The sequence below is a fragment of the Cupressus sempervirens genome, chromosome 10 (genome assembly GCF_028749045.1).
Source record: "Cupressus sempervirens isolate cs-2001-9-10 chromosome 10, ASM2874904v1, whole genome shotgun sequence".
In the NCBI taxonomy this organism is placed as follows: domain Eukaryota; kingdom Viridiplantae; phylum Streptophyta; class Pinopsida; order Cupressales; family Cupressaceae; genus Cupressus; species Cupressus sempervirens.
The window spans coordinates 397825220-397897308 of NC_143127.1; the positions used below are offsets into that span (position 1 = coordinate 397825220).

General features: G+C 32.8%; 1 protein-coding gene across 1 annotated transcript; it reads left to right on the forward strand.

Moving 5' to 3' along the window:
- The first annotated feature begins 14760 nt into the window (after positions 1-14760).
- On the forward strand, positions 14761-46083 carry LOC149534353 (protein TAPETUM DETERMINANT 1-like). The gene is made up of 4 exons (XM_089806014.1): positions 14761-14837; positions 45311-45486; positions 45573-45674; positions 45749-46083. Exons 1-4 carry the CDS (start codon positions 14761-14763, stop codon positions 46081-46083), a joined length of 690 nt encoding a protein of 229 aa, XP_089662140.1.
- Positions 46084-72089: the final 26006 nt, after the last annotated feature.

The following is a 72089-nucleotide window of genomic DNA, read 5'->3' on the forward strand; positions in this document are numbered from 1 at the left end:
TCAGAGCTCATGTACATGATGGATGGATTTTTAGGTTATAACCAAGTGGTTGTCAAGGAATCAGAACAATTTAAGACTACTTTTACCATTCCATGGGGTACTTATGTGTATGTTAGGATGCCTTTTGGGCTTACTAATGTTGGGGCTACTTTTCAACATGCAATGGATGTGGCATTTGTTGATATTATTGATAAATTTTTAGCTATGTATCAGGATGATTTAACTGCTTACTCCAAAGATAAAAAATGATCATTACATGCATCAAGAGAAAGTATTTATTAGAGCCCTCAGGTATGGTATTTCTTTGAATCCCTTAAAGTGTCATTTTGGTGTCATAGAAGGAAGGTTATTAGGACACTTGGTTGGCAAACATGGAGTGTGGATTGATCCTGAGAGGGTAGAAGTAATATATAAGATTCAGAAACCTAAGAATGTTAAAGAAATTCAGTCATTTTTTGGACAAATTAATTTTCTTAGGAGATTTGTGATTAATTTTTCAAAAATTAGTAGGTCTATATCAAGGATGCTAAAGAAAGGATCTGAGATTAAATGGGATGGTGAACCTAGCATTGCATCAAGTAGAAGATCCAGCAGGCTATTAAGGATGCCCTTGTTCTCAAAGAACCAAACTATGATAAACCAATGCATATATTTTCTTTTGCCTCATTTCACACTGTTGTTGCAGTACTGTTATAGAAAAATGATGAGGGTTATGAGAAACCCATTTTATTTTTTAGTAAATCCTTGCAGGCAGTAGAACTCAAGTATGACATAAATGAAAACCAAGCATATGCATTGGTGAAAGGAGTCAAGGCTTTTAGGTGTTACTTAATGGGAGCTATTGTTATTGCTTTTGTTCCTACTGCTACTGCGAAGGATATTTTTGCACAGCAAGAGGTATCTGGTAGGAGATGTAAATGGATTAATAGGATACAAGAGTTTAATATTGACATTCAAATTACCAAATTGGTTAGGGGTCAAGGTTTGGCCAAATTGATGATAGAAGCCAATCTAAATGCAAACCAAATTAATCAACTTGATGATAGTTGCAGGGAAAATATTTGTGATATGGATACCTCTAATTGGTACAAAGATGTAATCCATTTTTTGCGAAACATGAAATCTCCATCAAGATTGATAGATAACTAGAAAAGATCTTTGAAGTTATAGGCCATAATGTATGTCGTAGTGCAAGGACAGTTATGGTGGAGAAGTATGGAGAGGGTACTTTTGAAATTTGTAGATGAGAGTGAATCTAAAAGGATTTTGAAAGATATGCATGAAGGCATATGTGGTGGTCATTATATGGCTAAGACCACTGCTCATAAAATTGTTAGGGCTGGTTTTTGGTGGCCAACACTTTTCAGAGATGCCTATGAGTTTCTAAAGGTTTGTGGTGCTTGTCAAAGGTTCAGTGGAAAGTTAAAATTCTCAGGGATCTTACCATTGAAACTAGTTGAAGTGTAGGCATCATTTCAACAATGGGGAATTGATTTTATAGGTGAGATTACAAACAATTCCATTGGTGGACACTCTTGTATCTTAGTTGCTATTGATTACTTTACTAAATGGGTAGAAGTAATCCCCACTAAAAATGCAACAAGTAAAGTAGTCATTAATTTCATTTTAAACAACATTGAGACAATTATGGCATTATAGGATATACATCTCCACCCTATCATCCCCAAGGAAATGGGCAATTAGAATCAAGCAACAAGAGTGTACTAAAGATTATCAAAAGAATTTTAGGGGAAAACAAGAAGGCCTGGGATTCATAATTTCCATTGGCTCTTCGGGCTGACAAGGTTATAGTGAAAAGGGCCATTGTATATGCTCCATTTGACTTGGTCCATGGTATACAGGCTAGACTTCCACATAATAGCTTAAAAGAAATGTATGAATTTGTTCAATTGTATGAAGATGATGTCATTGATGAAATGTAACTCAGAATGGACAATATATTGCAACTAGATGAGGCAAGAACAGAGGCTATTGTTCAAAATACCAAGTTACAATCACAAATGAAGCATTTATATGACAAAAGAGCTATTGACAAGAAATTTGAAATAGGTGACATGGTATTGATGTGGAATGCTAGAATGGAGGATAAAGGGAAGCACGGAAAAATTGACCCAATTTGGCTTAGCCCATATAACATTTGTGATGCAAATGGAGAAGATTCATATTTTTTGAAGGACTTGACAGGAGATATTCTTGAATTGCCAGTTCATGGACAATTCTTGATGAGGTACTTTTCTTAAGAATTATCTACTTTCCATGAGCAGTAGATTTAGGTTTCCTTGTTTGCCCGAACATTTTGTATATGTTGTAAATTCTTGTAAATATCCCTGTACAATCTGTTTTCCTTTCTATGTGTTGCTCTATGCTCTCTAAAAAAGTTTTCATCCCTGTACCAAGTATGTGGTCTACTCTCCCAAAGATTCTGAATTCTTGCATAGACTCAAGTAGTCTATCATCCCCAGACAGAGCCACTATTGGTCTAATTTTTCATAATGTAGTAATTTTTGGAAATATTTAATGAAAAATCATTTTAGTCTTTGTATCTTGCTAATTAGTGTCTTGTTCCTTGTATTTTTCAAATCCTTACATTACCCTAGTTCATATCCTGGTAATTGTGACATTTAAATTTTATTAAATTCTCAAAATGTGTCAGCAAAAAGTCATTGAAAAATCCTAACTGTGAAAACCCTAATGTCGTACTTTTTTTTTTACCTTAGTTTTGAAAGCCTTTGATCATAATATTTCAAAAAATTATTTTAAGGCATACTACTTTTACCCTAAGGATGGGCTTATGCAAGAATGTCTTCATTAAAAATCTTATTTAAACCTTTATGTGCATTGCTTGCAATTTGCTCAATTTATTTTTTCAAAAATGTCCTATGGGATGTGAATTTTGTGTGACCATTCATCTTGCTTAGATCAATGAGCATTGCATTCCTACAATGTTGAGATGCAAGGTTTTTAAATAATGTGGTTTGCACTTTGATGACACGTAGCCCTTACCTTTTACAAATTGTAGTAACCTGCAAAGCTTGTGATGAGTCGTGAGTTGTTAGAACCTTTTGCAGACTTATCAGTACTTTTTGTGCTTATTTTATGTCATTGGTTGAATTATTAAACATAGATATTTCTTTATTACCAAGATTATATCAACCATTGATTTCATTCAAATCAAGGGCTAACACTTTCTGACAAGGAGGAGATGCTTGAGAATTAAATAATGCAAGGAAGCGCAAATAGGACACATAGCACAGTCTGATAACATGGGCCCACCATTTCCAAGGGTCACATTAAGATGTTTTCCCTAGCAGTGTTAGATGAGTTGGACTGAAGGGAAATATTTTATTCGTCAATGCAGCTGACCTAGAATTTAGGAACACATGATTCTATGACTGTTGATCTATGTAAGATCAAAGGCCAGTGCATGCCCAAATCTTCAAGCCAGACAAAAGATAAATAAATTGGGCAAGTGGGTTTTTGACATGTAGCAAGGTGGGGTTAAGAATCACTAGTGTGTGTTGAGGTGTGTTGAGTTGTAAGGTGATCGCTGATATGTACTACCAATTTTTCCAATGGAGGATCTTGTTTGCTAGATAGGATTGACATTTTATCAACCATAGATATTGCAAAGATCAAGGGCTAGCACAAGCCCACATTATGAAACTACTCGTTCAATAAGGAATGTGGGTATGTGCCTTTGCATCGCATGTCACAGTGCGGCCAAAATTAGGTGAGAATGTTGAATCACACTTTGATTATGTCAGATGTGTCTAGCTAGAGGTACTTATGCTATGGGCATAGTAATTCAAAAAATTAATGCAATAGTTAGATTGTTCAGATTATGAAGGTCAAGACAAGTCATTTTATTAGTCCAACTAGATGATGCGACATTAAAGCTCAAAGTTGCACCTACCGTTGATCCTGATCATATCGATGGTAGGCACATGCTTGCATTAGAAACTTGAAAGAGATTTAAACAAAGTGGGTATGCACCATGAAGACACATGTCCTTGGTGATAGCACTATCCACATTTTAGAAGTTGTAGGACTTGATCAGTGTCACCATTGATCTTTTCAAGATCAATGACTAATGCATGCCTGCAAGACGGAGATGCTCATCCCATAGGGAAAGATGGGTTGTGTCGACCTGACACATGGAAAGGATGATGTTAAGCACCACTTCTTTCAAATGTAATGTGGGACCTGCTTGCATGGAGATTTCCAAGAGGCATGGATTCACATAGAGACTTCCTATTGGTTAGTATAGCTAATTGGGCCTTTATCAATTATAAACTTGTTTGTTTGTTGATCTTATCTTGATCAACAGATAGCACTTACCCCCACTTTTAAGATGCAAGAAATATAAGGAATGTGGGTAAGTGATACTGGGACATGTGGGCACATTCTTAATGTTATAAAGCTTGCTACCTTTTTGATTTAAGGCCATCTGATCTAGTGAAATTGACAGATAAGGTTTGAAGCTTTCATACAACTTAAAGATAATGGCTACTGGAAGTTAATATGGTTTAGGAGTCATTTGTGTGATTTCAATGCTTGAATATAATTAATGAAGTTGCCATTATTGAACCACATAATTAAAAAGGGTTATTAGAGCATAGAAAATTTTTAGAGCTAGATTTTGCAGTAAATACCAGTGGATTGCAGCAAAGATTTTCATAGAGTAAAGCAGAATTTCATGGGTAACTGCTTTTAAAACTTCTGACTAGTACGAATTTGGTGAGATAGAAATTTTAAAATCTCAAAATGCCTCTACATAAAGAGTTTACTAAGGGGAGGGAATTGATTCCTAAACACCCTAGGGTAGTCATAGTAGAGGGTTTCTAAGACAAGGCAAACTGGGTATGAGATGCCCAAGTTTCCATGGGAGGTCTAGAGATATTTAGAAAATGGTTTTCAAAGTGAAAACTAGACACTCCTATGAGAAATGTATGAGAGTTTGACATTGGTAAATCAATGGTCCCCATAGTTTTCTTTGATAGTGATTTGTTGATGGATTTGGCCAAGAAATATGATCCAATTATAGGGTGGGTAAAAAACCATGCTAGAGTAAATCTTTTTAGGGTTTTCTCTGAATTAATCAGAGAGGTTTTCAATCTCAACCCTAACCATGTTGTGCATGAAACTATTGATATGGATGACCTTGAAGCAAGGTATGATGCACAAAGAATTTACCTAAGAATAGGGCATTTGTAGGAGCATGTTGCTAAAATTTGTATTTTGCCTGTGATTAAAGTAAACACCCTAGAGACATTACTAAGAATGCATTTTAACCTTAGGGCTCAGGCATTGTATTTTCCTCTTTAAAATATTTTTAGAATGGATGAATTCGAGAAAATACCAGACTCAATTGTCATTGTAATGGCACAAACTCTTCAATTTGAGATGAGAACCATTTTAGATTTTTCTACTTTTCTTGCAAAGGAAATTCACAATGGTTTGGTGGGGATAACATGGGGAAAAGTTTATAAACCTTTCTATTGGTATTCATCACTCATGTATGTATGTTTGTATAAGGTATTTACCTTTTTCTCCAAGAGTATGGAGTTGGAAATAACTAGGGATGGAGAGAGGAATCCAGTGTAGTTGTGGAGTGTAGATATGACTTCAGAAGCTATAGATGCAAGTTATGTGAGGTTTGATAGATACTTTGCATCAAAGCTTAGATTACTTTTGAGAGAAGATAGCCTTGGGATTCCACAAGAATTATTAGAAATGGTCAAACCTAAGGACTATGCAATAGGGCTATTGGTTAGTCATAATTGGGGGGATATAATCCCTTATAATGTCACAATAGTAATCAGCGTCTATGGTTCTTTTGGAAAGCCACATGTGCTGCCATTTCATGTGCCTTTGAAGATAGGAATAGCTAAGCTGTTATGGCAAATAGGTACTATAGATGAGAGGGAGTTGTCTAAGAAGGGTACATTTTTTTCCAATTGTTACTATGGTACATGATTTTGGCTTTGTGAGGAAAGGGTGGAAGCATTTGAATTTTTTCTTAGATAGATACAACATGGCAAAATCTCATGCTAGGTTTATTGATCCTGAAGGATTCTATGACCTCTTAAGAGAAAGAGTAAAAGCTTCCTGCATGGTGCAACAAGTTTACTATCCGGAGGATGTGATCAAGAATGTTTTTACTTTTCAAGAACAAGAATTGAGAAAGGAGAAGTGGATAGTATTCACCAAGACCCTAGATTTCATTAATGTTTTTTACCCCCATTATGACCAATTGAAAGATAAAAAATATTGGGGAGCCAAGATCCAAGCATTAATGAATAATTTTGCTATGATAATCCAAGCTATGAATGAGAAGAAGACCATGTATGTCAAGACTTATCTAGACAAGGCTGCAGAGGTGCAGAGAAGGATAAACAATAGAAATGTGGTGGCTTTTGGTCTGTATACTTTATAGAAAAGAGTAGGTTATCTGATGGTTCAAAATGTGCAATAGGCTCCCTTGCAGTAAAGGCCAAGACAAAAAATTCCATCTGTAGCTACTGCTGCAAAAAGGTAAAATTTAGAACAAGGGTCTTCTTCCTATCAAGTAGAACAATACTCCCCAAGCTAGTCCCCAATCTAGATAGATGATGAAGCATCTTTGAGGGAACAACTTAGAAAGATTAGTGGAGAAGGGGATGTAAACTTCACTGCCATAGATTTTGAGATCAGAGAACCACAAGATCGTCCTACACCTTTCTTGGATTTAACTATTGCTGATTACCAAGGTAAGGATATAGATCCAAGAGTTGCCCAAGCCTTTGAGATGTTTATTAATGATGAAAGTTTTGTGAAGTCTAGGGCATTTGCACAATTTTTTTTGAAGGCTAAAAATAGGAAATTTTTAGAAGACTTGTGAAAAGATAAAGGTAGAACAACCTGGTAAATCAGATTTTTCTATTAAGGAAGAGGTAAAGTCTAAATTTTTGAATGATTTTTCTCAATTTACCCCAATGCCTGAAGGAAAATAATTAGACAGTCACGAGTCCTTATTTTTCCAGAATGGGATATAGTGAATGCCATGGTTTTTTATTCAGTAAGGAAGCAAATGGATGTCCAATTCAAAATTGAGGAAGAGGTATTTCAGGCTCATAGAGGAGTCAAATTTAGTGATGATCATCAAGCCCTTGTTATTTGGTCTATTGAATAAAGGGATAAGACCAAGATGTAGGAAATTTCCACTACAGAGCATACTAGAGCATTGACAGTGTTTAGAGCTAGTGAGGTAGGTGTTAAACAAATAAAGGGAATGGCTTCAGAAATGTTAAAACTTGGTAGTGTTGTATATGGTTAGGAAGAAGATAAATTTTCTCAACTCAATGCTAGGTTTGAAGAAGTTTTGAAAGCATAAGAGGAGAGGGGTATGTAGATATAGTCATTAGAAAACAAAGTATCTCCAATGGAGAAAGTACTTGGGAAGAGAAAAGTACAAGAAACTAGTAGACCAAGGATTGTATACCCCCCATGGCCACCTATTGAGCCTTTCAAATCAACTCTAATTATTTAGATACAAAACACCCCAGAAAGGCCACATTTCTACATCGCAGAGGATTTTGAGGAAGAAAAGAATAAATTGTATGCACTACATGTAGAACTAAATAATCAATTTGAAGAGAAATTTAGGTAGGGTGTAATGTATCTAGTGGATAGGATAGAATGACCCACATTTTTGGATCAATTAGCAAGGATTGCAGCTATTAGGGATGAATTAAAATGAAATTAAGTTGTATTTAGACCCATTGTATAGAAGTGGATAGAGAGAAATGACGATATCATTGGTATGTGTATATCTGTTATTCAGCTAACATGTCATCGGATAGAAAAAATATTTGATTTACTAAATAAATTGCATGGATTTGATGATAAGAAAGATTCTTTCCAAGGAAGATTTAACTATTTTTTTTTCCAAGTATTTTGCAGAAAAATTTGATTTATTCCCTTCTGCTTTAAATACAATTGATAAAATAAAGCAAAAGGAAGAATGGAAGAGGAAGCTAGATGAGATCTTTTGTGAAAGAATAAATAAAGTTATAAATGAAGCATGCCACTTGTTATGCAAAATGACAAATGAGGAGTTGGTAAAAGTATAGTTGCTCTATAATATTATCAAAAAAGATTTTGTTGATATAGAGGCAATTGCAAATTCTTTAGTAACTATACAAAGAGAAGTTCTAAATTTTGATTAGCCAGATGACACTGCTTATAATGAGTGGAAAGACAAGTTTATGTCTATGGAGAAAATGGGAGAAGATGACAAAGTAGAAGATGATGAGGAAGAAGAAGGTGCAAAAGTAAAAGTTAGCCTTATAGTTAATGATGAAGACAAGGAAAATCCTCGAGTAAAAGTAAGTTTGCAAGTAATCAAAGGTGACTCATCGCTTTCAAGCTTGGTGGCCACTTACTCTAAGGAATCAGAGTAATCAAAGATTTAGATGTTAGAACTTTTTTTTGTTCAAGTAGAATAACAAAAAGGTACCCACAAAGGAATATTCGACGTATCAGTCTTTCTATTATTTGTTGTTTTGTCTTTTTGTGACAGGTGTATGTAAGTATCTTTTTAAGGACACCTATCAATCACATTTTCCTTTTGCTTGTTGTGACTCATGCCTATATGAATGAGTTTTCAAGGCAATGTGAGGGTCTGATTTCTTATGTATTTTTGGGAATATCAAGAAATAGTACATTCGGTCCAATAATCTATAGTTGTTTTTGAGTTTATTTTTATGTTATGTACTTTTCTGATGTAGAATAGAGAGGATAGTATCAACATGAATTTATGGGTTCTTCAGTGAGTCTCCTTTGTTTCTTGTATTAATCAATAAAAGGATAATAAAAAAGGGTATTTACAGCCAATCTGTGTCACTATTTTTCTATCTCCTTTTCATGAGTTTATCAATTTTGAGATCATTTGGATAATGTTCATTTGACTAAATACATTTTGGATAGGGTGTGCATTTGTTATGTTGTTTCTTTTAATTCAATGAATTATGTAAATGCTTCAATAAATTAGTAGAATTCATGATTTCATGAAGAGGATATCATGTAAGAATGGAAATAGGTGATTATAGTTGACAGATTCAATTGCAAGCTAATTGAACAAGGTCTCCTACTATTAACTATTTATGCCCAATGGATATGGTACTAGTCTTATAAATCAAAGCTGATCAAGAGTAAATTCTACTTCTACATTTTAAAACTATTATAAATTTAAAATCATTCATATTCATTTTTGTTCAAGGTTGTAATGCTGGTCACCACTCATTTACATATAGTCTTATAAGTCTTAGATAGCTGCTAATTCTAGGAATACTTGTAAGCCATAAGAGATTTATGACCAAATCTGCTTATAGGGGATGCATATTGATTTGAAAGATCTAAAAAAATTAGTAAACTATGCATGTATATAAGGATAGAAGATGAGAATCATAATGAAACTACGATAGTTTCTATACATTAGTTTGCATTTGAATCATCCCCATGTACTCTGACCTTGGATTAGTAGAGCCTAAAGAGTAGGAAATTATCATGGGTTTTGTTGATGTGGGGTCCAAATGATTTGCTTGTGTAATTGATCATAGGAATTGGCTAAACTTTAGATTACATGAGTACTATCATTTTGGTATTGAGCATTCTTGTTGCTTAGTAGTTTCAAACACCAACACTCGACATGTATTATTAGCTTGGCAAGAACTTAGTAAATATCTTAAGTGTGTTTCCATGCAATTGTCAAAAACAATCTAAGATCAACATTTGAGAGATAGATGAATGAGAGACATTTCCATTATTCTTCATTGTTTATTTAGATGAAAGGCATTTTTGAAAAAGGCCTTCTTTATCTTTATATGTTGAATCTTTTGCTAAAAACTATTCTTGATTATGAGAAATAAATCCATAATCTTTTCCATCATCTTTTTCGATCTTTTGAAAAATTTGTAGCAAAAATGGATTAATCATTCTAGACGCCTTTCCTTTGAAAGTCCACATCCTCTCCAAGTGTGTTTAATGGCTCCTCAAGTACCTAGAAACAATCACCACTAATTTTCTACACATGGATGGCTTTCCTCTAAAAGGTGACATCTCTTCCAAGTGTTTCTAACACCATTTCTCAAATCCTAGCCCTACTCACTCCATAGAAGGACAATCATGTAGCCAAGCCCCCTCTTTTCTTTAGGGACACAAATATATCAAGTCCCCACTTCTCTTTAGTGATGAATCTTCCAAGCCATGACTTTATAAGGACATAAATAGTTGATTTCCATGTGAGTGAGAAGCAAGCTCATGATGATAGAAATCCTCCAACCTCCATTGCCTCCAGCCTCCTATTTAGTTCTATTATTTATAGAAAAAATCTTCCCATGTGTAGAAATCAAAACCTTCAAACTTAGCAATAGTAGTCATTTTATCCAATTTCTTCTTGATTGCTTTGAAAGAAAATCATACAACTTAAATAAAATAAACAATAGAAAAGCTAACACTCTTTACAAATTTTTAAATGAAAATGCATTTAATGCTGCAAAAAATGGTTCTCCAAGTTGACTAACATGTGAACCAAAGCAATTTACAAATTATGAGAGGCCAAGAAAAATCTCTATCATAGAAACACCACATACTCTCCAAATTGACGATCTCATAGAATACAAAATAGACACACGGTAGCACTGCTCATGATATTATTGTGAAAGAGAAAAATAACTAAATTTAATGATCCTTCTGCCTTCACTTTCACATAGTAATTTGATGTTAACAGATAGTGTTCTTTGGTAATGATTCCATTCCTTTATCTATTTTCTTGAATGTGCTGATAGGGAATTTGTCTTCTTTGACTCTTCAAACTATTAGAAACATATATTCTTTCTACCAACCAGAATCATTCCTCTTGCGTCTATAATGAATGCAATGCCTATGAGTATTGCTTCAAAACTTCACTATTGCATACAAAAAATTTCGTCACTACTAGGCACAACACATTTTCATCTCATGGTTAACTTTGCATTGCTTATGTACCTAGCTTTGATATGAAATGAAAGAGTAAAAATATATAATACTGATTTTATTGATTCATAATTTCTAAATACATTTAGATAAATACATAATTGATACTAAATTATATCACATTGATATGTGAACAACTTTATATAACCTTGTTTTCCCTTTCAAAAAGATTGGTGAGTTTTGAGTTGGTTTCTATATTTGACAGAAAGGCAGGGTAGGTTGAAGTAGAGTCCTATTTGGAGAGTGAATAACTCCTGAGAAACTATATATCTAACTTATTTATTTATTTAAACTAAACTTAAAAACTAAACTTAGAAACTATATATCCAAAAGATATACATAGTGCTGACTATCAAAATTGGACATGCTATTAATTTATGTCCAGGCCCCATCCATCATTAGAATCCAAACCTTGCAAGAAAGTTGCATCAAACAATTCATCATTCCATCTTGTTAGAACAATAATTAGTCAGATGAACCTTTCCACCAGTAGAAACATTAGGAATAGACTACTGGGTGTTAGTGGAAATGCATAGATCCTCCATCATTCTTTCATTTTGTTTAATGTCATTTAGGTCCATCATATCATTGAATTCATTAAGGTAGTTGAAAGACTTGACCTTGTCTTTATGAGTAAGTAGCATTCCATCCCTGACCAACGTCATAAATTGAACCATAGAGATTTTTAGAGAAAGTGAAACCTGAGACATAATGGAAAAATGTGTGAGTTTACAAGTAAAATCAGTAAGTCCTCTATCATTTTTCAAAAAAACCTCTTCATTTCTTGCTTTCTAAAGGAATCATAAAATCTAACATGTAAGAACAAACTAAAAAGAGTTAAACTTAGAGTCAAAAGCTTCAACATATCTAGCTAAAATTTCACTCTAGGAAAGACCTGGTTTTGAACTCCATACAATAGGATTGCCCAAAAAATTGACCATATCATAATAGAAAAATTACACTAAAAGAAAACATGTTCAAAAGACTCAATTGTGTCACAGAATTTGCAAAGGCCAGGAGTAAAACCAAAAAAATCCAAGTTAAATCATAAGGCAAGTTTTTTGAGCAATAAAAGCCATTTAAGAAAAACTTTTTTGTGTTCCACTTTTGATTGCCATAAATATTAAAAAAGTAAAGACCATTTAGAAATAGGAGAACACAATCCCCACCCTTGGACCACTCTTTGAAAATATTTTAGGATTAGACACAAGCATATTATATAGTTTTGCTACTGTTACTTCATTAAGCATTGTTCTATCCTTCCACAACAATTGTTTGAAAAATCCATTTGAGTCAATAGCCTTGGAAAAGTTACATGAACCAAGTGCCTTGAAAATTAATGTATAATTTTTATTTTGAGTCTATGTGATACCATATCTAGGTCTAAGTTCATCCCAAGTACCCATATGATTATCAATAATTAAGTCACTGATTAAAGTCACTCACAACATACTCCAATGTTTTGCTGAGAAACTTTGTGTAAGTGCCACAAGTTTTCTATTTAGGTACAACTCCCAAAAAAATTGATCTATGTGTGACAACATAACATGGAGAAGGGACAACAACAACTCTAATTGGTAAGAGTATCCTTGAATGGGTCCAAGCCTTCTAAAGGGTTTGTAAAAGCATTAGAACCAAAGACCTTGATCTTGAAGTCATCTAATAGAAAATCAAAGAATGGAATTTTCATCCAATTTTTATCTTTGGAGATGATAGAACATTGAATGTTATTTTTGGTTAAGACTTTCCAAGGTTCATTACCATATATGGCCTTAAGAATCCACTTAGAGGCAAGAGCAATAGCATAATTTTTTAAGTCCTTCAAACCCAGTCCATCATACTACTTGGGTTTACAACACCACTTCCAATTCACACAATTTTTTTTTTTTGTTTCCCATCACATTAGAACACATAAAGTCTTTCATTTTTTTTTCAATTTTATTGTAGTGCTTGCCCTCATTCACATCTTTTTTGGACTTATTGTTGCTATTATTAGAGACTATGTTAGACTAGCTTATGCTGATGGATTAGTGGTACTGTTTTGAAACTATCAGACATTGTGTTATGGACTCAGTTGGTACATGATGAAATCATTTAGACTTTACATTTCATGTATGCATGATGATCATTACATTGCTTTCAGTTATAGTTGATGATTAGTTAGATGGTTTATTATCTCATGTACTTTATTATGGATACTTACCCCATACTTGCACGTGTATGGTGTGAATGTTTCCTTATTGTATGGCTTTTCTGATGTGGTTAAGGAAGGGAGTCGTAGTCACCAGCTAGTTAGGATCTACACGATGCACCACTTCCTGCCATTGTCTGTTTAGCTTAGCATTATATATATTTTATGTACATGCATGGTTTTTCTGTAGGTTGTAGGTATCGGGTATTGACTTCCCTGAATTTCCAAGATGAGCGTACCCTATTATACTATCTCAATGATAAGAGAAGGGAGATAAATTCTCAAGTCCAAATCCCAAACCCTTAAGCCAATTGTCCTAGTGAGGTAGGAAAAGTATTTGGATATTTTACCCACTGAATGTGTCGGATGACATAATTTGTGATTTTTTTAAGCCTTTAGACTGATTTTGTGTGAATTTCTCTATGATGGGTTTTCATATTTTATCTTGGAGGTCTATGGTGAATTTTCTATTAATTAAGTCTTAATAAATAAATTTAATTAATTAATTAATTATTTGAGAAAATTAATATAAAATATCATGATATTTGATGTTGTGATTATAATTAATTAAATGAGAAATAATTGAGGAAAAAGAATAAAATAAAATAAAATTAGAAATTAATAATTAATAATAATAATAAAATAATAATAAAGTAATAAATAAATAATAATAGTAAAAGTTATAAAAGTTAAAATGAAAGTTATAAAAATTTAAATAGGAATTATATAAAAAGTAAATTAGAGTTATAACCTTGCATGGGAGTTAACGCACCTTTGTATTTCTCATGTGTCAACAACACGCGGATTAGTGCATCAATTAAGCACATGGTGTCTACAACCCTATGACTCATCTAGAAGGTTGGAAAAGACACATGCTTAGTTGGTGACACCTTCTAGCTATTTCTAGAGGCATTCTAGGTGTTTTCTGAGAGCTCTTTATATTCAGGCATTCCTAGAAGCTTAGACATAGTGTGGGGAGCATTTGGAGCATTGGAGGACTCGAGAACTCTATAGAAGGGAGGAGCTTGCTCTACGGGTTTTCTGAGGAAGAGAAAATTAGCATCAGAATTCAGGTAGATTCTTGTAGCCAAATTCATTAGAAAGCTATTGAGAAAATAAAGAGAAAATATTTTATAGGAAACTCATAAAATCACATTTATATATATATTCTGTGGAATATATATATATATATATATATATATATATATGTGATACCATATCTGCATTTTCATATTTAAATTCTGTAAATTTATACACACACACACACACACACACACACAGACACACACACACACACATATATATATATACATATTTTATCTATATATATATACATACATATGTATGCATATATATTTATTTATGTAAATGGAAAAATCAAGTGAATTACTGCAGTGGAAACTCATCAAATCGCATTGCAATTTGTATTTACATTTTTTTTTTTAAATGCTATAAAAAAAAATGTTATATGTATTAGATCATGGGTCAGGTAGATGTACCAACCTTGACTGTCCTTTGTGCACAGACCCATGCACATGGCACCTGCGCTTGGTAGTGTGTCGGGACTGCAGGCCGCACAGCTTATGTATGGCGATGATATTTTAAACACTGAGTATGGTCACCGTTGTTTGTTATATGTGAAGTGCATGTTTTATATAATGCTTCTTTCCATATTATATGTCATCAATCGAATTTGTATAATTCGATTTTATATTTCATTTTATTAAAATACATTAGTTATATATTTATATATGTATATATATATATGTATATATATATATTTAAATATAAATATAAATATATATATATTTAAATATAAATATATATATATATATATATATATATATATATATATATATATATATATATATATATATATATATATATATATATATATATATATATATATATATATATATATATATATATATATATGTACATATGTAAGTACGTAAAATGTTATTAATGAATTATTATTATTTGATAAATGATTTGTTTTAAAGTTTTGTCTTTTATAAGGATGAATTAGTTTATAATATTGTAAATTAACTATTAAGATTTAATTAATTATTTTAAATTATTAATTGGTAGCTTGGTGGGGAAAGTTTTCAAACAAATATTATAATTGGACAATGGATTTTAGACTTATTAAGGAAAACTTTTATCCATCCAAAACAATACATGTGTCAAGAAAAACATACAAAATGTTCCTCCATTCATTCTCTAAACTTGGAAACATAAATTGAGACCTCTACATTTAATTCAAGTTTGTAAATTTAGAAAAACCAAAACATGTGTTTGCATTGTGTATTCTTTATGCTATTGTTTTCGATTTTGGGTTGACTAGTGTTGACCAGTTATAGGACGTCTACCAGAGGCTTAGGGGTTATGTGATTGTGATGTCATGATGATGTTTTAATCTTGATCTTTATAAACCCAACCATGGTTATGTGATGGAATGCTCTATGCATCGATTGTAATTACTGATTGTTATAGTTGAGATTCTTATGTATGAGACATTTGACTTAACCATTTTTGGTCATCGATTAGTTATCCTTGGTTATTTTCTAGTCGCCATGATGGGATTGAAATGTGGATTTATTCTTGATGATGTCATGTTGTGACATGTTTTTACTTAACCATTTTGGAGTCTTCGATCAGTATGATTGAGATATATTTTGGTTATTGAGAACCATTGGATACTTTTGATTATCAGTGATGCTTCAGTTGCCAATAGAGAGCTGTTGTGATCATGATTTTCTATGGATGCTTGCTCATGGAGATTTGATGCTTTTATGCATATTTGATGATTTTATTATAGATTATCTTTTGCAATTTTGAGATTTATGATTCCATGAGCTTAGGGTAGGATATCTACATGTAGTGTCGGGAAGTGGCTTGCAATGGGGGCCGAGGCCCTAAGAGGCTGCTAGGGTAACTCATTGTAAGTTGGATTAATAAGTGAAAACATTCACACCTAATACTAACTAAATGAACCTAAAAAAATAAGATTTTTTTTCTCGCCCATGCCTTGAGTGCTTGTATAGACTAGAATGGGAGTAGAGAGAATGCATGGTTGTGACCTTAGATTCCATAGTATGCCTCGTTTGTATGAGAGGATACTAGTGGCCACATGAGATCAGTATGGACTCGTGGAGCTTAGCTAACTGCCAAGATAGCTTGTACGTGATAAATGTGATGACACATTCCCGCTTGCATAGTAGGTTCCTACATGTCATTGTGTGCCTCTAGGAATTAGATGTCGGTTTTGTGATAGAACATTTGAGTTAGTATACTTTTAGGATTCCTGGACTTACAGAGATTTATGCTATGTGTTTTGGATAGCCTATTTGGGACTTGAGAGTATCTCCTCAGCACGGTGGGAGTGGACCACTTAGGTACCATGTGGTCGGGTGGTAGTGTATTTTCCACTCTTATCATTTGAGATTCTTTGAGACATCATGGCTGATGCATCCTTTGTGATGGTGGATATGTATCCTTTCATTGATGATTAACATATGTTAGATGATGTTATCTTATGCTTATTTTTGCATGTTAGATTACTTTTTGCATATGATATAGTATATGTTAGAAGTGAAATTCCTACTATGTTAATACCAACGATCTCTTCAATGATTTGGAATGTTATGCACAGAGGGATGGCTAGGACCCACGATGGTCTAATGATGCTATTAACGATTGGGAGGAACCATGCACTTAGCTTATTATGTTTGGTCTTTATGATGGATGTATATATATCTTTTGTGATGATGTATCATGTGTATCATGTGATTATCTTTACTTTCATGTATCATGGATTAGAATAGGATGATGTACCTTATTCTACATATGGATATTCTTTTAATCTTTTCATACCCTATGACATGTACAATGGATGATTGAGCATTTGGAAATGTAATGTATAAACATTGGACTTATCATTATTATTTCATGTGGATGTTGGATTCATGTATGTTAGTTATTTTAGATCTAATTCAACGTTAAGGGATCCTTAAAGAATGTAATCTATTATGTATGTTATGTTTACTTTTAGATTGACATTGCTATTCCTTCCATTATTGTGCATAAGTTATATGTGGTACTTACTCTCATGTTTAAAAAAAATGCTACCAAACTTAGTGAAATTCTAGGTTAATTCATTGGATCCCTTTGCAGGGCATTACATTTATCCATTTGTTAATTAGTCATTAACCAAGTAGAAGAAAAGTAAATATGATGAGATGACAAGACTTTTTGTGCAACTCATACCCTTCCTACCAAAGAGAAATAATGAGTTTTCCATTTAACATGTTTCTTTTGAATTTTATCAAACACCCACTCCCACATAACTTTAGTAGAAGGATTAGCTGCAAAAGGGATACCAAGGTATTTGAAAATCTCATTAGGGCCTTTCCATCGCCAAAACATAAACTAAACCTAATTACGAGGAGGTTTAGACCAACCTAGAACTAAAGATTTATGAGGATTAATTTTGGCACCTTAGGCTAAATTGAATAATCCAAGTCTATCCAAGGTATTACAAAAATGAATCTCTCAAATTCTAAGAACAAATAAGTGTCATCAAAAAAATGGTAATTTAGTAGAGTATCATTATTAGGTAGGAGGAGACCTTTAACATGAGGACCAAGGGAGGGATCTCTAAGAAAATAAAATAGAGCATCAACAACAATCAAAAATAAGGAAGGGGCAATACGACCATCTTGTTAAGTTGATCTCTTAAGAGGAATAGGGCTGGTAAGAGTTCCATTCATATCCATGATAGTAGAAGAGTCCTTGAACAACACCTTTATCCATCTACAAAAATATTCATGAAATCTAAAAGCTTGCAACATCCCAATAACAAAAGGCCATTCAATTCTATCATAGGCACTTTCAAAATCAAATAACCATAGCAACATTCTACCTGCTCTTCTTAGCCCAATGCATTGCTTGCCAACTAGTTATTAAATTTTCTATATATACCTACCCCGAATGAAATCTGTCTGTGTAACTAAGATAAACCTATTCAAAAAATTCTCAATGCTTTTAGCTAGTAATTTAGCAATGATCTTATAAGAGATGTTCAATAATGTTGTTGGTCTCTAATTTTTTGTTTCAGCTTTGTCACCATTCTTTGGTATCAATTTGATCATGCCTTTATTGATGCTTCTTTCCATGGATCTTCTAAATGAGTTTTCATGGAGTGCCAAAAACTCAATGGAAATCCAATTTATGTTAGTTTTGTATAACTCAACAGGAAGACCATCACATCGTGATGATTTCTCATTATCTAAAGAGTTAATAGCCCATTTAATTTCTTCCAAAGTATTAAGATTTTTTAGTCTTTACTATCTTTTTTCACTTTTCTAGGAATCAATTGAAGACATTTATCGAGTGCCTCATAGTTAGCATTAAACATCTCAAATGAAAGAACCTAAGAATAATACTCAAAGAAAGTTGACTAAATTAGCTCTAGATCCGAAGATTTTCCACCATTACAGTGAATGTGTTCAAGGATCTCCCTTTTATATTTGACTTGATTATATTGAAGAAATACTAGACCCATTATCACCTTTCAAATTCCAATTCAATTTGGATCTAGCTGCCTAATCTTAGATCTTATAGTTTTGGATCTTTTTTAAAGAATGTTTAGACTTAATCAAATAAGCTTCTAACTCCAGATCTTGAATTCTAATATGGAGTTCTTTCTCTATTAGGTTAAGATTAGTCTATGCCCTAGTTTCTTCAACATTTAAATTCATACCTTTTTTACCAATAATCTAGAAAATCTTTTGCAAAACATCAAATAATCTTCTCCACATTTCTTTTGGTTAAACATAACTACTAACCAGCTTATAAATACTAGTGACGTTCCTGAGAGCACCAATAGTATCCTGGTCTTTAAGAAGAGAAATATTAAGTTTAAAGGGCTTTTCAACCTTCACCCTAGAAACCAGAGTCTCATCTTGCAACCCAATCTTTGCAAAGATAGGGGAATGCTTAGAGAGAGAACCTAGAGTAACTATGATAGGTGAGTGCTTAGGATTAGAGTAAAAACAAAGAAGAGTGGAGTTTCCATAAATTCTATCCAATCTACAATAAACTCTTTGAGATCCCTTTTTATTATTGCACCAAGTATACCATATATCCTGAAATTTTGATTTCCTATCTTCTAAAGGATGTAGCACATTAAATTTCATCTTAAATTTATTCGAGAAGAATAATTCATTGCCTTTCCAAATGAAAGAGTTACATCCTATTTTATCCTCCCTATGTTCTACCATATTAAAATCACCAATAAATATTCATGTAGTGTTAGGAAAATTATTTGAAGCCCATTCCCATAGTGCTACTCTATCTCTTTAGTCATTAGGTGGATAGAAGTTACACAATCCAAAGCTTTGACCATCTTTACTGAATACAATCCATAATGCCCTATGACAAGGATAAACTCCTCTATTAAGTTTTATATAATCCACCCAATTAGGTGCCACAAGAATAGCAACTGCCCCCTCCATCTTTCATGATTGGAGTAGACTGTAGTGGCATGATCCCAAATCATTTTAAAAATAGTGTGAGCCTAAAATCCAACTACTTTAATTTTTTAAAAATAGATAAAATCTTTTTGTTTAATTTTACCGCACCATCTTCTGACAATGTATTTTCTAACATTCTAGCTATGGATATTGATCATGTTCATGATTTTTAGGGTTGTTCTTACCTTTGTTATATAATCTATTAAAGCAACCACTAATATCTCCTTGTCTATTTTTATAACCATTAGAATTGGTTAATATCTGGTTATCATTTCCCTTTCTTTTGTTATTTATTTTATGTGTGACTTCAAAAAATGGGGGCTTATTTCTATTTTTATCTAGAGAAATTTCCTTTCCTAAAGACTTTGAAACATTCAACTACATATTCTTATCAGTCAAAGAGTGATTGACATTCTTAACCAGCTCTGCTCTCTTAGGTAGAGAATTAAGAGCAAGTTAGTGAGCATTATGCTTGATGGGGGTTTTAACCAAGGGCACTAGAATAACACTTTCTTATTGAAAAATAATGGATTTTAACTAGGAAAAACCACTTGAGATGATCTTAGAACTAGAGATGAGATACTTAGTAGAAGTTAGCTCAGTATCTTAAAGAGGGTTGACAATAGTTCAAATTCCTTTTCTAAGGAAGCATTAGAAACTTTATATTTACTATTTTCCATAGGATTATCTATCCCCAAAATTCTATCAAAGTTACCTGGGAATGGTGCAAAGGGTTTCTCTATTTCAAAACTAGAAACTTTATTAGCATTATCTTTAGAAATCTCAAAGTTAGAAGTTTCGGCTCCAAATAAGTTTGGGAAATCCTTTATTGCATCTCCATTCCTTTTACATTAAAAAAAAGTAGCTAGATTACCAAGTCATCAGACTTTTCATGAAAATGATTAAGAATCAAGAGTACGGGAGAAATTATTAGGGAATGCAATTCTAGGTTTCAGAGAAACTAGAACCCTAACATGTAAATATGAGAGGGTAGTCTTAGATTGTTATATTTGCAAAATCGAGCCAATAGGCTTCAATAGCTGGTGGATAAAGGGTCAAATTTTGACATTCAAGTTTTCAATTTATACCCAATTTGATGAAGCCCTAGCAGACACTTCTTCTACATTCCTAGTTGGCTACCATGGGAAGGCTTTGAATAAGCAACTTTTTTGAGATTGGATAGCTTATAATCAGGTTACCTTTCCTAGACTTTGTAGAATCCTTCATTCTTAACACCCTTCTTTTTTATTTTCTTTCTATACCCTGAACATGCTTAGACTATGTGGCCAAGACATTTGCATCATTTCTTAGATTCAATCTTTAGTGAATATCCCTTGTGCTCTTCTTTTAAGAACTTTTGGAAAATCTCACACCAAAATTTGATCTTCAAAATTCCTTTGACAAGACCCTTCTATTGAACTGGTAGGTTTTGGACTATCCCTTGCTGCCATTAACCTTAGGTTGAAAAAACTTAAGATAGTCAATTTTTAAATTTTCAAAGTGTTGAAAACTTCTTGATTTTCAATACTGAATTCAAGACTAAAAGTCTCCTATTACTACAAGTAACATCCGTTCCTTAGTTGGTATTGAGAAAAAAAATCGTTCAAATGCTTTGACAAAGAAATACCTATTCCCAAAAGTCAAAACAAAAAAGTGGTTGAATGAGATACATCAAAATAAATCTAGAGTGCACCTAACCCCTAGACTAACACAACTTTGAAAAAAGAAAGAAATGAAACCCAAACAAAAAATATTTAACTCAAAGAAAGCTAACACCTAACTAGAAAGACTTAAAAAGGCTAAGAAAAAAAAGCAATTTAAACAAAAACTTATCTACATAAAACCTTGAATAATAAGAATGTGGGGTGGTTTCAGTAGATTTCTCCTTATGTGAAATACTAATGAACCACCACATATAGTCCTGGGAAAAACTAATTTGTCTTTGTAATCAAAAAAATAAAATTTGAACAATCTTTGTTCAAATTCTGAGCACATATCACACAAATTAGAAGTTGTGATAACTCTCTATGACCATGATTAATCTAGAAACAAGTTCTCTTACCTTTAGCATCATATTTCAATTGAAAACCATCAAACTGAGAGGGATAATGGAAATATATCACCTAATCTGGTGAGTCTCCCATGATAGGGGTACACTCACACATTGTAATCTCTCATTCTAGTGATCTTATCTCATGGCACACAACTTCACATGCACATGGAAATCCTTTAGGTTCCTTCGGACTAGAAAAATCAATCATCAACCTTCCTTTCAAATTACAAAATTCATTACTATCATCGATCAAGATGTTGTGTGCCTCATATCCCATAGAAGCCTATTCAAAATCATACTTTCCCTCCATTGCAATCTCTGAAGCTAACAAGAAATTAGGACAACTTTTTTAAAAATGGAACCCAAATAAATGGATTATACATGACTCAGTTATTGCATGAATTGATATATGTGTAGAATACCCACAAATAGAGATTTCCTTAGTCAAGCTTGAGACTAAATTGAGCACTCTATCCATATCTTCTAATAACAAATCCTATTTTGAGGGAGGCATCTTATCATTATCCAATGGGGAATCAACATCACAGGAGGAAGAATTAGTATCTTCTTCTTGATGACTTTCTGATTCAAAAATCTCACCAACCTCAAGATCTTTTACAATTCCATCACCTTTTGCAACTTCATGGAGTTTTGGAAATTCAAAATTTTCTATGTCCTCAAAATATCTTGGCATATCCACACTTATTGAATCATCAACACTTAAAATTTCTTCATTGAATGGGAACAAAAACTCCTCTTGATCATCTTCATCATTTTGTCCTCCTATGGATTTATCACATGATTCAAACACCATTGCACTAAACTATAAAGGTTTTTCCTCCATGATTTGGGGAGGCTGATCCGAAACATCATTGTACCCATAACCATTTTCACTTAGACTCATACCTATAATACAATTATTCTAATTTTTGATGTTCCTATAAAGGCCAAAATTTCCGCTCTGATTTTGAGAACAATTGTTTTGGGCAGCAAGTTGTCTTGGATGATTGCCTTGGTTTCTTGAGGAATTCAACTTTATTTTGATGAGTTTATTGGATGAAAGAGACATCATCTCCTTCATGGCCTTAAAATCTCTAGACATATTGTTTCCTACTTCAGTAGATGTAGTTTCCTTCTACTCAAAGAAAGTAGTCTTTTGAGACTCATACCCTAAATATGTAATTGTCGGCATTGGAGCAGATATAACTTACTTTGTGAATGTAACAACCTCTTTACAGACCTTATCAATGGTATCAATGTCTCAAGGTGGGAGCCTTCCTATAAAAATAGAAGTTAATGAATCCATTGTGTCAAAATAGATATGGATGGTAGCCTCTTGTGGTACAATGTATGGAAACTCCATTCTTTGATACATCCTATAGAAGCGATGATTAAAATGTGAAATAGTCTCATGGCAATCCATCTTAATTGAGATGAATTGATGATATAAGATAGTTGGATCAATATAGATCTTGAATTGTTCCAGAAACTTGCTATCAAAAGAGTTCCAATCCCTTATTGATGCTGGTGGAAGATTGAGGTACCAATTGAATGCCATTTCCCCCAAAGTGTATGGGAAAAGGTGACATACCACATGCATATGCTGAATCTAGTTTCAATTACAAATTTCCTTGAAAATTTTAATATGATCTTCTATTGTTCATGATTCTCCATAGATGAACCATGGGAAAAACTTTTTAGAATTTTTTGGCAAGTTATGTAATCGTCCAGTTAGATTCAAAGGTGAACTTTAGGCATTGAAGAAACACATGGTGCATAGTGATAGGAATGTCTGAAGTAGAATATAAAGCAAATGATGATGATGGAATGTGTAATGTGAATGGGTGGAGTTCTTAGTATCCCTTTATCACTATGATGCTTGTGAAAGTGACTGAGTTTTAGGAACTTGTGTTTATTCTAGAAAAGCGCACCTTTCAAGAAGCACAGTTTTTGGAAATAGCAAACCTATGCAATTGGTCCACTTGCGCACTAGCTAAAAATTCACAAAAATAATTGTCAACTTTTGAGATTTGCAGAATTTTCAAACAACAACTTAGGTTTTTTGAGCCGAATAGTTTCCAGGCCCTCCTTCTAGTACCCTTTTTATTGAGAAGTCATTTTACACAATGCTTAATGATAAAAATCCTTTCAAACTCCTCTCTTGAAAAGCTGATCTGGGATCAACTCCAAGTTTTTGGGTGATCTTGCGAGCTACTGGAATTAGCTCAGTTGAAGATATGTGTTTCTTCATGAGGACACATTTACTAGTTTGAACCAATTTCAGATCAAATGATCAATTTCCTTGCTGTTTCAAAATTAACCACAAAAGAGATATGTATTTTATTATTTTATATTTTTATGATGAATTTAATCTAACAATGCAACTATATGAATTCCTAATTTAAACAAGGGTTAGAAAACCAAATAGAAAAGATAATGTAACAAGAAGTTTAAGAAAATAGCATGAAAGTAAAATCCTAATAGACATAAGCCACAAAAACAATGCATCTGTGAGTGAAGCCTTTGAAAAGATTGATGGATAACCAATGAAAATAGGATCAACCCTTCGTTAATTCTATTGATGCAATCATCAGTGGGAATTCAGTAGCCATAAGATGTTACCATTTTCATCAAATTGTAAGGCCACAAAAAGTGTGTTCATGCAAGATGAAAAGCTATGGAGGAATAATATGGTGATCTCTTCTCAAACTAAGTAGGTCATGGAATTTGTAGACCTATAGCAAACACAAGAATTAAAAGATCACATGACCAGAAACAACACAATAAACTATTAGCTCAATTACACTTCATGAATAGAGTTCCAATCCCTTATTGATGTTGGCGGTAGATTGAGGTACCAATTGAATGCCATTTCCCCCAAAGTGTATGAGAAAAGGTTACATACCATAGTCATATGCTGAATCTAGTTTCAATTACAAATATCCTTGAAATTTTTAATATGATCTTCTATTGTTCGTAATTCTCCATAGATGAACCATGGGAAAAAAATTTCAAATTTTTTTGGCAAGTTATGTAATGGTCCAGATAGATTCAAAGGTGAACTTTAGGCATTGAAGAAAGACAAGGTGCATAATGATGGGAATGTGTGAAGTAGAATATAAAGCAAATGATGATGATGGAATGTGTAATGTGAATGGGTGGAGTTCTTAGTATCCCTTTATCACTATGATTCTTGTGAAAGTGACTGAGTTCTAGGAACTTGTGTTTATTCTAGAAAAGCACACCTTTGAAGAAGAAAACTTTTTGAAAATAGCACACCTGTGCAATTGGCCCACCTGTGCACCAACTAAAAATTCACAGAAATAATTGTAAACTTCTGAGAGTTGCAGAATTTTCCAACAACTTAGGTTTTTTGAGCCGAATAGTTTTCAGGCCCTCCTTCTAGTACCTTTTTTGTTGAGATGTCATTTTACATGATACTTAATGATAAGAATCCTTGTTGAGATGTCATTTTACATGATACTTAATGATAAGAATCCTTTCGAACATCTCTCTTGAAAAGCTGATCTGGGATCAACTCCAAGGTTTTGGGTGATCTTGTGACCTACTGGCATCAACTCAGTTGAAGATATATGTGTTTCTTCATGAGGAGGCCTTTTCTAGTTTGAACCATTTTCAGATCAAATGATCAATTTGCTTGCTATTTCAAAATTAACCACAAAATATATATGTATTTTATTATTTCCTAATTTAAACAGGGGTTAGCAAACCAAATAGAAAAGGTAAGGTAACAAGAAGTTTAAGAAAATAGCATGAAAGTAAAATCCTAACAGACATAAGCCACAAAAACAATGCATCTGTGAGTGAAGCCTTTGAAAAGATTGATGGGTAACCAATGAAAATAGGATCAACCCTTCGTTAATTCTACTCATGTAATCATCGATGGAAATTCAGTAACCATAAGATGTTACAATTTTCATCAAATTGTTAGGCCACAAAAAGTGTGCTCATGCAACATGAAAAGCTATGGAGGAATAATATGGTGATCTATTCTCAAATTAAGTAGGTCGTGGAATTTGTAACCTGTAGCAAACACCAGAATTAAAAGATCACATGACCAAAAACAACACAATAAACTATTGGCTCAATTACACTTCATGAACATACATTCACAAAATATAACATACTTAGGCAAGAATCACTACACTCCAAATGTAAGCACTAATAAGATATGTTATTACATGAAAATAATGGCAGCCTGGAATACATATTACATTCCTAAATTTATAAGAAAACTTAACCTTAATTTGTGTTGAGAGTTAGTGATATCTGTATGCAATCATATGCTTGTAAACTAGTAAAAAACATCTATTTATGTACAAACTAACTACCTAATTGGTGCTTAGTAGGAATTCGTCCATTTTTATATCATTAATTTGACGCATGAGCCCTTACATGTCTTAAAACAAAGAAAACATGAGAAAATAAGAAAGAGAGACATTAATCAATGTAGGAGTGTTTGGAAGTGCCAAAAACAAAGTTTCTTTCTTTACTAGGTGTCTATAGGAGTTAAAATACTGTTAGAATGAATTTTTGATGCATGAAAAAATTTAAACTTAGAACTAGAAGTTAACTATTGGTGCACTTCTGAATTCTTCAAAATCTTCTAGAACACAATTGAAAAAGCACACCTATGCACCTAGCACACTTGTGAACCTAGTGCAGTAGCCCACCTCTGAATTCTTTAAAATATTCCAAAACACAATTGAAAGCATGCACATGTGCACTTAGCACACCTCTAAATTCTTCAAACTATTCTAGAGCACAATTGAAAAAGTGTACCTACACACCTAGCACACCTGGTGCAATAGCACACCTCTTGAATTCTTCAAAATCTTCCAGAATGCAATTGAAAAAGTGCTCTTACACACCTAGTGCACCTGTGCACCTAGCACAGTAAAGCACCTATGCACCAGCATGAATTTTTTTTGGGTTTTTCTCAAACGATTCTTGGGAGCACTCTAGTGTACTTATTTTGATCCCTTTGATGATTTAAACCCTTTTTATTGCTAAAAAATTTCATACATTTCCAAGGCACCTATTTTGAATCTTGTAATTAATAATTGCGTAAGATGAGGAACCTATTCTGATTCATGTGTCCAACCTCTTTATCTTTGATCTTTTTCTTATCTCCAACTATCTTATCCTTCCTGGTGAGGGACTAGGTGATCCAAATTATCCAAAACAATGAAATGTTTGAAATTTTTTCACAAGGTTTTCTACGTATTTTTAACTGGCTTTTTCGGAGGTCTTTTGCTCAAAATTTCAAGTTTAAACTTTCATTAGTCCCTAAAACTAGGCAGCCAAAGACTCACTATTTTAGGGATTGAAATTAGATTTTTAGTTCTTCTTTCCAATGGTGTAAATGGTTTTGAATTTTGAACTCTAGGTCAAAATTTATGACCCCAACAAGTTAAGGATGCCTTTTTTATCTACATAAAGAAGTAAACATTAGTCTAGAAAGCAAAAAATCAAACTTTAAGCAAACCCTATTGATGACAAAAACACAACCCAAATACCTAATCACTTAAAAATACCAAAACCCATCATTTCAACCCTTGATTGCAAAAACGACACACCTTGTGCACCTCAAAGATGCGCCGAGTGTGCCTTTAAACTTAGAAAGGTTTTTTCAATGATTGGGGTGCACATTAGTGCACCTCATGGGGTGTATTGATGCACACCCTATACTTGTTTAGGCATAAAATATTTTATTGTTTAAGGGTGCATGGTAGAGCACCTAATTAAGTGTGCTATTGTGCACCTTAGGCTTTTTAAGTTTGTTTTTAAAGTTTTTTTAACAAGTTTTTGTATAAAGTGGTACCATTGATGATGAATGCATGACACAACTTTAGAGCTTTTTTGGACTAACTTAAACTGCTAACAACAATAATCAAGATCTATGGTTGAGAGTTACCCTTAGTACAATGTTGATCCAAAGATTCATAAACATTTGCACAATACCATGAAAATCCTCACTGCAAGGAGAATCAAATTTTTTAACAATTTAGATTTTGAAACAAGACGACTCAAATAACATTTTCTTTTATTTTCTTGGACCAAGAACCTAAGAGGAATTTTCAATTACAAAGATAAAATTTGTACACACTTTCCAAATATTATACAATCACCAAAATTATAACCTAAGTGTTCTCCTCTTAAAAAGTCCAAAAAGTCCCTTTAGAAAGCCAAAAATGATTCCTTGTATAGACATGGATGTTAAGAACTGCTCCTTCATGGTTAATAACTACCTCCAAAATATGTGATTTGGGTGAGGTTAATTAACCTCTATAAAATTAACCCCAAAATGATTGAAGTCACTAATTATAGAGATAGTCTAACACCTCGCCAAGGGATCCAAAAGAATTAACCTAAAGTTTCACTAAGTTTGCTAAACATTTTTTTTTTTTTTTTTTAAGTAAGAATGTATAACATACACATCAAACACATAGTAGCGGAAGCAATAACATGTAATCATCGACCAACATACATTGCAAGTTACATTTCTTAAGGATCCCAAGACATTGAGTCACTTTTAAATTTAATTAATTCTAAGTCTAACAACTATCACATACATATGAAAGAATAATTAGAAAGTCCCATGTCCATAATATACATTTGTTCCGAATGCCTCTTGGCAAATTAATTCGGAATGCTCAATCATCCACTGTACAAGTCACAGGGTATGAAAGGCTTAAAAGAATATACATATGTAAAAATAGAAATGCATCAACCTCCACAAATCCATGTTACAAAGTACAGTAAAAATATATGAAACTATACACCATACATGATACGTCCATACATCCATAATGATAAAACATCCATGTACAGAAAGAAGGTAAATGCCAACCAAGAAAACTCCAGCCACGGTGACCACGGACAGATCTCAATGGTAAGAGTAAAAGCACTACCACCCAACCGCGTGGAACCTAAATGGTCCACTCCCACCACACTGAGGAGATAGTCTCAAGTCCCAAATAGGATAACAAAACCTATAATCATAAATACTCTCTAAGTCCATGAAATCCTATAAGTATTCTAACTCAAGGGTTCCTAAAAAGATCGACATCTAAAACCCAGAGGTACCACAAGACACGTAGGAAACCTAATATGCAAGGGGGAAAGTGTCATCGCAAAAGTCACATAGAAGTTACCTGAGCAATCCCTTAGGAATCTCGGGTCCCTACTGATCCCTGCGGCCACTAGTATCCTCTTGTACTAATGAGGCATACTACAGAATGCAAGGTCGTAACCAAGCATTCTCTCTACCCCATCCTAGTCTGTACTAGCACTCAAGGCATGGGAGAGAACATACAATTATCTTGCTAGGTTCATTTTCTCTCATTTAGTGTAAATGTTTTCACTTATTAAAACGACTTACAATGGGTTACTCCAGGCAGCCTCTTAGGGCGCCGATCCCCATTGCAAGCCACTTCCCAACACTACACATAGATAACCTACGCTAGGCTCATGAAATCACAAATCAAAGAATCATAATAAAATCACCTCAGTCCTATACAAGAAACTGAAAAAAAATCATAAAAGATAACCCATAAAAATTACATCAGTTCTTCATGAGCAACAGATAAGCATCAAATAAATATCATATGATCACGACAGTTCGCTATCAGCAACTGAAGGCATCAATGATAAATCACAAAATCCAATGGTTCTCCAATGAGAAACCAAAAAGTATCCCAATAGTAAATTACAATACTGATCGAAGACTCCAAAATGGTCAAGTCAACACATGACATCATCAAGAACATAACAAACACTTCAGTCCTCTCAAGCGACCGAAAAGCAATCCAAGTATAACTGATCGAGACTCAAAAAATGGTTATCAAATATAACTGATCGAGACTCAAAAATGGTTAAGTTACGTATCTCAAATACATACACCTCAGCTTCACACAAGGAAACTGGAAAGCAATAACAAACAGTAAATACAATCATGTCATAGAGCACTTCATCACATTACCATGGTCGGGTTAAGAAAGATTGAGACCAAATCATCATGACATCACATTCACAACCACGAGCCTCTAGTAACAACCTAAACTGGTCAATACTAGAACAACCCCAAAATACAGAGAACACATAGAAAACATCAAAGTCTTAGAGATTGGATTTGAAAGTATATAATTGAGTTAATGTAAGGTTTATGTTTCAGTTTAATGTCGAATTCAAGTAACTAAGTTTTCATAACTACTCCTTACGATTAACCCATTTCTATAATAACTTTCATTAAATCAATAATCCAATTCTACCATTTAATCAAATAATATTCATTATTAATTAACTTTAATTAAACTAATTTTAATTAAATTAATCAATAATTACTTATTCTAATTACTTATTTTAATCTATTCATTAATTGTTAATTTATTAATATTTAACCAAAATTATTAATAAATTAATATTTACAAACTATGTTAAATGTATTTTTATTTAATTATTAAATATTAATAAAAATTAAAATATTTATTAATTAAAAATATATATATATATAATTTATTAATTAAAAATTTTAAATAATAATAAAATATGTTTTTATAAATAATAAAAATTATATAAAAACCAAAAAAAAACATGTTTTAAACATACGTTTATAGCCCGTCGGCTAAATAGACCTCTGAGGTCTGCCGTAGGCCTGCGGTCGCAGGGCCTATGGCGGCAGGTACTCTGTACCTGCCATCGTAGTACCTGCGATGTAGGTACTGTCGGCTCTGTCGACAATGGGGGTGGGCACGAGATAATTCCCTCCCCCCCACTAATTACATTAATATATATATATATATATTTTTTTTTTTTTTTTTTTTAAAAACCATTTTTATTAAATCCGACTTGTATACTTAAATTTGTTAATTAAAAAAATTTACATATATGTATATGTATTTTTTTATCTCAACAAAATATAATCATTATAATACAATTTATTGATAATCAATCTATTAATTATATGTATATATAAAATAATTCTTTTTAATATTTATATATCAATATATTGAAAACTTGTTTACCAAATATATTGGAAACTTGTTTACTTCCTTATATTAATATAGAAAATATAGCCAACCATCCGAACTTCTAAGTTAGAAATTCGGTCTTAAATTCAACCCTTCCCATTTAAATTTTGTATACAGAAATTTATAGACAAGCTTGTGATAAATTCTAATATCGTAATGTTTAAACATTCATCACAGAGAATTCAGATTTACAAACCCCAGACACAAAGAAGATAGGAAAGGATAATTGCGTATTTAATGGATAATAAAAAACACAAGACCCTACCTGATCCTGATGCTATTATGCAAATCTCCAAGAATTGTAAGAGAATTCGCTCCCCTCAATAACCTTCTTCTGGAAAAATTTCTTGGTATCAGCCTTCTGAAATTTGTTTCTAAAAGTTGTCTCCCCAAAAATTCTCGTCCAAATTCGTGTCCCCCTAGAATGAACCCCCAAAGTTGTGATAAGCAATTTTCTCCTCAAATCTGGGGCACTAATTGTGCGTTCACCCGAGAAGACTCTTTGCACAACTGAGTTAACTCCAAATTAACCTTTATTATCTTTTCTTTTATTTTGCACTCATCTTTTCATGCACATTAAGTTGATTTATTAAATAACTTTATTTATTATTCTACTTGACTTCTATTTTAAATTAATTTATTACTTTAATCTCATGTGCACTTCATGAAATTAAAATAACATTATTAATTTTTATTATTTAATCTTTTAATTTATTTCTCATATTTAAACTCATGCTTAGATCATGCGATCTAGAATTCTTAATAATTTTATATCTTTCAACTTTTAATTTATTTTAGAAACTTAATTGATAACATATTTAATTAATTTAAATAACAATAATATTTAGCATTTATTTAAAAATGAACTCCAAATATATTATTATTAAATTAAATAAATATTATCCTGTTCTAAATTTATCTTTGAGCTTTAATTTCCAAATTTAATTCTTTTATTTAATTAATTTCCCAATTAATTAAATATTAAAGATATCATATTAATTCTCTATTAAATTAAATCATTAATTAACCTTTTTAATTAGACTTAATTAATAGAAAACACATCAAGGACTCATATAACAACATACGAAAACCCTACATAGAAAAACACAAACTAAAACAAAACAAAAAGGGTTATAATCCCGAAATTACATCATTTGATGCATTCGGAGGGTACTTAACTCAGATACTTGTCCTAATTATCAATTAGGACAATTGGCTAAAGGGTTTAGGAATTGGACTTACAATTTTATCTCCCCTCTCTTACCATTGAGACATTGCGATAGGGTACACTCATCCTAGCAATTCAGGGAAGTCGATACCCAGTACCTGCAACCTGCATAAAATCCACGCATGTACAAACACAATATTCTAAGCTAAATAGACAATGGCAGGAAGTGGTGCATTGTGTAGATCTTGACTAGCAGGTGACTATGACTCCCTTCCTTAACCACATCAGAAATACCATACATAAATAAATCAAACACACACACCATACACATGCAGTATGGGGTAAGTATCCATAAGAAAGCACATGGAATAATAAACCATCTAACTAATCATCATCGATAACTGAAAACATTGAATAATCATCATACATGCATGAAATATAGAGTACCAAGTAATCTCATCATATAATAAGCTGAGTGTGAAACAACATCTAATAATCTCTAAATTAATAATACTAATCTGCAAACATAAATTGGCCCAAAAGAGTTTGGCAATGATAACAGAAATGCGACTTAGGGGCGGGCACTACAGATAGAAGGTTAAAACCATTACATCATATGAAGGATAAGGCATTTTAGAGAGCCTTATTATGGATTCAAAATCTATGTACAGATAGGAACAAAGGAACAAGTCATTGAAAATTTTCTCCAATACATTGAACCCCATTATCAGATGCCTTAAACATTTTATTCTGATCATGGAACAATGACGATCAAATGTTTGGAAGGGTTGGCTTTCCAAATGTTCTCCACCAATGTGAAATATGTGGTTGATTTTAGGAAGACGTTCTTGATTTTCAAAAATAAAGAGGTTGAGCTTAATCTTTGTCTCAAATATTTAAGAGACATTTCATCAAATAGATTGAGTGAATGGCCTTGAGCTCAATTAAATGCATTGTGTGGATGAACTCACAACCTACCAATATATTGAGGTGATGGTTTGGTATTGATCTTTCACTATGTAAATTGGAATGTGATGGCTCCCTCCGAATTTTTTGGTGATCATTTAAAAAGACTCTCATAAAATACCGTCTATTACAAAACTCTGCATGTACTTCTCTAGAGTCCATTGATATTACCACCTATGTGCTCTCATATTTCCATGTTCAAACCAATTCGAAAGCTTTCCATTTACTTAAAAAGCCTCTAAGCTTGAGGCATTCAGTCAGATGTTTAATTTTTTTATATTTATGCTTCCAATATTGGCAATATTCTCTTTTAAACCATGCACAATCCTAAACTAGAGGTGACACCTTGTTATTCTTGACCTAGTCAATGGACACTATATCAAATAGTTCCCATGCTTTGTTACTGATTGGGCTGATGCACACACATTTTATCAAATGGTTAACATTCCTTGTTATTGGTTAGATTAGTCGATAAAATGTCTTGTCAACCTATCTAGCTTGGCGCAGAGATTCAAAGCATTCTGCCACAGTCAATATTGTGATTCTTAGCCTTAGAGGCTTTAACAAACGTAGAAATTATCACACACCCTTGAAATTGTTTGCATATGCCACTCATTGATGCTAATACTTGGGAGTGTGAAATGTTAAAGATGATTCCCCAATGTAGGGAACACCAACTTCATCGTTGATATAAATATCCAATCTTATAACTCTATGTGATAACTTCGAGATAGACACAAGTGTGGGTTATTCCATATGTTTGCAGAGACCTCTAGCTTTTGCAACAAATTCCATTTAGTGTCTTTGCAAGCTAAACATTGGAAATGGTATGCATAAGCTAATATCATACGTCTTCCATGTATTCTAAATCTATCTTAGAGTTTTCTAAAGGAAAGAAATGATTGGCATTCATTGGACACATTTGGTAAAAAATTTAATACTTGTAGTCTTCCATCAATGCATTACAGGCTACAAGATAGTAGAATGGTATCCTATCAAAAAAATCACATGCTTGGTTTGCACTCCCACATTGCTTTCATTATTTATTATTCCAAAAAGTGTCTACCAATGACACTTTCAAAGCTCCAATCTAAGTGCTTTATCAAATAAGTCATTTTCTTTCAAATGGTTTTAACTTGTCAAAAATTGTTATAATCTTCAACTCACCATTTCAAATTCATGCTTAAAGCACATTTGGTCTGATTTCAATGAAAAATAGAGGTACAATTGAGGCATACTTTACTCTATAGTAAAAAGCCCTATCTGGGATTTGATTTTTCGTGAACGATTAGCCACTTGTGTTCAGCAAAATGTTTATGGTTTTTGGTATAGTTGATGATTTATTGACCTTTATTAATTGAACAAGGAGGTTAATAATGATCTCCAAAATACATGTTTTGAACTCCAACCTAAAACTTTTTGGATGAGAGGTTAGTTTTGGATGCTTCATTAAGCTTTTCATTTATGTACAAAGCCTCCAAGCTTGAGACATTTAGTCAGATAGTTAAAAGGCATATTATTTGTGCTTAGAATATTGATAATATTCTTCTTTACACCGTGCACAACCCTAAACTAGAGGTGACACCTTGTTATGCTTGAAACAATCAATGGACATTATATCAAATAGTTCAATTGCTTTGTCACTGATCAGGTTGATGCACACACATTTTATCAAACAATTAACTTTCCTTTTTATTGGTTAGATTAGTCAATAAAATGTCCTATTAACCTATCCACCTTGTGACAAATATTCAAAGCATTTTTCCACACTCATTATTGTGATTCTTAGCCTTAGATGCTTTAACAAATGTAGAAATTTATCACACACCCTTGAAATTGTTTGCAAATGCTACTCATTGATGCCAATGCTTAGGATTTTGAAATGTTGAAGATGATTCCCCAATGTAGGGAAAACCAACTTCATTGTTGATACAAGTATCCAATCTTATAAATTTTTGTGATAACTTCTAGCTAGAGACAAGTGTGAGTTATTCAATATGTTTGTAGAGACTTCCAACTTTTCTAGCAAATTCCTTGAGGTGATTATATACAGACCACCATTATATCAAAAAAATACCATGCACTTGCCCTAGTATTTTATATGTATTTCTATTGCTTTTGATGGCTTTGGTCAACATAAGTATAGGATGTACATTTCTTCATGGAATTTGGCAATTAAAAAGGAGTCTTATATATGTGATTTATCTATGCTTGTTTGACCAGTGCTCATGATAAAAGTAATGCATTAAAGGATAGATAATTTGTTAGATAGTTGGAAAACTCCCTTCAATCCACTGGTCCCAATAGATTATGTCAAACTATTGATTCACACTATTATCCTCTGCTCTATCAACATTCAAAGTCATCTTCAAAATTTGGATTGGAATTTCTCTGCCAGTAGTTTGATGATCTCAAAGCCAAGCCAATTTTTTGAGCATGCGTCAAATGTTTGAGTGCTAGACCCATTGAAAGAATGAATGACCAACTTTCCAATTCCATTTAGTGTCTTTGTAGGCTAAATGTTGGAGATGGTATGCTTAAGCTAATATCATACATCTTTGATGTATTCTGATTCTTTGAAAGAAAGATATGATGGGCATTCCTTAGACACATTTGGTCAAAAACTTAATACTTTCCATCTTCCATTACTACATTGGAGGTTGTGAACTAGTAGAGGGGTATCGTATCAAACAAATCACATGCTTGGTTAGTGCTCCCACATTTCTTTCATTATTTATTATTCCACAAAGTGTCTACCAATTACACTTTTAAAGCTCCAATCTGAGTGCTTTATCAAATAAGTCGTTGTCTTTCAAACAATTTTACCTTGGTAGAAATTTTTATAATCTTCAACTCACCATTTGAAATTCATGCCTAAAGTACATTTGATATGATTTCTATGAAAAATAGAGGTATGATTGAGGCATACTTTATTCTATAATAAAACGACCTCTCCGGGATTCAATTTTTCATGAATGACTAGCAGCCTGTGTTTAGCTAAATGTTTATGGTTTTTGGTATAGTTGATGATTCATTAACCTTTATCAATTGAACAAGGAGGTTAATAACTATCTCCAAAATTTGGGTTTTGAACTCCACTCTTAAGCTTTTTGGATTAGAGGTTAATTTGGAAACTTATCTTAACCGTTTCTTTAAAAAAGAAAGTGGAGAGGTTAAGATTTAAAATTGAAATATGTGTTTTGGAGCCCAAAACTTAACCTTTTTAGATGAGGTTAATGGTTAATGACTGAAATAAAAATACATATTTTAGAAACATATCTTAACCTTTCTAATGGAGAGGTTAAAATTTTTAAATGAAACACATGTTTTGGGAACCTTCATTAATCTTTGATAACTTCAAACTTAGGAACCAAATTTCAAAAATCCAAAGTGTTGGACAGAGATAGGAACGAGCCAAAGATATTCAAAAAGTAACAATGATTAGAAATATTGAGGGGAAGAAATCATTTAAATTTGAGAAAGAGGTATATCCTTAAGGAATAACCATAGCTTGCCATGACAATGATTTTGAAAATTTAGAGCAATTTTTGATATCTGGGCAACAGTTGGTTGTATTTGGGGAGAAGGACTAACAAGGATGAAGCTCGAATCTAGAATAAGTAGAATAGTGCCTTATCCATTAGGCTATAGAGTCACATGAGGAACCACTTTACAAAGTGGAAAAATGACACCAAAAATAGGACAGCTAAAAGGAAGACAAGGCATAAAAAAAAAAACATAATAAAACTCCTAACTAGATTATGTATAAGGCAGGTTTCCCTACCTCCAGTGAGAAGATGTATAATCATGCAAACCCATTCACTTGTTGTAGATAATAAATACCATGGTGTGCCAACATGTGAAAAATCTCAAGCTTCCATGGGTTCAAATATAAGTGCACTTCTTAAATTATAACTTTGAGATTCCTAGCATGCCCCACATCTTTGGAGAAAGTAAAGTATCCAAATAAACAAGCTTCATAAAAAATATTTGACCTCTAAACCAACTCTACTTGATGTTGCATGTCAATGATAACTTCATTTTGAAAGAGTTGAATTTTTGAATGTATTTATGATACTTTTATTTACTTGACAATTCCTCTACTTGAAATTCCAATGATTGGTCATCATGAATTCCTAAACTTATTTCTAACACTAGACTCTCTTTCTTTTCCATGGGGATGATAATGTTTGTATTCTCTATGAAATTATTCTAATATGAATGCACATCCTTGTCAAAGTGGATCTTCCCATGATGTATTTCTTCCTTTTCTCCTATTAGATCACTCAAAGAAGAAAAAACCATCTTTTCTATTTTGGTGTGCACATCCTCTAATGAGTCTATTTGATCATGAGAATTGATCATCAATTGATATTTATGTAAGGGGAATTCTTTTAAAATAGAATAATCATCTATGCCTTCATCTTCACATTTTTCAATCTTTAGATCACAACACATTTCTTCAAGGCCAAGTACTCGTCTAGTTTGAGATACCGTCACAATGTTTTCTTCATTGTAGTCTCCACTTGTCAACTTGAATGCTTCAAATTTAGGTTTCAATCATGAGGAAGAGTGAGAACTTGATGTGTCATCTTCTCTTACTTGAATCCTATCATTAAATCTCATTTCCATCGTACCTATTGTTAAATTTTCATCAATGTTTTCACAAACTTGGTTCATGGATTCTTCTTGATGAACATCTTCAGAAAATAGGAAAGCTTCATATTCAACTTCCATGTAACCTTGAAAAGGATTTCTTGTTAACTCATCATCTTTCTCTTGAAAATTATCTTCTACTCTTTTGATGATCATACCATTTTCTAAAAACTCTTCAACATCCTCAAAAGTAAAGACTTCAATCTCAGGAGTTAATGGAGATGTCTACAATACTTCACTTAAGATTATTTCTTCATCAGTGGTAATGGTAGAATATTGTGAACAATATTCTAAAGAATTAACTTGAGCAATAAATTTCTCATCATTAATTATTAGTGGTGGAGAAGTAGGAAGGTCTTCTCCATAGAGGAAGTCATCATATGAAGCATTAAGGCACCAAGTAGGAATAAAAGTGGTATGAAATTCACCTTGATCCGTATTTCCCTCAGTTTTAATCATATGTTATGCAGTTCCCTCAGAAACATTTGATATCTCTTTTTCTTTCTCATTAGGATTGAAATGATTGAATACATTCTCCAGGTTTTTGATATCTTCATAGCGATATCCTAACACATTAGCAGACCCTTCTTCTTTTATAAACTTCATTTCCTAACCATCTCATTCATTAGACATAAAAGCCCAATGACCTTTCATGTATGCAGATCTAGATGACTCCTTTCTAACATTTGGATTGGGAGATTTTTTGTTACCAAGGAAATAATTCTTGCATGTGTCTTCTTTCTCAAGCTTTTTTATTGTTTGAAGTAAAGAAGGGTGGACTTTTTCAGGATCTAGGTGTGCATTGCAATAGAAGCTTTTAAAAAACTGAACCTGATTAGGATCAATGAAATTATGTTTTTGATGAGCCAAAGGTGTTGGCATTGGGCCACTTTTATAACCATCATTTCCCATCCTAGATTCACATGAATCGTCCTTCTAATCAAAGCATTCCATATAATAGCATGTGGAACTTCTTTCTGAAAATGATTTTGGCTTCTAAGAGAAAAAAGGATTATCTTTACCATCTTCTTCATATATCTTTTGCAAGGTTCCAAGCAAATACATATGGATCTTTTTTGGATCTAGTATCCGTCCATCATAGAAACTCTTCAAGAAGTTGCCTTGCTTAAAACCTATGAAAATCTGATTTTGTTGATGTTGGAATTAAAAATGGGAAACATATACTTCTTGGGGGGGGGGGGGTTTGAATTATAAATTCAAACTTTTAGCACTTAAAACCTTTTTACCATTCATTAGATGCATGTGATAATCTGAGATGAAAATGTAAAGAAAATGCATCAAACATGTAAGCACACACACACTTGACACTTGATATGATTACCTAGAAATCCTCCAATGAGAAGGTAAAACTAGGGTGGAGATGATACCCACAATTCTTCAGTACTGTAGCAATAAAGAGTCTCTTGTTAAGGGTACAGAGTGTTGACCATGAAACAAGATCTACCCTGTGAAAGGCCTACTATGTTAATGGCTACAGGAGACTATTAAGTCCACCCTTGTTAAAGGATTTTAACATCCCATTAGAAGTGTCCTTAGTTAAAGGACTTTTAGAACATTCACTTGGAATGTCACCCTATTAAAGTATTTTGCAATGACTGTTAAGACAACCTTAGTCCAAAGGATTTCACTGTATTGATATAGTTGTTTGAAAGTAATAGTAGAATGTTTGATTTTATAACTTACAACTTTGTATTGCTGATTTCAAATCTCAATTTTGACTTTCCTGATCCTTTATGATCTGATATGTAAATTTTGTATCCTCGATCCTTTGTTTTGCTAGCTGATTCTTCTATCCTAATCCAATTTGTGTTACTTGACACTCTATAATGCCAATGCTCAACACTTAATAATACAGATGCTTGACACTTATTGTAATTTTTCTTTTGGCTCAGCACCTAAACTTGTGTAGAATCAACTATATGCTTGACACTTGAATCACTCGACATGGTCTATCTTCTCGACATTTGAGTGACTTGGCACTCATTGCAACTTGACATTTATACATATTATACTCGACATGTATCACTAGCTCAACATGAACTTAGTAAATATCTTAAGTCTATTGACACTTAATTGTTAAAACCAATTTGAGATCAACAATGTCCTCCTTTGACATGAGTGCAAAAAATAGTTAACAATGTATAACAAATCAAATGTCCTTGAGTATAATATATTCACAACTTGACATATATATACAAAAATTCAAAAAAATTCAAATTTCTATAATAGACTTATATACCTCGAAATCTTGTAAGTCTCCCTAAGTTAATGTTCCTATTCTATATCCAAAATCTATTCTCCATAGATTTTCCTCTTGCTAATACTCTTTGCTTCAAAAATACTAATACTCTTTATCTAATATATACTCTATTTCTTCTCTTTTTCTATTTGCTCCCCCTTTGTTTTCTCTCCCTCTTACTCTTTATCTCCCCCTTGCATATGTATCTCCCCCTTACTCTTTATCTCCCCCTTTTTGACACTTATGTCAAAGGGTCTATACATAGATTGTGTACTTGTCCAAAAATTTCTTGTCGACTTCCATTATAATCTTTAGACCAACATCTCAGTTGTCTAATGCAACATCCAATTATTTTATTTGGATGGCTATCTCTATTGCAAGGTGAACTAGTCCATCTAATGTTGAAAGATTAGGATCTTTCTTTAACATCATTTCTGCATAGCCTAGTTCCTTGTGGAGTATTTGCATATGAAGTATAAGGAAGGCTTGAATGTTAATCAACTTGGCTCTTATATTAGCCTCTTCGACTATTAACATAGCTAGTTGACTTTGTGTTTGAAGCAATGAATGGAAATGCTTCTCACTTTGAGCTAGGTTCTTAGGTAATTGCATACGTAATAGTTTCACATTACTTTCCAGACTTAGAATTTTATGGCTTATTTCCTATGTGAAGAGTGTGGGATCACACAATTTTGTGTACATTGAGAATATGTTCTCAAGTACCTTCTTCACTTTCTCAATTTTAGTAGAAAATTCAACTTGTGAGAGTGCTATATCACTTAATTTTTTCTCATTGAATTTTCCTTGAAATTTTCTCTTAGGCCATTCCATAAGTTTTACATTGGTTTCTTGATCTTCATTATTCACGTATTCCACAATTTTTGATAATTGTTCTAATATTGGTTTTGGTTCATCAGGTGTTTACAAGCTAAAAGCATCTAAAAATATTTCTTTAATATCTTTTAATGCTTGCCTTTTTTAATACTCCTTTCTGAGTATTTCTTGTTGTTTCTTCTTTTCTAAGGCTTCTTGTGTTATGCCTATTCACTCTAGTGTCATGGCTGCATAGTCATATATAGGTATCACTATTTCTTCATCTAAAATTGCATCTCCATAGTGAAATACCTTGGAAACCTTGGTTGAGCTGGAGCCTGGTGCTAAAATATGTAATGGTGTTACATCAGTGGTTGGTCTTTGAAGGACTTTTGTAGGACAACCAAATGTTGATAGATTTACCAATGTTTGTATGACTTCTTGCTTCTTCACCTTTGGTATGTCCTTTTCATCAGTTCTACTTTGGTCAATTACTATTATTTGACCTAATCCTTGTGTTTGTGTATTAGGTATAGATATCTCTACCTATCCTATTTGTGCTTCTAAACCTTTATCCTCTTGAGTAATGTCAATTTGTTGTTCAACCATGAAAACTTTTACAGTAGTGTCAGGCTTTGTAGATGTATCATCTGATGTTTGCACAAGAGGTTGAGCACTAGTAGTTGGAGGGATGGAAGAATGTGGTTCTTGTGTATTCACCTTATCCTTTGTTATATTAGCTATTTCCTTCTGAAGCTCTTCAATACTAACCAACACAAGATTCTCACATAATCTAGCTTGTAGTGTGGATTGGTCAAGGCTTTTCTTTAGGTCCTCTACAATTAATGGATTGATGTTCTAAGGTGAGATATCACAAAAATCATTTACGATTATGGTTTTTGTAGGTGTGATTTTATCATGTGGAGTTCTCATGGCTGGCATTTGTGTGTCTTACACACTTTGTTCTATTTGTTGCTCTTCAGCTATGGCCATTTCACCTGTTTTCTTTTGTGTCTCCAGCACAGTGGTGTCTTATTTTTCTTTTTCTATCTCCTCTTCCTTTTCTTTCTCTTCATTTCCATCATTTCTTCCATCAAAGGGATTCTCTTCTCTTGCTTTGATAGTTTTCAATCCATATATCAATTTCCACATTTTGAGTGGATTTCTTTACAACATCTTCAATGTTGTTCTGGAGTATACTGAATGCCCTATATGTAGATGCACAAATGCTACCATATTTCTTATTGGCCTTGATAATTTTCCCTTTTTTTTGATCAAGCATCACTTGGACTAGGGTTGATTCCCTTATTTTCTTTTCCAAGTTTAAGAATTAATTCCACTTATTTTCTACAATGGTGTATAACTCCTTGGACATTGTGTTTTCTAATTAAAATGGAGTATTCTTGAGTTTAGACTTCATGGCATATCCTGATTCTTCTACCTTATTTTTCTCTTCTCTACTAAGTTTTTCAAAATCAATATTCTTCAAGCCTGTCATGTTTGCATTATCCTTAACATTATCACATATATTCTCAAGATTAGATTTAGGTGCATGAATTACATCCCTAAACTAGCTTTTATCTTTTGACTCTATCTTTTCATCATTTGTTATGGGTTGGGCAATGTATTTTCTTCTTTGTTTCTTTTGAATTGGGTTCTTCTATTTAGTTTCTTTTGTTTTCTCGCTTGCCTGCTCTTTGGCCTTTTGAGTAGTGGCCCTTGTACTAGCCCTTCTTGTTGGAGCAGTTGTCTTTGTTGTGCTTAGCTTGGTAGCCCTTTTTACTTTTGGTTTGGCTGCAAGTTGTGCCTTAGCCTTCCTCTTTTTAGGTTTTGGTTTTACTGGTCCTTCCTTGGCTTCTTCTTCCTTGGAACCTTCTTCTTCTTTGTCCTCACCCATGCCTTGGACCAAAGCTAAAGGTTCTTGACCTTGTTCCTCTTCTTCCTCTTCATCTTCTTCATCATCTTCTTCTTCATCATCACCTCCACCTTCTCCAAACTTGGCCTTTAGTTTCTTTACCATTTTTTCCTTCTTTTTTAAAGTAGAGGTTGTCTTCAATTCCATCTCAACCTTTGACTTCACAAGATCATAATTTCCAAATATCTTGGCACTTTTGTCAACTTTTTTAGCAAAGAGTGTAGTGATGGCACCTGAGGCTTCATCAACATTAATTTCGTAGCCTAGGGGCCTTAGCCATCTAATCCTAGATACAAAATCTTGGATGTAAGTATAATCAATATCTACAAGGAAGCATATGTCATTGTAGTATTGCTCAACAAAGAAAAGGCACACAATTACATAAGGAAGCTCTTTTTGTAGCAAGTGAGCATATGCAATTTAATGAGAGTTGGGGATAAAAGGGAATCAAAAGTATTGATAATATCCTTTGAAGCTTTTTCTTTGAAAAAGCAATACCTTGTAGGACTAGCCATAACCTCAGCCAAACTAGGATGATAACCATATAGAACACCCCATAATAAAAAAAAGACTAGAGGACCTTATAGAAGCAACTCCTTCATTACACATAGAAGTAAGCATAGGTACATCCGCCAAGGTTTGGATAAGTTTAAGAGTCAATGAGTATAAAGGGAGAATTTGAAACATATCATAGTATTATGTATGATCCCTTTCAAAAAACATATTACTATATTTCTATGCATTACATGTAATAATATTATATACCATAACATGTAATATCATATTAATAATGGTAATAATGATTACACATTCTATCGTAGATTACCAACTCATCAAAAAACTTTTTAAAATGCCATTTTCATGCCTAAAGTATGATAATCATCTTCAAACACTATTTATATTAGAATATTCAAACACCATTATTTTCTGGTACACTAGCAACAAGATTGAGTTTTAATATTTTAATTCAAAATTTCAATTTTAAACAAAATTGCTCAAAATTAAAATAGTCTAATTTATATTAGTATAAATAAATAATTCTAAAGTTGCATTTTTATTTTGTATAATATAAAGAAAAAATAGTAAACAATAAGAACATTTGTTTATTATTTTGTAACATAAATATATGATTGTCTTTTATATGATTTCTATAAATTTATTTATATTAAACCAAAAAACCTAGGAAACTATTTCTTTTATTGATTATAATTAAAACATAATATATAATAATAAAGTGCTTGTTAAGATAGCTTATCAATTAGTTTCAACCTTGTAGAAAATATTAACACACTGGTTACATAGAAGTATAATTTCCAATATATCGAAATACAAAAAGAAAACTACCGATGGCCTAGAAATTATTGCCTCTATGTCAATTCTTTCTTTTACATCATTATCTATTATCTCCTAGGAGTTTAGCAAATGAGTTTTAATCAACTTCAATGGTAGCAGAAATATTAAGGAACATAAATTTCCAAAGAGATTTCCTAAGAGAACTACCTTTAAAAATGTTTTCATCTTTATCATAAATGTTAAGTGCAGGGAGTGACCAGTTAATACTTTTAGAATATTAAACCATGGTGCACAATTAGGCCCAAAAATTCTACAAGCTTCTCTACAAAAGGAACAAATGTTAATGTTACCATCTAGTTTTTTAACAACTAATTTATGTAGGAAAAGGAGTCATACAAGACATGACTTCTTGGCTTCTATAGGTCTGCGCCACATGCCAACAAGGTTCTTACTCAGTTCAGTAGGTTCACGGTTCAACCCACTAAACTATTAAACTAACCATTAGGAAAAATTGTGTCATTTTTAAGATTGAATAAGATTGACTCTAAACTTGGTAAATTTTAATATAATTTTATTAATTTATTATTAATTTGTATAAATTTATAAATTATACTTTTACATTAAAAATGTAATTTTTGATTTAGATAAAAAATATTTTTAATAGAAAAATTATAATTTATAATTAGATATACATGTCAGCGTACCATTATAAATAATTAAATTTGTATTTAAATTATTAATATTTTATTTAAACTAAAAAAATATTATTCATACAATATATGACAAGAAAGAAAAATATTTAATTAAAATCATTGTATGTTATAACAAATTATTGATATAATAGTTTTACATAACAAAATATGGTTTCTGAAAATCTGTTCCTATAAAACCCAAATTTATAAGTCAATGAAATTCAAGTAAAATAAATTTTTAAATTTTAAAAATTAAAAATTTCATAAAAAACATTACAAAAATTAAAAGTTAAAATTAAAATGAAACATATTCATTGACATAGGAAAATTTAATAATTAGTTAAGTACAACTGATTGCGATCGTATAACCTATAGAAAATATAATAAAAAACAAAATAATGTTTTTGATTAAATATAAATTTAATAATGTTTTTAATTAAGTCAGTGGGAAGACCCCATTCAGTGGGAAGACCCCATTCAGTGGGAAGAGGGCCCTGATTCCAATGATTCCAATAAAAACAAAGAGAAGATTTAGAAACAACAATATAATCGCTGCTTTGAATCATCATAGCCCAAAACAAGCAAAATTATGACAGCTATTTACTATTTAATAATTAGTTGAAAATAATTATATAATGTCTTGTGGTTTTAAATATTATTTAAAAATAACTGTTAAACAGCCTTGCGGTCGGCTGCACAAGCATACCGGCGTGTGATGTGGCTAGATTGCTATATAAACCACTGGAAGGCAAACTGCTATGTAATTCCAAAGTGTTCACAGGAACGATGACGATGCTGAACTTGATCAATGTGTCCGCCTTCTTTGTTCTCCTCATATTCTTCAAGGGTGTCTCGGGTACCAATTTTACACCATCAATATGCAGTTCTAAGCTTTTTACTTCAACTTTTTTAGACCACATAACTCATTTGTGATATATGCAGGCTTTTCAGAAATGCAAGATTCACGCTCCGTGGTGGCGTCCAATGTGACAAATGACACTGTGACTTTAAGCTACACAAACCGTAGGCTGTTGGATCGTGTGGGTAAGTCAAATCCTTGAAATACCTTATGTATTTTTTCATAGCTAGGAATTTGATGGGTATAATTAAATTTGCAGGTCGATTCGCGGAGAAACTGGTTCCGGCTTGCGAGAAAAACATAGTAGTTAATCAAAGCCCCAACTCTCCGATGCCAAACCAAATTACACCATCATACACAGTGACAGTAGCGAATGTGTGCAGCACAGGCTGCTCCATTGCACAAATACATCTCGACTGTGGATCCTTCGCCTCTGCCATATGGATTGACCCAAGGTTTTTCAAGCGTTTGAGTATCAATGACTGCCTTGTTAACGATGGGAAGCCCATAACGGCCGGAGGCTCTGTGTCCTTCGTTTATGCACAAACTTATAAATTTCCCATGACAGTCTCTTCTGCTAAATGCGTGCCATGACTAGAAAGCACTTTGTGTCATATTGTATGCCTGAGGCCCTAACTACTGATGAATAATGGCTTCGGAGTATTAAATAAATGTGTAGAGAGCATATCTATTTACTGTTTCTGCAATGTATATTTATAATTGCTGGTTCCGTTGGTTTGTCTTTGGAATCGTTATATACTATGGAATTTATTGTGTTTATTTATCAGTTTTGCTTGTGTTTACAACTGCTATATGCTGTTGAATTCATTATGTTGATGTTCAATATCATTTAAACTGGAGATAATTGCATTGCTCTTGTAATGCATATATCGGACTCAGGGTTTCATGGATGTTTTAGTGGAATAATATATTAGAGAAACTGAGACATTGTTTATTTGTCCTTCCCAGATAAAATTGATGCCTGTTAACAAATTTAATATTGATTGTACTCGAAAATTTAGAATAAATGCTCAGTTGCATTCCTATTTGCATGAATTTAGAAAATTAGGGTTTCTGTATATTTCTGGATTAGGTGTTCGTTATATTTTGGTTTTGGTGGATGAAGGACAATGTGCACTTATCTGTTATATAAGGATGTTGCTATCCTCTCTACAAACTGTACAGTTGACATTTTTGTCATAATGAAATTTGATTTAATCTCTATATTATTTAAGTAAAAATATCTAGGTAATATTATGTTTTTGACAATGCATTAAAAGCATATGTTGGGATATCTTGAAGAGAAACTGTCAATCAATAATAGGGAGGCAAAGATAGTATTGACTTTAGGAATTAAAATACCGTGTTTCTGTTTGATGTTATTTGTTGAATTAAGTGTTAAATTCTTGACTGATAAATGCTAAATTAATAATGTCAGGGTGTGATGTGGCATGGAGTCATCACTCCATCAATATACATACAATGTAGAGTATTGTATTTTTTTGTTGGAAGGTGTTTGTAGAAACCATGAGGATGCTTTCAACATGCAACAAATGATCATTGTCTCCAGCCTCCGTCTTCTGCATATTTTTCACCAATAGCCTAATCCTTGAGATATTGTTAATGGAGAACATGTCTTGCAAAGTTAATAGAGTTGAGCAAGCCTGGAAAAAATTTATATTAGAATAGTGTGAAAACTGAATACAATAGGTTCATCAAGATCTATTCAGCATAAGTTACCAAGTGTTATACTTTTAAAGCTACAATTGAAAGAGGAAAAATATAAACTACTGATTTTATTGATTCAGATTTTCTGAATATATATTCTGATACATACAAAATTGATACTGAAATGATGCTGAATTATATCACATTGATATGTGAACAAGTTTAAGTAACTTTGTTTTCCCTTACAACAACTACTTATGGGAATAACTTCCGAGCAACTATATATCTAACTTATTTATTTATTTAAACTATACTTTAAAACTAGCCTTATTAATATAATAAATCTAATATTCCGCCTTATTAGAAACTAACCTAATTAATGTAATAAGTTTAACATTTCTCCTGGACACTTTGAATAAGCTCATTCACCAATAATTAAAAGTAGATCTCTCTCTACAACTTTATATTGCAAATCCTCATCTTGAAGTTGCTCTCATATCCCAACTTCAGACATATTTCCTCTAAAATTTCACATCTCCATGGAGTGTGCTTGATGCTTCCTCTAGCGCTGCACATAAGAAAAATCTCTATCATAGAAACACCACATACTCTCCAAATTGATGATCTCATAGATTAGAAAATAGATACATGGTAGCACTGCTCATGATATTATTGTGAAAGAGAACAATAACTAAATTTAATAATGCTTCTCCCTTCACTTTTACATAGTAATTTGATGTTAACAGATAGTGTTCTTTGGTAATGATTCAATTCCTTTACCCATTTTCTTGAATGTGCTGATAGGGAATTTGTCTTCTTTGACTCCTCAAACTGTTAGAAACATATATTCTTTCTACCAACCAAAATCATTCCTCTTGCATCTATAATGAATGCAATGCGTATGAGTATTGCTTCAAAACTTCACTATTGCATACAAACATTGTCGTCACTACTGGGCACGACACATTTTCATCTCATGGTTAACTTTGCATTTCCTGTGTACCTAGCTTTGATAGCAAATGAAAGAGTAAAAATATGTAATACTAATTTTATTGATTTTCTAAATACATTTGGATAAATACATAATTGATACTAAATTATATCACATTGATATGTGAACAACTTTATATAACCTTGTTTTCCCTTACAAAAAGATTGGTGAGTTTTGAGTTGGTTTCTATATTTGACAGAAAGGTAGGGTAGGTTGAAGTAGAGTCCTATTTGGAGAGTGAATAACTTCTGAGCAACTATATATCTAACTTATTTATTTATTTAAACTAAACTTAAAAACTAGCCTAGTTAATGTAATAAACCTAACAACCATATCATCACCAAACATGACTTACAATTATTCAATCCATTTTGTATCACTTCAATAAGTATCAAAACTATATAAGATTTATATTTTTATCCAAAATATTTACATAGTGCTGATTATCAAAATTATACATGCTATTAATTTATGTTCAGGCCCCATCCATTATTAGAATCCAAAGCTTGCAAGAAAGTTGCATCAAACAATTCATCATTCCATCTTGCTAGAACAATAATTAGTTAGGTGAACCTTTACACTAGAAGAAACATTAGGAATAGACTACTGGGTGTTAGTGGAAATGCATAGATCCTCCATCATTCTTTCATTTTGTTTAATATCATTTAGGTCCATCATATCATTGAATTCATCAAGGTACTTTGAAAGACTTGACCTTTTTTTTATGAGTAAGTAGCATTCCATCCCTGACCAGCGTCATAAATTGAACCATAGAGATTTCTAGAGAAAGTGAAACCTGAGACATAATGGAAAAATGTGTGAGTTTACAATTAAAATCAGTAAGTCCTCTATCCTTTTTCAGAAAAACCTCTTCATTTCTCACTTTCTAAAGGAATCATAAAATCTCACATGTAAGAACAAACCAAAAAGAGTTAAACTTATCATCAAAATCTTCAACATATCTAGCTAAAATTTCACTCCAGGAAAGACCTGGTTTTGAATTCCATACAATAGGATTGTCAAAAAAAATTGACCATATCATAATAGAAAAATTACACTAAAAGAAAACATGTTCAAAAGACTCGATTGTGTCACAGAATTTGCAAAGGCTAGGCGTAAAACCTAAAAACTCCAAGTTAAATCATAAGGCAAGTTTTTTGAGCAATAAAAGCCATTTAAGAAAAACTTTTTTGGGTTCCACTTTTGATTGCCATAAATATTAAAAAAGGAAAGACCATTTACAAAAGGAGAACACAATCCCCACCCTTGGACCACTCTTTGAAAATATTTTAGGATTAGACACAAGCATATTATATAGTTTTGCTACTGTTACTTCATTAAGCATTGTTCTATCCTTCCACAACAATTGTTTGAAAAATCCATTTGAGTCAATAGCCTTGGAAAAGTTACATGAACCAAGTACCTTGCAAATTAACTTATAATTTTTCTTTTGAGTCTGTGTGATACCATATCTAGGTCTAAGTTCATTCCAAGTACCCATATGATTATCAATAATTAAGTCACTAATTAAAGTCACTCCCAACATATTCCAATGTTTTGTTGAGAAACTTTTTGTAAGTGCCACAAGTTTTCTATTTAGGTAGAACTCCCAACAAATTGATCTATGTGTGACAACATAACATGGAGAAGGGACAACAACAACTCTAATTGGTAAGAGTATCCCTGAATGGGTCCAAGCCTTATAGAGGGTAGTAAAAACATTAGAACCGAAGACCTTGATCTTGAAGTCACCTAATATAAAATCAAAGAATGGAATGTTCATCCAATTTTTATCTTTGGAGATGATAGAACATTGAATGTTATTTTTGGTTAAGACTTTCCAAGGTTCATTACCATATATGGCCTTAATAATCCACTTAGAGGCAAGAGCAATAGCATAATTTTTTAAGTCCTCCAAACCCAGTCCACCATACTGCTTGGGTTTACAACACCACTTCCAAGTCACACAATTTTTATTTTTCTTTTTTCTTTTGTTTCCCATCACATTAGAACGCATAAAGTCTTTCAAATTTTTTTCAATTTTATCCATTTGTTAATTAGTCATTAACCAAGTAGAAGAAAAGTAAATATGATGAGATGACAATACTTTTTGTGCAACTCATACCCTTCATACCAAAGAGAGATAATGAGTTTTCCATTTAACATGTTTCTTTTGAATTTTATCAAAGATCCACTCCCACATAACTTTAGTAGAAGGATTAGCTATGAAAGGGATACCAAGGTATCTGAGAATCTCATTAGGGCCTTTCCATCGCCAAAACATAAACTAAACCCAATTACGATGAGGTTTAGACCAACCTACAAATAAAGATTTATGAGGATCAATTTTGGCACCTTAGGCTAAATCGAATAATCCAAGTCTATCCAAGGTATTACAAAAATTAATCTCTCTAATTCTAAGAACAAAGAAGTGTCATCCAAAAAAATGGTAATTTAGGAGAGTGTCATTCTTAGGTAGGAGGAGACCTGTAACATGAGGACCAAGGGAGGGATCTCTAAGCAAATAAAATAGAGCATCAACAACAATCAAAAATAAGGAAGGGGCAATATGACCATCTTGTCAAATTGATCTCTTAAGAGGAATAGGGCTGGTAAGAGTTCCATTCATATCCATGACAGTGGAAGAGTCCTTGAACAACACCTTTATCTATCTGCAAAAATACTCATGAAATCTAAAAGCTTGCAACATCCCAATAACAAAAGGCCATTGAATTCTATCATAGGAACTTTCAAAATCAAATAATACCATAGCAACATTCTACTTGCTCTTCTTAGCCCAATGCATTGCTTCCCAACTAGTTATTAAATTTTCTATATATACCAACCCCGAATGAAATCTGTCTGTGTAACTAAGATAAACCTATTCAGCAAATTCTCAATGCTTTTAGCTATTAATTTAGCAATGATCTTATAAGAGATGTTCAATTATCTTGTTGGTCTCTAATTTTTTGTTTTACCTTTGTCACCATTCTTTGGTGTCAATTTGATCATGCCTTTATTGATGCTTCTTTCCATGGATCTTCTTCTAAATGAGCTTTCATGGAGTGCCAAAAAATCAATGGAAATCCAATTTATGTTAGTTTTGTATAACTCAATAGGAAGACCATCACATCCTGATGATTTGTCATTAGCTAAAGAGTTAATATCCCATTTAATTTCTTCTAAACTGTTAAGATTTTTTAGTCTTTACTATCTTTTGTCACTTTTCTGGGAATCAATTGAAGACATTTATCGAGTGCCTCATAGTTAGCATTAGACATCTCAAATGAAAGAACCTAAGAATAATACTCAAAGAAAGTTGACTAAATTAGCTCTAGATCCGAAGATTTTCCACCATTACAGTGAATGTGTTCAAGGAGCTCCCTTTTATTCTTTGACTTGATTATATTGAAGAAATATTGGACCCCCTATCACCTTTCAAATTCCAATTCAATTTGGATCTAGCTGCCTAATCTTATATCTTATAGTTTTGGATCTTTTTTAAAGAATGGTTAGACTTAATCAAATAAGCTTCTAACTCTAGATCTTGAATTCTAATATGGAGATCTTTCTCTATTAGGTTAAGATTAGTCTGTGCCCTAGTTTCTTCAGCATTTAAATCCATACCTTTTTTACCAATAATCTAGAAAATCTTTTGCAAAACATCAAATAATCTTCTCCACATTTCTCTTGGTTGAACATAACTACTAACCAACTTATAAATACTAGTGACCTTCCTGAGAGCACCAATAGTATCCTGGTCTTTAAGAAGAGAAATATTAAGTTTAAAGGGCTTTTCAACCTTCACCCTAGAAACCAGAGTCTCATCTTGCAACCCAATCTTTGCAAAGATAGGGGAATGGTCAAAGAGAGAACCCAGAGTAACTATGATAGGTGAGTGCTTAGGATTAGAGTAAAAAGAAAGAAGAGTGGAGTTTCCATAAATTCTATCCAATCTACAATAAACCCTTTGAGATCCCTTTTTATTATTGCACCAAGTATACCATATATCCTAAAATTCTGATTTCCTATCTTCTAAAGGATGTAGTACATTAAATTTCCTCTTAAATTTTTTCCAGAAGAATAATTCATTGCCTTTCCAAATGAAAGAGTTACATCCTATTTTATCCTCCCTATGTTCTACCATATTAAAATCACCAATAAATATTCATGTAGTATTAGGAAAATTATTTGAAACCCATTCCCATAGTGCTACTCTATCTCTTTAGTCATTAGGTGCATAGAAGTTACACAATCCAAAGCTTTGACCATCTTTACTGAATACAATCCATAATGCCCAATGACAAGGATAAACTCCTCTATTAAGTTTTATATAATCCACCCAATTAGGTGCCACAAGAATAGTAACTGCCCCCTCCCTCTTTCATGATTGGAGTAGACTACAGTGACATGATCCCAAAGCATTTTGAAAATAGTGTGATCCTAAAATCCAATTACTTTAATTTTTTAAAAATAGATAAAATCTTTTTGTTTAAGTTTACTGCACCATCTTCCGACAATGTATTTTCTATCATTCATCTCCAAACCTCTAACATTCTAGCTATGGATATTGATCATGTTCATGATTTTTAGGGTTGTTCTTACCTTTGTTATATAATCTATTAAAGCGACCACTAATATCTCCTTGTCTATTTTTATAACCATTAGAATTGGTTAATATCTGGTTATCATTGTCCTTTCTTTTCTTATTTATTTTATGTGTGACTTCAGAAAATGGGGGCTTATTTTTATTTTTATCTAGGGAAATTTCTTTGCCTAAAGACTTTGAACCATTCAACTACATATTCTAATCAGTCAAAGAGTGATTGGCATTCTTAACCAGTTGTGCTCTCTTAGGTAGAGAATTAAGAGCAAGTTGTTGAGCATTATGCTTGATTGGCGTTTTAACCAACGACACTAGAATAACACTTTCTTATGGACAAATAATTGATTTTAACTAGGAAAAACCACTTGGGATGATCTTAGAGCTAGAGATGAGATAATTAGTAGAAGTTAGCTCAGTATCATAAAGAGGGTTGACAATAGTTCAAATTCCTTTTCTAAGGAAGCATTAGAAAGTTTATATTTACCATTTTTCATAGGATTATCTATAACCAAAATTCTATCAAACTTACCTTGGAATGGTGCGAATGGTTTCTCTATTTCAAAACTAGAAACTTTATTAGCATTATCTTTAGAAATCTCAAAGTTAGTAGTTTGGGGTCTAAATAAGTTTGGGCAATCCTTTATTGCATGTCCATTCCTTTTACAATAAAAATACGTAGCTAGATTACCAAGTTGTCAGACTTTTCATGAAAAAGATTAAGAATCACGAGTAAGGGAGCAATTATTAGGGAATACAATTCTAGGTTTGAGAGAAACTAGAACCCTAACATGTAAATATGAGAGGGTAGTCTTAGATTGTTATATTTGCAAAATCGAGCCAATAGGCTTCAATAGCTAGTGGATAAAGGGCCAAAATTCAACATTCAAGTTTTTAATTTATACCCAATTTGATGAAGCCCTGGCAGACACTGTTAGTGTAGGTTTTTATTTTTCTTATTTTGCTAGGTTTTTCCTACACTTTTAATAATCTCGCTTAGGTTAATAAAGCATGTCTTATTAGGTGAATGGTTGTGAGGTGTCACCTTCCTACATGTGAGCATCAATTAGCTATCTTGGCAAGATACTTTGCTATCTTTAGTCCGATAGATGGTTGCTCCTCATTGGTTGGTGTTGCCACCTCCTCCCTCTTCCTAGCCTATATAAGCATGCTACCTGGCTTGTATTTGTATCTCTTGTTTTTGCACCCTCTTAATGCTATTTTGCTTCCAGAATTTGCATTACTCTCTTGGAGACTAACTCTATGATGCTATTTTGATTTTGTATCATTTGCATTCATAGTTTAGATATTTACTCTTTGCACTAGTTTTCTGGGTTATTAATCTTTTCAGATTCTAACAGACACTTCTTCTACATTCCTAGTTGGCTACCATGAGAAGGCTCTGAATAAGCAACTTTTTTGAGACTGGATAGCTTATAATCAGGTTACCTTTCTTATACTTTGTAGAATCCTTCATTCTTAACACCCTTCTTTTTTATTTTCTTTCTATACCCTGACCATGCTTAGACTGTGTGGCCAAGACATTGGCATCATTTCTTAGATTCAATCTTTAGTGAATATCCCTTGTGCTCCTGTTTTAAGAACTTTTGGAAACTCTCACACTAAAACTTGATCTTCAAAATTCCTTCGACAAGACCCTTCTATTGAGCTGGTAGGTTTTGGACTATCCCTTGTCGCCATCAACCATGGGTTGAAAAAACTTAAGATAGTCAATTCTTAAATTTGCAAAGTGTTGAAAACTTGTCGATTTGCAATACTGAATTCAAGACTAAAAGTCCCCTATTACTACAAGTAACATTCGTTCCTTAGTTGGTATTGAGAAACAAAATCATTCAAACACTTTGACAAAGAAATACCTCTTCCCAAAAGTCAAAACAAAAAAGTGGTTTAATGAGATACATCAAGATAAATCTTGAGTGCACCTAACCCCTAGACTAACACAACTTTGAAAAAAGAAACAAATGAAACCTAAACAAAAAAGACTTAACTCAAAGAAAGCTAACACCTAACTAGAAAAACTAAAAAATGCTAAGAAAAAAAAACAATTTAAACAAAAAATTATCTACATAAAACCTTGAATAATAAGAATGTGGGGTGGTTTCGGTAGATTTCTCATTATGTGAAATAGTAATGAACCACCACATATAGTCCTAAGAAAAACTAATTTGTCTATAACCATGATTAATCTAGAAACAAGTTCTCTTACCTTTAGCATCATATTTGAATTGAAAACTATCGAACTAAGAGGGATAATGGAAATATATCACGTAATCTAGTGAGTCTCCCATGATAGGGATACACTCAGACATTGTAATCTCTCATTCTAGTGGTCTTATCTCATGTCACACAACTTCACATGCACATGGAAATTCTTTAGGTTCCTTCCGACTAGAAAACTCAATCATCAACCTTCCTTTCAAATTACAAAATTCATTACTATCATCGATCAAGATGTTTTTTGCCTCATATCCCATAGAAGCCTATTCAAAATCATACTTTCCCTCCATTGCAATCTCCGAGGCTAACAAGAAATCAGGACAAATTTTTTCAAAATGGAACCCAAATAAATAGATTCTACATGACTCAGTTATTGCATGAATTGATATATGTGTAGAATACCCACAAATAGACATGTCCTTAGTCAAGCTTGAGACTAAATTGAGCACCCTATCCATATCTTCTAATAAAAAATCCTATTTTGAGGGAGGCATCTTATCATTATCCAATGGGGAATCAACATCATAGTAGGAAGAATTGGTATCTTCTTCTTGATGACTTTTTGATCAAAAATCTCACCAACCTCAAGATCTTCTACAATTCCATCACTTTTTGCAACTTCATGGAGTTTTTGAAATTCAAAATTTTCTATGTCCTCAATATATCTTGGCATATCCACACTTATTGAATCATCAACACTTAAAATTTCTTCATTGAATGGGAACAAAAACTCCTCTTGATCATCTTCATCATTTTTTCCTCCTATAGATTTATCACATGATTCAAACACCATTGCACTAAACTATAAAGGTTTTTCCTCCATGATTTGGGGAGGCTGATCTGAAACATCATTGTACCCATAACCATTTTCACTTAGACTCATACCTATAATACCATTATTCTCATTGTTGATGTTCCTATAAAGGCCAACATTTCTGCTCTAATTTTGAGAACAATTGTTTTCGGCAGCAAGTTGTCTTGGATGATTGCCTTGGTTTCTTGAGGAATTCAACTTTATTTTGATGAGTTCATTGGATAAGAGAGACATCATTTCCTTCATGGCCTTAAAATCTCTAGCCATATTGTTTCCTACTTCAGTAGATGCAGTTTCCTTCTACTCAAAGAAAGTAGTCTTTTGACACTCATACCCTAAATATCTAATTGTTGGCATTGGAGCAGCTATAACTTACTTTGTGAATGTAACAACCTCTTTGAGGACCTTATCAATGGTATCAATGTCTCAGGGTGGGAGCCTTCCTATAAAAATAGAAGTTAATGAATCCATTAGGCCAAAATAGATATGGACGGTAGCCTCTTGTGGTACAATGTATGGAAACTCCATTCTTTGATACATCCTATAGAAGTGATGATTAAAATGTGAAATAGTCTCATGCAAATCCATCTTAATTGAGATGAATTGATGATATAGGATAGTTGGATTGATATAGATCTTGAATTGTTCCAAAAACTTGCTATCAAAAGAGTTCCAATCCCTTATTGATACTGGTGGTAGATTGAGGTACCAATTGAATGCCATTTCCCCCAAAGTGTATGGGAAAAGGTGACATACCACATCCATATGCTGAATCTAGTTTCAATTACAAGTATCCTTGAAAATTTTAATATGATCTTCTATTGTTCGTAATTCTCCATAGATCAACCATGGGAAAAACTTTTCATTTTTTTTTGGCAAGTTATGTAATGGTCCAGTTAGATTCAAAGGTGAACTTTAGGCATTGAAGAAAGACATGGTGCATAATGATGGGAATGTGTGAAGTAGAATATAAAGAAAATGATGATGATGATGGAATGTGTAATGTGAATGGGTGGAGTTCTCAGTATCCCTTTATCGCTATGATTCTTGTGAAAGTGACTGAGTTCTAGGAACTTGTGTTTATTCTAGAGAAGCGCACCTTTGAAGAAGCACACTTTTTGAAAATAGCACAACTGTGCAATTGGCCCACCTGCGCACAAGCTAAAAATTCACAGAAATAATTGTAAACTTCTGAGAGTTGCAGAATTTCCAAATAATGACTTAAGTTTTTTGAGCCGAATAGTTTTCAGGCCCTCCTTCTAGTACCTTTTTTGTTGAGATGTCATTTTACATGATGCTTAATGATAAGAATCCTTTCGAACTCCTCTCTTGAAAAGCTGATGTAGGATCAACTCCAAGGTTTTGGGTGATCTTGCAACCTACTAGAATCAACTCAGTTGAAGATATACGTGTTTCTTCATGAGGAGGCCTTTGCTAGTTTGAACCAATTTTAGATCAAATGATCAATTTGCTTGCTATTTCAAAATTAACCACAAATTGGATATGTATTTTATTATTTTATATTTTTATGATGAATGTAATCTAACAATGCAACTATATGAATTTCTAATTTAAACAGGGGTTAGCAAACCAAATAGAAAAGATAAGGTAACAAGAAGTTTAAGAAAATAGCATGAAAGTAAAATCCTAACAGACATAAGCCACAAAAACAATGCGTCTGTGAGTGAAGCCTTTGAAAAGATTGATGGGTAACCAATGAAAATAGGATCAACCCTTCATTAGTTCTACTGATGCAATCATCGATGGGAATTCAGTAACCATAAGATGTTACAATTTTCATCAAATTGTTAGGCCACAAAAAGTGTGCTCATGCAAGATGAAAAGCTATGGAGGAATAAATGGTGATCTATTCTCAAATTAAGTAGGTCATGGAATTTGTAGACTCATAGCAAACACCAGAATTAAAAGATCACATGACCAGAAACAACACAATAAACTATTGGCTCAATTACACTTCATGAACATACATTCACAAAATATAATATACTTAGGCAAGAATCACTACACTCCAAATGTGAGCACTAACAAGATATATTATTGCATCAAAATAATGGTGGCCTGGAATACATATTACATTCCTAAATTTATAAGAAAACTTAACCTTACTTTGTGTCGAGATTTAGCGATATCTTTATGCAATCATATGCTTGTAAACTAGTAAAAAAATCTATTTATGTACAAACTAACTATCTAATTGGTGCTTAGTAGGAATTCATCCATTTTTATATCATTAATTTGATGCATGAGCCCTTACATGTCTTAAAACAAAGAAAACATGAGAAAATAAGAAAGAGAGAGATATTAATCAATGTAGGAGTGTTTGGAAGTACCAGAAACAAAGTCTCTTTCTTTACTAGGTGTCTACAGGAGTTAAAATACTGTTAGAATGAATTTTTGATGCATGAAAAAAATTTAAACTTAGAACTGGAAGTTAACTATTGGTGCACTTCTGAATTCTTCAGAATCTTCTAGAACACAATTGAAAAAGCACAACTATGCACCTAGCACACCTGCAAACCTAGTGTAGTAGCCCACCTCTGAATTCTTTAAAATATTCCAAAACCCAATTGAAAGTGTGCACATGTGCACTTAGCACACCTCTAAATTCTTCAAAAATATTCCATAACATAATTGAAAAAGTGCACCTAGACACCTAGCGCACCTGGTGCAGTAGCACACCTCTTGAATTCTTCAAAATCTTCTAGAATGCAATTGAAAAAGTGCTCTTACACAAGTAGTGCACCTGTGCACCTAGCACAGAAATGTACCTATGCACCAACATGAATTTTTTTTTTGAGTTTTTCTCAAACGATTTTTGGGACCACTCTAGTGTACTTATTTTGATCCCTTTGATGATTTATACCCTCTTTATTGCCAAACACTTTCATACATTTCAAAGGCACCTGTTTTGAATCTTGTATGTAATAATTGAGTAAGATGAGGACCCTATTCTAGTTCATGTGTCCAACCTCTCTATCTTTTATCTTTTATCTTTTTCTTATCTCCAACTATCTTATCCTTCCTAGTGAGGGACTAGGTGATCCAGATTATCCAAAACAATGAAATGTTTGAAATTTTTTCACAAGGTTTTCTAGGTATTTTTAACTGGCTTTTTCGGAGGTCTTCTGCTCAAAATTTCAAGTTTAAACTTTCATTAGTTCCTAAAACTAGGCATCCAAAGACTCACTATTTTAGGGATTGAAATTAGATTTTTAGTTCTTCTTTCCAATGGTGTAAATGGTTTTGAATTCTGAACTCTAGGTCAAAATTTATGACCCCAACAAGTTAAGGATACCTTTTTTATCTACACAAAGAAGTAAACATTAGTCTAGAAAGCAAAAAACCAAACTTTAAGCAAACCTTAATGATGACAAAAATACAACCCAAATACCTAATGACTTAAAAACACCAAAAAACCTAATTTTAATCCTTGATTGCATAAAAGGCACACCTGATGCACCTCAAAGATGTGCCTGGTGTGCCTTTAAACTTAGAAAAGTTTTATCAATGTTGGGGTGCACATCAGTGCACCTCATGCGGTGTGTTGATGCACACCCTATACTTGTTTAGGCATAAAATATTTTATTGTTTAAGGGTGCATGGTAGAGCACCTAATTAAGTGCACTGTTGTGCACCTTAGGCTTTTTAAGTTTGTTTTTAAAGTTTTTTTTATAAGTTTTTGTGAAAAGTGGTACCATTGATGATGAATTCATGCCACAACTTTAGAGCTTTTTTTGACTAACTTAAACTGCTAACAACAGTCATCAAGATCTATGCTTGAGAGTTACCACTAGTACAATGTTGATCCAAAGATTCATAAACATCTGCACAATACCATGAAAATCATCACTGCAAGGAGAATCAACATTTTTAATTTAGATTTTGAAAGAAGAGAACTCAAATAACATTTTCTTTTATTTTCTTGGACTAAGAACCTAAGAGGAATTTTCAATTACAAAGATAAAATTTGTACACACTTTCCAAATATTATATAATCACCAAAATTCTAACCTAAGTGTTCTCCTCTTAAAAAGTCCAAAAAGTCCCTTTAGAAAGCCAAAAATGACTCCTTGTATAGACATGGATGTTAGAAACTACTCCTTCATGGTTAATAACTACCTTCAAAATATGTGATTTGGGTGAGGTTAATTAACCTCTATAAAATTAACTCAAAAATGATAGAAGTTACTAGTTATAGAGATAGAAGGTTAAAACCATTACTTCATATGAAGGATAAGGCATTTAAGAGAGCCTTATTATGGCTTCAAAATCTATGTACAGATAGGAATGAAGGAACAAATCATTGAAAATTTTCTCCAATACATTGAACCCCATTATCAGATGCCTTAAACCTTTTATTCTAATCATGGAATAATGACGATCAAATGTTTGGAAGGGTTGGCTTTCCAAATGTTCTACACCAATGTGAAATATGTGGCTGATTTTAGGAAGACGTTCTTGATTTTCCAAAATAAAGAGCTTGAGCTTCATTTCTATCTCAGATATTTAAGAGACATTTCATCATATAGATTGAGTGCATGTCCTTCAGCTTAATTAAATGCATTGTGTGGATGAACTCACAACCTGCCAATATATTGAGGTGATGGTTTGGTATTGATCTTTAACTATGTAAATTTGAATGTGATGGCTCCCTCCAAATTTTTTGGTGATCATTTAAAAAGACTTTGATAAAATACCATTTTCTTAAATATTGTCTATTACAAAACTTTGCATGTACCTCTCTAGAGTCCATTGATATTTCCACCTATGTGCTCTCACATTTCCATGTTCAAACCAATTCGAAAGATTTCCATTTACTTAAATAGCTTCTAAGCTTGAGGCATTCAGTGAGATGTTTAATTTTTTTATATTTATGCTTCAAATATTGACAATATTCTCTTTTACACCATGCACAATCCTGAACTGGAGGTGACACCTTGTTATTCTTGACCTAGTCAATGGACACTATATCAAACAGTTCCCATGCTTTGTTACTAATTGGGTTGATGCACACACATTTTATCAAATGGTTAATATTCCTTGTTATTGGTTAGATTAGTCAATAAAATGTCTTGTCACACTATCCAGCTTGGCACAAAGAATCAAAACATTTTGCCACACTCAATATTGTGATTCTTAGACTTAGAGGCTTTAATAAATGTAGAAATTTATCACACATCCTTGAAATTGTTTGCATATGCCACTCATTGATGCTAATACTTGCGAGTGTGAAATGTTGAAGATGATTCCCCAATATAGAGAAAACCAAAATCACTTTTTATATGGGTATCCAATCTTATAACTCTATGTGATAACTTTGAGCTAGAGAAAAGTGTGGGTTATTCCATATGTTTGGAGAGACTTCTAGCTTTTCCAACAAATTCCATTTAGTGCCTTTGCAGGCTAAACATTGGAAATGGTATGCGTAAGCTAATACCATACATCTTCCATGTATTCTAAATCTATCTTAGATTTTTCTAAAGGAAAGAAATGATTGGCATTCATTGGACACATTTGGTGAAAAATTTAATACTTGTAATCTTCCATCAATGCATTACAGGCTACAGGATAGTAGAAGGGTATCTTATCAAACAAATCACATGCTTGGTTCACACTCCCACATTTCTTTCATTATTTATTATTCCAAAAAGTGTCTACTAATGACACTTTCAAAGCTCCAATCTGAGTGCTTTATCAAATAATTCATTTTCTTTCAAATGGTTTTAACTTGGCAAAAATTGTTATAATCTTCAACTCACCATTTCAAATTCATGCTTAAAGCACATTTGGTCTGATTTCTATGAAAAATGGAGGTACAATTGAGGCATACTTTACTCTGTAATAAAAAGCCCTCTCTGGGAGAAATCAATGGACATTATATCAAATAGTTCAATTTCTTTTTTACTAATCAGGTTGATGCACACACATTTTATCAAACAATTAACTTTCCCTTTTATTGGTTAGATCAATCAATAAAATGTCTTGTTAACCTATCCACCTTGTGACAAATATTCAAATTATTCTCCCACACTCATTATTGTGATTCTTAGCCTTAGAGGCTTTAACAAATGTAGAAATTTATCACACACCCTTGAAATTGTTTGCAAATGCTACTTATTGATGCCAATGCTCAAGATTTTGAAATGTTGAAGATGATTCCCCAATGTAGGGAACACCAACTTCGTTGATGATACAAGTATCCAATCTTATAACTTTGTGTGATAACTTCAAGCTAGAGACAAGTGTGAGTTATTCCATATGTTTGTAGAGACTTCCAACTTTTCTAGCAAATTCCTTTAGGCGATCATATATAGACCGACATTAAATCAAACAAATACCATGCACTTGCCCTAATATTTTATATGTATTTCTATTGCTTTGGATGGATTTGGTGAACATGAGTATAGGATGTACATTTATTCATGGAATTTGGCAATTAAAAAGGAGTCTTATATCCGTGATTTATCTATGCTTGTTTGATGAGTGCTCATCATAAAACTAATGCATTAAAGGATGGATAATTTGTTAGATAGTTGGGAAACTCCCTTCAATCCACTGGTCCCAATAGATTATGTCAAACTATTGATTCACACTATTATCCCATGCTCTATCAACATTCAAAGTCATCTTCAAAATTTGGATTGGAATTTCTCTATCAGTAGTTTGACGATCTCAAAGCCAAGCCAATGTTTTGAGCATGCCTCAAATGTTCGAGTGTTGGACCCATTGAAAGAATGAATCACCAACTCTCCAATTCCAATTAGTGTCTTTGTAGGCTAAACGTTGGAGATGGTATGCTTAAGCTAATATCATACATCTTTGATGTATTCTGATTCTTTGAAAGAAAGAAATGATGGGCATTCCTTAGACACACTTGGTCAAAAACTTAATACTTTCCATCTTCCATCACTGCATTAGCGGTTGTGAACTAGTAGAGGGGTATCCTATCAAACAAATCACATGCTTGGTTAGCGCTCCCACATTGCTTTCATTATTTATTATTCTACAAAGTGTCTACCAATTACACTTTCAAAGCTCCAATCTGAGTGCTTTATCAAATAAGTCATTGTCTTTCAAACAATTTTACCTTGGTAGAAATTGTTATAATCTTCAACTCACCATTTTGAATTCATGCTTAAAGTACATTTGATGTGATTTCTATTAAAAATAGAGGTACGATTGAGGCATACTTTATTCTATAATAAAAAAACCTCTCTAGGATTCAATTTTTCATGAATGACTAGCAGCTCGTGTTTACCTAAATGTTTATGGTTGTTGGTATAGTTGATGATTAATTAACCATTATCAATTGAACAAGGATGTTAATAAATGTCTCCAAAATATGTGTTTTGAACTCCACTCTTAAGCTTTTTGGATTAGAGGTTGATTTTTGAAACTTATCTTAACCGTTTCTTTAAAAAAGAAAGTGGAGAGATTAAGATTTCAAATTGAAATATGTGTTTTCGAGCCCAAAACTTAACCATTTTAGATGAGGTTAATGGTTAATGACTGAAATGAAAATACATATTTTAGAAATATATCTTAACCTTTCTAATGGAGAGGTTAATATTTCGAAATGAAACACATGTTTTGGGATGCTTCATTAACCTTTGATAACTTCAAACTTAGGAACCAAATTTCGAAAATCCAAAGTGTTGGATGGAGATAGGAACGAGCCAAAGATATTCAAAAGGTAAAAGTGATTAGAAATATTGAGGGGAAGAAATGATTTAAATTTTAGAAAGAGGTATATCCTTAAGGAATAACCATAGTTTGACATGACAATGATTTTGAAAATTTGGAGCAATTTTTGATATCGAGGCAACAGTTGGTTGTATTTGGGGAGAAGGACTGACAAGGATGAAGCTTGAATCTAGAATAACTAGAATAGTGCCTTATCCATTAGGCTATAGAGTCACATGAGGAACCACTTTACAACGTGGAAAAATAACACTAAAAATAGGACAGCTAAAAGGAAGACTAGGCATAAAAAAAAAAAACATAATAAAACTCCTAACCAGATCATGTATAAGGCAGGTTTCCCTACCTCTAGTGAGAAGAGGTATAATCATGCAAACCATTCACTGGTTGGAGATAATAAATACCATGGTGTGCCAACATGTGAAAAATCTCAAGCTTCCATGGGTTCAAATATAAGTGCACTTCTTAAATTATAACTCTGAGATTCCTAGCATGCCCCACATCTTTGGAGAAAGTAAAGTATCCAAATAAACAAGCTTCATAAAAAATATTTGACTTCTAAAACAAATCTACTTGATTTTGCATGTGAATGATGACTTCATTTTGAAAGAGTTGAATTTTTGAATGTATTTATGATACTTTTCTTTACTTGACAATTTCTCTACCTGAAATTCTAGTGATTGGTCATCATGAATTCCTAAACTTATTTCTAAAACTAGACACTCGTTCTTTTCCATGGGGATGATAATGTTTGTATTCTCTATGAAATTATTCTAATATGAATGCACATCCTTGTCATATTGGATCTTCCCATGATGTATTTCTTCCTCTTCCCCTATTAGATCACTCAAAGAAGAAGCAACCATCTTTCCCATTTTGGTGTGCACATCCTCTAATGAGTCTATTTGATCATGAGAATTGATCATCATTTGATATATATGTAAGGGGAATTCTTTTTAAAAAGAATAATCATCTATGCCTTCATCTTCACATTTTTCAATCTTTAGATCACAACACATTTCTTCAAGGCCAAGTACTCGTCTAGTTTGAGATACCATCACAATGTTTTCTTCATTGTAGTCTCCACTTGTCAACTTGAATGCTTCAAATTTAGGTTTCAATCATGAGGAAGAGTGAGAACTTGATGTAACATCTTCTCTTACTTGAATCCTATCATTAATTCTCATTTCCATCATACCTATTGTTAAATTTTCATCAATGTTTTCACAAACTTTGTTTATGGATTCTTCCTAATGACCATCTTCACAAAATGGGAAAGCATCATATTCCACTTGGATGTAACCTTGAAAAGGATTTGTTGTCAACTCATCATCTTTCTCTTGAAAATGATCTTCTACTCTTGTGATGATCATACCATTTTCTAAAAACTCCTCAACATCCTCAAAAGTAAAGACTTCAATCTCAGGAGTTAATGAAGATGTCTACAATACTTCACTTAAGATTATTTCTTCATCACTGGTAATGGTAGAGTATTCTGAACAATATTTAAAAGAATTAACTTCAGCAATAAAGTTCTCATCATTAATTATTAGGGGTGGACAAGTAGGAATGTCTTCTCCATAGAGTAAGCCATCATATGAAGAATTGAGGCACCAAGTAGGAATAAAAGTGGTATGAAATTCACCCTGATCCATATTTCCCTCAGTTTTAATCATTGTTATGTAGTTCCCTCAGAAACATTTGATATCTCTTTTACTTTCTCATTAGGATTGAAATGAATAAATACATTCTCTAGGGTTTTCATATATTCATAGTGATATCCTAACACATTAGCAGACCCTTCTTCTTTTATAAACTTCATTTCCTAACCATCTCATTCATTAGACATAAAATCACAATGACCTTTAATGCATGCAGATCTAGATGACTCCTTTCAAACATTTGGATTGGGAGATTCTTTGTTACCAAGGAAATAATTCTTGCATGTGTCTTCTTTCTCAAGTTTTGTAGTGTTTGAAGTAAAGAAGGGTGGACTTTATCAGGATCTAGGCATGCATTGCAATAGAAGCTTTTAAAAAACTGAACCTGATTAGGATCAATGAAATTATGATTTTGATGAGCAAAAGGTGTTGGCATTGGGCCACTTTTATGACCACCATTTTCCATCCTAGATTCACATTAATCATCCTTCTAATTAAAGTATTCCATATAATAGCATGTGGAACTTCTTTCTGAAAATGATTTTGGCTTCTAAGAGAAAAAAGGATTATCTCTACCATCTTCTTCATATATCTTTTGCAAGGTTCCAAGCAAATACAGATGGATATTTTTTGGATCTAGTTTTTGTCCATCATAGAAACTCTTCAAGAAGTTTCCTTGCTTAAAACCTATGAAAATCTGATTTTGTTGATGTTGGAATTAAAAATGGGAAACATATACTTCTGGGGGGGGGGGGGGGGGGTATTGAATTTGAAATTCAAAATTTTAGCACTTAAAACCTATTTATCTTTCATTAGATGTATGTGATAATCTGAAATGAAAATGTAAAGAAAATGCATCAAACATGTAAGCACGCACACACTTGACACTTGATATGATTACCTAGAAATCATCCAATGAGAAGGTAAAATTGGGGTGGGGATGATACCCACAATTCTTCACTACTATAGCAATAAAAAGTCCCTTGTTAAGGTTACAAAGTGTTGACCATGAAACATGATCTACCCTGTGAAAGGCTTGCTATGTTAAAGGCTACAAGAGACTATTCAGTCCCACCCTGATAAAGAATTTTTACATCCCATTAGAAGTGTCCTTGGTTAAAGGAATTTTAGAACATTCACTTGGAATGTCACCCTATTAAAGGATTTTTCAATGACTATTAAGACAAGCTTAGTCCAAAGGATTTCACTTTATTGATATAGTTGTTTGAAAGTAATAGTAGAATGTTGGATTTGATAACTTACAAAATTGTATTGCTGATTTCAAATCTCAATTTTGACTTTCCTAATCCTTTATGATCTAATATGTAAATTTTGTATCCTCGATCCTTTATTTTGCTAACTGATTCTTCTATCCTTTCACTCTTCCAAGTCACCTTGAAAGCTTTTTGATCAATTCATCCTTTACACTTCACTTGCACATGTTACATTACATTCTCATCTATGAATTATGTGGCTTTTTCTTCCTTATAAAGATTTTAGTGGCTTAGGGTCAAGTATGAATCTATGGCTGAGATTCATCCATTTTTTCACTTAATCCCTTCCAATTTTATGATAGGTTGCATGCTGATTGCATAGGGAATCCAAATAGATTTTTCCTTATCTCCAAAGCTTCAAGATCTATCGATAGGTCGGCAAAAAAATAGTTTACATAGTTGTTTGTGCCATCAAAAACAACTAGGTCCAATTTATGTTACTTGACACTCTATAATACCAATGCTCAACACTTAATAATACAGATGCTTGACACTTATTGTAATTTTTCTTTTGGCTCAGCACCTAAATTTGCACAGAATCAATTGTATGCTTGGCACTTGAATCACTTGGCATGGTCTATCTTCTCAACATTTTAGTAGTGACTTGGCACTCATTGCAACTTGACATTTATACATATTATACTCGACATGTATCACTAGCTCAGCATGAATTTAGTAAATATCTTAAGTCTATTGACACTTAATTATTAAAACCAATTTGAGATCAACAATGTCCTCCTTTGACATGAGTGTAAAAAATAGTTAACTGTGCATAACAAATCAAATCTCCTTGAGTATAATACATTCACAAATTGACATATATATACAAAAATTCAAAAAAATTCAAGTTTTTGTAGTAGACTTATATACCTCAAAATTTTGTAAGTCTACCTAAGTTAATGTTCCTATTCTATATCCAAAATCTATTCTCCATAGATTTGTCTCTTGCTAATACTCTTTAGCTTCAAAAATACTAATACTCTTTATCTAATATATACTCTATTTCTTCTCTTTTTCTGTTTGCTCCCCCTTTGTTTTCTCTCCCTCTTACTCTTTATCTCCCCCTTGCATATGTATCTCCCCCTTACTCTTTATCTCCCCCTTTTTGACACTTATGTCAAAGGGTCTATATATAGATTGTGTATTTGTCCAAAAAGTTCTTATCGACTTCCATTATAATCTTTAGAGCAACATCCCAGTTGTCTAATGCAACATCCAATGATTTTATTTGGATGGCTATCTCTATTGCAAGGTGAACTAGTCCATCTAATGTTGAAAGAATAGGATATTTCTTTAACATCATTTCTGCATAGCCTGGTTCCTTGTGGAGTATCTCCATATGAAGTATAAGGAAGGCTTGAATGTTAATCAACTTGGCTCTTATATTAGCCTCTTCTGCTATTAACATAGCTAGTTGACTTTGTGTTGGAAGCAATGAATCGAAATGCTTCTCACTTTGAGCTAGGTTCATATGGTAACTGCATACCTAATAGTTTCAAATTATTCTCCAGACTTAGAATTTTATGGCTTATTTCCTATGTGAAGAGTGTGGGATCACACAATTTTGTGTACATTGAGAATATGTTCTCAAGTTCCTTCTTTACTTTCTCAAATTTAGTAGAAAATTCAACTTGTGAGAGTGCTATATCACTAGATTTTTTCTCATTGACTTTTCCTTGAAATTTTCTCTCAGACCATTCCATAAGTTTTACATTGGTTTCCTGATCTTCATTATTCACCTATTCCATAATTTTTGATAATTTTTCTAATGTTGGTTTTGATTCATCAGGAGTTTACAAGCTAAAAGCATCTAAAAATATGTCTTTAATATCTTGTAATGCTTGACTTTTTTTATACTCCTTTTTGAGTATTTCTTTTTGTTTCTTTTTTTCTAAGGTTTCTTGCGTTATGCCTATTCACTCTAGTGTCATGGCTGCATAGTCATATATAGGTATCCCTATTTCTTCATCTAAAATTGCATCTCCATAGTGAAATACCTTGGAAGCCTTGGTTGAGCTGGAGCCTGGTGCTGAAATATGTAATGGTATTACATTAGTGCTTGGTCTTTGAAGGACTTTTCTAGGAGAACCAAATGTTGGTAGATTTACCAATATTTGTATGGCTTCTTTCTTCTTCACCTTCGGTATATCCTTTTCATCAGTTCTACTTTGGTCAATTACTATTATCTAACCTACACCTTGTGTTTGTGTATCAGGTATAGATATCTCTACCTATCCTATTTGTGCTTCTGAACCTTTATCCTCTTGAGTAATGTTAGTTTGCTGTTCAACCATGACAACTTTTATAGTAGTGTTAGGCTTTGCAGATGTATCATCTGATGTTTACACTAGAGATTGAGCACTAGTAGTTGGAGGGATGGAAGAATGTGGTTCTTGTGTATTCACCTTATCCCTTGTTATATTAGCTACAGCCTTCTGAAGCTCTTCAACACTAACCAATGCAAGATTCTCACACAATCTGGCTTGTAGTGTGGATTGGTCAAGGATTTTCTTTAGGTCCTTTGCAATTAATGGATTGATTTTCTAAGGTGAGATATCACAAAAATCATTTACTATTATAGTCTTTTTAGGTGTGCTTTTATCATGTGGAGTTCTCATGGTTGGCATTTGTGTGTCTTACACACTTTGTTCTATTTGCTGAACATTATTTGTGGCCATTTCATCTATTTTCTTTTGTGTCTCCTCCATAGTGGTGTCTTATTTTTCTTTTTCTATCTCGTCTTCCTTTTCTTCCTCTTCATTTCCATCATTTCTTCCATCGAAGGGATCGTCTTCTCTTGCTTTGATAGTTGTCAATCCATATAAAAATTTCCACATTTTGCGTGGATTTCTTTAAAACATCTTCAATGTTGTTCAGGAGTATACTGAATGCCCATTATTTAGGTGCAAAAATGCTACCATATTTCTTATTGGCCTTGATAACTTTCCCTTTTGTTAGTTCAAGCATCACTTGGGCTAGGGTTGATTCCCTTATTTCCTTTTCCAATTTTAAGAAATAATTGCACTTATTTTCTACAATGGTGTATACCTCCTTGGGCATTGTGTTGTCTAATTCAAATGGAGTATTCTTGAATTTAGACATCATGGCATATCCTAATTCTTCTACCTTATTTTTCTCTTCTCTACTAAGTTTTTCAAAATCAATGTTCTTCAAGCCTGTCATGTCTCCATTATCCTTAACATTATCACATATATTCTTAAGATTAGATTTAGGTTCATGAATTACATCCCTAAACTAACTTGTATCTTTTGAATCTATATTTTTGTCATTTGTTATGGGCTGTGCAATGTATTTTCTTCTTTGTTTCTTTTGAATTGGGTTCTTCTATTTAGTTTCTTTTGTTTTCTCCCTTTCCTGATCTTTGGCCTTTTGAGTAGTGGCCCTTGTACTAGCCCTTGTTGTTGGAGCAGTTATCTTTACCATGCTTGGCTTGGTAGCCCTTTTTACTTTTGGTTTGGCTGCAAGTTGTGCCTTAGGTTTCCTCTTTTTAAGTTTTGGCTTTACTGGTCCTTCCTTGACTTCTTATTCATCCTCACCTGTGCCTTGGACCAAAGCTAAAGGTTCTTGACCTTGTGCCTCTTCTTCCTCTTCATCTTATTCATCACCTTCTTCTTCATCATCACCTCCACCTTCTCCAAACTTGACCTTAAGTTTCTTTAACATTTTGTCCTACTTTTTCAAAGTAGAGGTTGTCTTCAGTTCCATCTCAACCTTTGACTTCACAACAACATAATTTCCAAATATCTTGGCACTTTTGTTAACTTCTTCAGCAAAGAGTGTAGTGATGGCACCTAAGGCTTGATCAACATTAATTTTGTAGCCTAGAAGCCTTAGCCATCTAATCCTAGGTACAAAATCCTGGATGTAAGTATAATCAATATCTACAAGGAAGCATATGTCATTGCAGTATTGCTCAACAAAGGAAATAGGAATCCTCCACCTCTATTTCATATATTTCTTGAAATCTTGAATTTAGCTTGTCATTATTCATTCAAAATTCTCTCACATTTGCAAAATATATTCACTGATTTGGATAGGTGTTGATCTATTTGTCTTCCATCCAACTTTGGCGAAAGATGGCAACTCACTTTGTACATAGAAAAACATACATGCAAGTATTGATTCAAACTTGCATTGAGCACTCTTTGACTTTCTAATTTCTCCAAGATTCTCCATTATCTGTTGCATTTTAAGTTTTTCAATATCCTTTTTGACAATCTTGTAACCTACATCAAGATCTATGCAAGGAACACTATTTTGCCTGCTTGAATGATAGAATTTGTGTGATATGACCCTTATTGAAAAAACTAGAAGTGGATCTATGACAATATCAATGGTCATTCCATGCTTGTTCTAGTTAGCACCTATGTTTTTCACAATCACCTCTTTCGAGTTGCTTCTCAATGTCTTAGCCTAATCTAGGGTTGGATAACTAGTAACCTTATGGAAAATTCTCTTCAAAATTTTGAATTTCCCTCCCTCTAACCATATACATCCATCATGAATTCTACTTAGAACTATTTTAATCCACTCTATTTTGAATACAGTTGGGAATTTTAGGGCATGTATTAAACCCTTTCACTCCACAATATTGAATTCCTCCTTCAATACACTATTTTCACATAGTTTATCATATGCATGTCTTATTTCCATGTCCCCAATACCTCCTACTATGCAATTGTAGCATTTTCTTACATCTTGTACCATTATCACCTTAGGTAGAATTATAGACAATGCACCTGACAAGTCTTTCTTGTAGGAAATATTTGGTATAGCCTTGAAGTTGGGTTGTTTAACCTCATTGTTGACCAGTTGAAATTCAAAAGTCTCTTTTTCATTTAAATTATTTAAATTAGATGCCATACCATGAAATTGGGTTTTAACAAATATAAAATTGCATAGCTCCGCAGATGAGGAATACCTTTAAAATCAGTGAACCAGTGTTTGATCTTTGCTATGATACATGTAAATGCTTCAAACTAGCTTGTGAATGACTTCTTTTCTGTACTCAATTTTGCTTTCAATTCATAACAACAAAAAAAGGTGAAATTTGACCTTATAGCCTTCAAAACATCGCATTTATTGCATGGAGCTTGTACAACTATAATCTTAGCACTAACACTTTTTCAATTTCACTTAATATCCATTTATTTTATAATCACTCGATAGCTATTGAAATTATCCTTACTTGGTAGCTACTACTAACTTAGCTTCAACTAACTTTGGCTGATAGGTTAACACTTACTAGTATTTTACTCAGCATTTGAAGAGCACTTTTCACACTCGGTAGTAATGTGAAAACTTGAATATTTGACCTCCAACTTTCCTCATTATCTTGTATCTTTATTCATGATAATCTATCTTTTTTAGTACTAACTTCTCTTGGAACTGATGTATGATAAAGCATTTTTAAATATCAGTCCCACATACCTCTTTTTCTTAGTTTGATGAGGCGTGAACACTTGACCTATTAGGTGAAGTGATCCCTCCATTTGATGTGTTACTTCCATCTCTCTTTTTCCATGTTTTTTTCATCTCTCCTCTGGTGTGTTCAACATCTCATTAGTTGGATGCAAAATTAGGTGTGTTTGACTTTGTTGGGAACTGC

What these genes read in the sequence shown, in the direction of transcription:
- LOC149534353 (XM_089806014.1), top strand. Translation starts at nt 14,761, where the DNA reads ATGGCACCTGCGCTTGGTAGTGTGTCGGGACTGCAGGCCGCACAGCTT. An exon ending in ATTCTTCAAGGGTGTCTCGG is followed by an intron (nt 45,487 to 45,572) that starts GTACCAATTTTA and finishes TGATATATGCAG; the next exon opens with GCTTTTCAGAAATGCAAGAT. An exon ending in TAGGCTGTTGGATCGTGTGG is followed by an intron (nt 45,675 to 45,748) that starts GTAAGTCAAATC and finishes TTAAATTTGCAG; the next exon opens with GTCGATTCGCGGAGAAACTG.